General features: G+C 36.1%; 4 protein-coding genes across 5 annotated transcripts; 2 read left to right on the top strand and 2 right to left on the bottom strand.

Annotated features, from left to right (window-relative positions):
* The first annotated feature begins 22,760 nt into the window (after nt 1–22,760).
* Nucleotides 22,761–26,874, top strand: LOC145087998 (uncharacterized). 2 transcript variants are annotated; one of them, XR_013700924.1, is made up of 13 exons: nt 22,761–23,521; nt 23,596–23,983; nt 24,092–24,596; nt 24,670–24,710; nt 24,795–24,863; nt 24,943–25,043; nt 25,156–25,234; nt 25,334–25,432; nt 25,529–25,597; nt 25,701–25,750; nt 25,849–25,938; nt 26,113–26,207; nt 26,344–26,384. XR_013700924.1 is itself a non-coding variant. In XM_079026176.1 (13 exons), exons 1-13 carry the CDS (start codon nt 23,142–23,144, stop codon nt 26,462–26,464), a joined length of 2,079 nt encoding a protein of 692 aa, XP_078882302.1. In that variant the 5' UTR covers nt 22,764–23,141; the 3' UTR covers nt 26,465–26,874. The 2 variants fall into 2 exon arrangements, 1 of the variants encoding a protein (XP_078882302.1); XM_079026176.1 differs by having other exon boundaries at nt 22,764–23,521; nt 25,857–25,938; nt 26,344–26,874.
* Nucleotides 26,875–38,743: 11,869 nt separating this feature from the next.
* On the top strand, nt 38,744–42,424 carry LOC145054747 (uncharacterized). Its single transcript, XM_079003000.1, has 12 exons — nt 38,744–39,040; nt 39,126–39,706; nt 39,799–39,839; nt 40,088–40,156; nt 40,549–40,649; nt 40,843–40,921; nt 41,046–41,144; nt 41,260–41,328; nt 41,437–41,486; nt 41,579–41,660; nt 41,856–41,950; nt 42,080–42,424. The coding sequence occupies exons 1-12, from the start codon at nt 38,772–38,774 to the stop codon at nt 42,204–42,206; spliced, it is 1,662 nt and encodes a 553-aa protein (XP_078859126.1). The 5' UTR covers nt 38,744–38,771; the 3' UTR covers nt 42,207–42,424.
* Nucleotides 42,425–44,314: 1,890 nt separating this feature from the next.
* Nucleotides 44,315–45,714, bottom strand: LOC145087989 (DNA-binding enhancer protein-like protein). The gene is made up of 4 exons (XM_079026165.1): nt 45,489–45,714; nt 45,336–45,391; nt 44,688–44,754; nt 44,315–44,540 (listed from the first exon to the last, which is right to left on the bottom strand). The coding sequence occupies exons 1-4, from the start codon at nt 45,615–45,617 to the stop codon at nt 44,448–44,450; spliced, it is 345 nt and encodes a 114-aa protein (XP_078882291.1). The 5' UTR covers nt 45,618–45,714; the 3' UTR covers nt 44,315–44,447.
* A 267-nt stretch (nt 45,715–45,981) lies between these two features.
* Nucleotides 45,982–49,245, bottom strand: LOC145087980 (Pectin lyase-like superfamily protein). The gene is made up of 5 exons (XM_079026154.1): nt 48,799–49,245; nt 47,586–47,748; nt 47,303–47,509; nt 46,960–47,207; nt 45,982–46,298 (listed from the first exon to the last, which is right to left on the bottom strand). The coding sequence occupies exons 1-5, from the start codon at nt 49,083–49,085 to the stop codon at nt 46,139–46,141; spliced, it is 1,065 nt and encodes a 354-aa protein (XP_078882280.1). The 5' UTR covers nt 49,086–49,245; the 3' UTR covers nt 45,982–46,138.
* Nucleotides 49,246–72,089: the final 22,844 nt, after the last annotated feature.

The raw sequence follows: 72,089 nt of genomic DNA, 5'->3' as shown, positions 1-72,089 counted from the left end.
AAAGAGTATTATTTATGAGTAATGTTACTGTCTTATGTTAATTGTTTAACTATTGTTTCATTTTGCATGTTTTGACTTCCAGAATAATTGAGTTTATTAAGAATAATCGAATTTTTCAAATTGTCCACAATCGTTCATATGTTGGAAGTAGATATGAATGAAGATTGTCATGAATTGGTGTGTAGATTGTCTAAATGGTATTAGAAATAGCAAAAGGTTGCTGCAACGTTCGTGAGTGCTTATGAACTAGTTTTGAGCATTGGAACAAACCCGCGCTTGCTGGAATCACCTTATGGAATGTGATAAAAAGGGTGATAGCAAGACGATACTATCATATGGTCTTAAAACCTAGATATATGGTTTTTTATTTGTTAATTGGTTGTACATTGATAATGCGAAACCGCATCAGTAACTTGATGTTATAAAACGCATTGTTGTGTATAGTTGATTAATGAATAAGTAAATGAATATAAGTCGAAGTTTATCTGTTACTTTTATCCCAAGAGGGTAAAAGCGATATCTCGGCCGCTCGATGATTTGATTTGACTTATGTGTCGGGCCCGGTCAGAAATAAATCGATGTGTTCGATTAAGTTCTATGTCAAATGAATTGGCGATCGAGAAACCAAATGCTAGACAAATTAGTTCCATAGAATTGTCAGCATGATATCTAAACAGAGGACTGTACGATCTCTTATTTGAAGGGCAAGATTGATTAGATTAGAGTTTGATAGCGTCTTTGAGAGCTACGATTGCTAATCGGATTATACTTGTGTATATAGTTACTAGACTTATCCAAGTGGGAGACTGTTGGAATAGTGTCTAAGGCTACAACTATATTAGGCAAATATTTGACCCGGTTGTGCATGGTCCTTTTGGGTTGCCTTCACCATAGCAACTTGATAGGGTGATTTATAATGAGAGAACCAATATTATTAATATATTATAAGAATAATATAAGGAATAATAATATTGGTATTTGGTTAGTATAAGTCATAAATTAATTAGGAATTAATTTGGTGACTTAAAGATATTAATTGAATAAAGGGGCATAAACTGTCAAATGTATGATAGTTACACTTTGGGCTATAAATCCCTTATGGATAAAGGGTGGCCGGTTTTAAGGACTTTAGATAGGCCTTAAAATCGTCCAAAGGCTTATCATGAAGGGATTAGGATTGCTTAGGGCCTAAGTTATCCAATTAGGGTTTAAGGGTGAAACCCTAGGAGCCTAACTAGTATAAATAGACCCTAGGGGTCAAGGGAAATCGACACTTGTGCTTTGAGAAGAAACCCTGGCTGATTTGATCTCCTTTCCTCTCTCCTAAATCATCCTCTTGCTAGTTGGTGTTTGTAAGCCATTAGAGGAGTGACAATTGTGACTCTAAAGCCTCAAGGACAAGAAGATCAAGCAAGTGATTCAAGGTAAACTTCTAATCTTTGATTTCATATTGTTATTATACTCTATTAGCCATTAGAAGTCTTGGATTCTATGTATGTTCAATTAGAGAAACCTAGATCCAAGCATTAGGGTTGCATGTGCACATAGGAATGTTCATATGGATAAAACCCATCAACTTTATGAACGCAAAACCCAAATCCCTTGACGGCAACAAAGGTATCATTACCCTAACTCGTTGGTTCGAGAAGATCAAATCAATCTTCGAGATTTGTGTGTGCCCCAAGGCAAGGTGAAGTTTGCCTCTTGCACCTTAACCGATAGAGCCCTGACTTGGTAGAATAGTCGAGTCAAATCCCTAACTTTGTTGGTAGCCAATGCCAAGGGTTGGGAGAATTTGAAAGAACTAATGTTGGTGGAGTATTGCCCAAGGGGTGAGATGCAAAAGCTAGAGCACGAGCTCTACAACCTGAAGATGAAGGGTTCCGACATTGCTTCGTACACTGCTAGGTTCTGGGACCTGGCTCTTCTATGTCCCGGTATGGTCACTCCAGAAAGCAACAAAATTGAGAGGTACATTTAGGGATTGACACCCCCAACTCAAGGGAATGTATTGGCTGCAAAACCTCTCACGTTTGATAGTGCCAAGTGTCTAGAGAAGACGCTGATAAATCATGGGGTAGATCATGGTGTTGTGACAGCCATTCTCGAGCCACCAAAGGAGGGTGGTGAGAAGAAAAAGTTTTGGAATAAGCGCAAGGGCAAGTCTTCGCAGGAGCCCTCCAAGAAACAACAAGTAGTGGCAGTTCATGCTGCTACCACTCCTGCCGTTGTTCCTACAACTTAAACACCTACTAGTAGATATATTGGTTGTTGGATTAATGTCTAAGTCCATAACTATATTTGGTATGTACTTGACCCGACCCGGCATGGTCCATTTGGGTTGCACTTCACCGACACAATTTATATGGATAATCTTTTGAGAATAGTATATTTATGATTAATATTAATATATTATAAGTTCTAATATATTAATATGGAATCATATTATTTAATTAGTATTGATCAAGAATTAATTTAGAATTAATTAAGTGATCAAAATGAACTAATTAAATATGGACTCTTATATATATGGAATGGGCCAAGTTCATTTAGGTTGGGCTAAGCTTTCATGGATAGTCCATGGAGTGTTTAACCCATGGATCATATGAAATGAAAGGTCATGGGTTTAACCCTAGTCTCCATACTATATAAAGATGTCCTTGGTTGGTGAAATTGGGACTAGTATGGGTACACTAAGAAGGGCAAGCCGATTTCACTAGAGAGAGCCAAGTATCCATATTCTCTAAAGTCTTCCAAGGTGTTTTGGTGATTTGTGATTCCACTTGAGGCTTCCACACTATTGGGGCTAAGCTCTTAAAGCTTGAAGACATCAAGCTACATCAAAAGGTATGTCATCTAACTAGTACTTTGTAGTATAAGAACTTCATTATATGCTAGTTAGGATTAAAGCCTTGGAAAGTTCTTATTTGCATGTATGATAGAGAAAACATAGATCCAAGGTTTATATGGTTGCATGTACACCATAGGAGTGTTCAAATGCTCAAAACCCAACATTGGTACCCTTCCAAGGTGCGATAAGTGTAACTTTCATCATCACGGACCCTGCCGTGACATGCAATGCAACAACTGTGGTAAAAAGGGTCACACAACTCTCAGGCTTCTGGGGCTGGTGGTGGTCAAGCATGTTATGGATGTGGGGAGACCAGACACTTCAAGAGAAATTGCCCAAAAGCAACAGCTGGCAACACAGGGAGAGTGCTAGCCATGGGCCAAGAGGAAGCAATCGTTGATCCCACCATAGTTACGGGTACATTCCTCCTCGACAACTCTTATGCTTGCATTCTTTTTGATTTTGGTGCGAAGAGAAGTTTTGTTAGTCATGCATTTAAGCATCTACTCAAGCATAAATACCAACCTTTAACCGAAACATTTACCGTCGAGATGGCTAACGGAAAGAAAGAGAGCACTAACGACGTATTCATAAGTTGTACCCTTACCCTAAACGACCATTTTCTTCCAATCGATCTTATGCCAGATTCCATAAAAAGCTTCGATGTCATCATCGGCATGGATTGGTTGAGCCCCAATTGTGCTGATATCCTTTGTTATGAAAAATCCATTTGTCTCAATCTACTATCTGGCGAAGCTCTCATTATCTATGGTGATAAACTCAGCTTCAACCTTCGTATCATGTCATGCATTAAAGCCCAAAAATATCTGCGAAAGGGGTTCCATGCATTCCTAGCCCATGTCGTTAATGAGAAACAGGAAGTTAAAGACCTCGAGAGCATCCCCGAAGTCTGCAACTTTCCTGATGTCTTCCCCGAAGATCTTCCCGGAATCCCTCCCAAGCACCAAGTTGAGTTCCGAATCGACTTAATTCCTGGAGCTACCCCTATAGCCAAATCCCCTTACCATCTAGCACCGGCAGAAATGCAAGAGTTATCCAGCCAGCTCAACAAACTACTCAACAAGGGATTCATCAGACCAAGTTCCTCACCCTGGGGAGCCCCGGTCTTATTTGTGAAAAAGAAGGATAGGTCCTTTCGGATGTGCATAGATTATCGTGAATTGAACAAACTTACTATAAAAAACCGTTACCCTCTTCCCCGAATCGACGAACTCTTCAATCAACTTCAAGGAGCCAGCTACTTCTCCAAGATAGACCTGAGATCAGGGTACCATCAGTTATGAGTCCTCGAGGGTGATGTTCCTAAGACAACATTTCGGACTCGGTATGGTCACTACGAGTTTGTAGTGATGCCCTTTGGTATAATCAACACGCCCGCGGTGTTCATGGATTTGGTGAATCGGGTGTGCCGCCCCTTCCTAGACAAGTTTGTGATAGTATTTATAGATGATATACTTGTCTATATTTGGAGTGAGGAAGATCATAGACAACACTTGAGACTAGTGCTGGAAACTTTAAGGGTAGAGAAACTATATGTGAAATTCTCTAAGTGTGAGTTCTGGATCAGAAAAGTAACTTTCCTCGGTCACGTAGTTAGTGAAGAAGGCATACATGTGGACCCTTCCAAAATCAAGGCAATTGAGAATTGGTCAGCACCGAAGACGCCCACAGAAATCCGTTAATTGTTGGGTCTTGCTGGCTACTATCGCAGGTTTATCCAGAACTTCTCAAAGATTGCTAAGCCTTTGACGGCCCTGACTCAGAAAGGTGTAACCTTTAGTTAGGGAGAAAGTCAAGAAACTGCATTCCAAACATTAAAGCAGGCCTTATGCAGCGCACCTATCTTGTCTTTTCCAGAAAGGACGGAGGACTTCGTTGTCTACTGCGATGCATCTAATCAGGGCCTAGGCTATGTGCTCATGCAGCGAGGAAAGATTATTGCATATGCCTCGAGACAACTGAAGGCACACGAAGTCAATTATACAATCACGATTTAGAGTTAGGAGTGGTGGTCTTCACACTAAAGATTTGGAGACATTATCTCTACGGAATCAAATGCACTGTCTTCACCGACCATAAGATCCTACAACACATTTTCGATCAGAAGGAGTTGAACATGAGGCAACAGTGATGGGTGGAGCTACTCAATGATTATGAGTGTGAGATACGCTATCATCTAGGCAAGGCCAATGTGGTAGCAGACGCCCTCAGCCGAAAAGAGTACACAGGTCACAGAGTGAAGGCACTGAAAATGACCATCCATTATCATCTATCCACCCAAATCAGAGAGGCTTAGTTTGAAGCCTTGAAACCAGAGAACATGCCAGATGAAGCTTTAAAGGGAATAGAGAGGAACTTAGAGATCAAGGGACATAGAGGCTACTATTTCATGAACCGGATCTGGACCCCAAAGTTTGGTGGTTATAGAGAGGTTGTCATGAGTGAATCTTATAGGACTCGATACTCCATTCACCCAGGTTCGGATATATCAAAACTTCACAAATGGTCCCTGTGGTTAGCTAAAAATTGCCACTTTTGTCCAAATAAGTTTGGACTAGCATTAGAGATCCAAAGTTTTCGTTTTGTTGCGAGTTTGGTCCAATTTTTTCCAGAAAATTTTAAATGACAGATTTGCCATTATATTTTCTTTTTATATTTTTTAAAAAAAAATAAAACTATCTCTCTTTCTTCATCGGCATCACTGACTCCGATTGTGTAGTTTTGAATCCATCGCCTTTGTGGTTTTTTTATCGTCAGCCACCACCTCCAATCTTCGATCTCTGTTGCTGCCTCCAACATCCAAGTTCTTATTCTCTTCTAAAGTCCTTAATTTTTAGTTCTTGCAAATAAGAATCAGGTACTCGACCTGTTAAACCCCAATTGTATTTGTTGAAAAACAAATTGGAAATTTGCTGAGTTATTTCCAGATTTTCCGAAACACTAACAAGCATTACGTGTGTTCATCTTCACCTGATCGTTCATGTTTGTTCATCTTCATCTGGTGTATAAATTTGGGGTTGATTTTTGACTGTAGAGAACTTCATGACTGGGTAAAGAAATCGTATTCGATAGTAAAGAATAGTCCGATTGTAAGTTTCAATTTTTAGAATTCAAAACAAGAATTGAAATCAATTTTCTTATATTGGTTGTTGTTTCTTGTTTATGAAGGTTACAATATTGAGAATTCAACCGATTCAAGTTCAAAACCACTTAACCCTAACAATGTTCTGTCGGTGATGGCGACATGGCTGGAAGACCGCCATGAACGGAGTGTAAGAACAGGTCGAAGCTCTGGTGGTTACTGCAGCGGTTCGAGCTTTAATTTGGTAATTCTATCACTCAATTTGCTAGGGTTCTTTGGTTGAAGCTTTCACTTAATTCTGTGATTCTATCAACAAATTTTAATTCGTTCAAGCCTTGATTTGTTATTGGCGTCAAGATCTCACTGTGGGCAATCTAGGGTTTCAGGATCTAGTTTGGGATATCAAATCTGGGGAATTGGAGGCATGGTCTGAAAATTTCATCTGATACATGAGCAAATTCACTCAAGGAACAAAAATTAGTTGATATTAAAAGAATAATGGGTTCAATTGATGATTCCTAATCAATTAATTTCGTGCCTTGCAGGTGTGTTCATATGCTGAGAGAGATAGATTCTTTTTATTTTTCTTTTAATCAGAAAAACATTAAAAAAATAAAAATAATAATAAATACCAAGGGCAAATCCATCATTTTAAAATTTTCTGAAACAAATTGGACCAAACTGGCAACAAAATGAAAACTTTGGACCTCTGGTGCTAGTTCAAACTTATTTGGACCAAAGTGTCAATTTTTAGCTAACCACAGGGACCATTTGTGCAGTTTTGTCTAAGATATATATGGATCTCAAAAAGCTCTATTGGTGGCCAAATATGAAAGCAAAGATCACTACCTTCGTGGGCAAGTTCCTGACTTGCGCCAAGGTGAAGGTGGAATATCAAAAGTCCTCAAGTTTACTTCAACAACCAGAAATACCTGAGTGGAAGTGGGAAAGGATTGCGATGGATTTTATCACTAAATTGCCCAAGTCTCCGAGTGGGTACGATACCATCTAGGTAATTGTCGACAGATTGACTAAATCCTCCCACTTCCTGCCAATTAAAGAAACCTTCAAAATGGAGAGACTAACATGAATCTACATTCAAGAGATAGTCTGTATGCATGGTGTGCTTGTGTCCATTATCTCCGATCGGGATAGCAGATTCACCTCGAGATTTTGGCAGTCACTATAGAAGGCTCTTGGAACTAAGCTGGATATGAGCACAACTTACCATCCACAAACCGATGGGAAGAGTGAGAGGACATTCAGACATTGGAAGGTATGTTGAGATCATGTATTATAGACTTGGGAAAGTTGTGGGACACCCATTTGCCCTTGGTCGAGTTCTCCTACAATAACAGCTATCATACCGGTATCAAGGTTGCGCCGTTTGAAGCCCTTTATGGCTGTAAGTGCAGATCCCCTCTGTGCTGGGCTGAGGTGGATGACACACAGCTAACTAAGGTTTAAGTCCCCGACATTACTCTCATAGGCCCGGAAATCATTCGCGAAACCACAGAAAAGATCGTACAAATCAAAGAACATCTGAAAGCCTCCAGGGATAGACGAAAGAGATACGCCGATAGAAGACGAAAACCCTTGGAGTTCCAGGTTGGTGGCCATGTTAGGTTGAAGGTCTCACCCTGGAAGGGCGTGATATGCTTTGGGAAGCATGGAAAGCTAAATATGAGATTCATTGGGTCATTCGAGATACTCGTTAGGATTGGTCTCGTCGTATACAAACTTCGTTTACCCTAAGAGCTTAGCAACATTCATCTCGTCTTCCACGTATTGGGCCTTGAAAAGTGTTTATCTGATGAAACCCTTGTGATCCCTCTTGATGAGATCGAGATCAACGAGAATCTTAATTTCTTGGAAGAACCAGTCGAAATCATGGATCGGGAAGTCAAACGAACAAAGGAAAGTCGCATACCGATAGTGAAGGTCCACTGGAATGCCAAGCGGGGACCTGAATTCACTTGGGAGCGAGAAGATTCAATGCAACAGAAGTACCCTCATCTTTTTTCGAGTCCATGATTTGTATTCTATGTTAGAATTTCGGGACGGAATTCCCTCTATCGGGGGGATGATGTGACAACCCGAACCTTTTTCCGTTAACGTTAGCCGAATCCGTTAAATACAATTTGAATTTTTATTTAGTTCCGTCAAATTATTATGGTTTGGAAACATTTAAGTTATATAATTGATTTTTATATATGAGTCGGAACTAAAATCGCACGAAAACCTGAGTTACTTCTAAAATCAGCGAAAACCGACCTGACTGGTGTTCACGGCCGTGAACCCGATCACGGCCGTAAACCTGTTCACGGTTGGTGGCCCCACCACTAACCATGAACCCAGCCTATAAATATGTGTTCCTACCTCTTCTTTACACTTTTTCTGGCTGAAAAATCCCCAGTTTTCTCTCTAACCTCTCAATCGCAAACACAAAAAATACCCTCTTTTCTTTCGAAAATCATCAAGAATCACCTTTGGGTGTTATTATGGAGCATCTAAAACACGTTTTTCATCGAACCCAGTATTGTTCTTGTGTTCACGGTCATAAACCCTTCAAATCTTCAAAGGTCGAAATCAGTTCACGGCCGTGAACCCTTCAAACCTTCATATTTTCTTCAAGAACACTGATCACGGCCGTAAACCATTCAAGGGATGTTCACGACCAAGAACAGTTCATGGCCGCAAACCTTCCCAAGTCGTGAACTTGGCTGAAAACCCGCTTTTTCTGATTCAATCGAGTTCCGGTAACATTCCTAAACCAAAAGCAAATGTTTTTCCAACACTATAACTAATGGTTTCGCTAATAAAACGCATATATGTATTTAACTGTTATTAGGATCCAGTTAAGTGCTGCGTACATCAACCCGAGGGTCTTCATTTCCAGTTTCGTCGTCCGACACTTTCACGCGACTAACAGTGAGTTCATACCCCTATGCTTTTACTATTTTAACGTTTTCAAGGGGGAATACAAGCCAAACACAAATGATTTTGTGAATTTATACAAAAGGATTTCAACACGCTTAAAACTGATGTAATTGATACAACCATATGGTTTCCACATTTTTATAAAATATTTTGATATATTATCCCTTTTGTAACATGCTGAGCATAAGGGACGTTTTCAACTTACAAACATAATTGCATAGTTTTCAGATCAATATACAAACCAAGTACATAACATACATGCAAACTATAGTAGTTATAGTTTGGGATTTCAATACATGGTTTTACACTTACAGGCATATAAACTATGACAGACTTAGTTTATGATATTCAATGATATTTCTCGGGTAACAAGAATACATAACTAAATAATTATTTAAGTATAATTGTTACTCTACAAAGTATACAAACGGATTCAAATACAATAGAACAATACAGAACTACACGTAAACTAGTTAATACAGGATTGTGAGACAACTCTTCAATTGTACCTTTCGGGGTACAAGTTAAATCTTATCATTTAGCGTAACCAGATTCTCCTGGAGGGAGAGCGTGAGATTTGTGAATAGATCTATTCGGGACTGACAATCCCACACCTAAATTGCTAGCTACAGTTAGGCAGGCATGTCTGGGGTGACAAATATCATACCGTCTGATGCCTGAAGAACGTCGTAGAGGTCATTAGTCATATCAAGCATGGGTATACGACTCACAATAGTATAAACTATCCTTTATTTACGGGATTTCATTTTTCACAAGACTTTATTTTAAATAATAAAACTACTATACATTACAGGTGGTAACCAGGGTTTTCAAAATAGAACATTTTATACATTACTGGTGGTAGCCCGAATTTTCTTGAAACAACCCAAAAATACGACCCAAAAATTTCGTTTTTCAACATAACCAAAAACCATAATCTGAGTGTCATATCATAAACCATACATGATGTATCTCAAAATAATAATAAAACACTATGCGAAAAACTGTATCATATCCATGTTATATAAAAATCAAGAACCAATCAACTCCCAGGATAAAAGCTAAAGCTGTGGTGTGTGCGATGCCATCATCCCGAGCTCCTCTCTCTACAAGCGGAAGTACCTGAAACAAAACTGAAACTGTAAGCACGAAGCTTAGTGAGCTCCCCCAAACTACCACATACCATACAATACATATAAATCACATACTGGGCCTTGCCCACTGCATCAGACCGAGGTCTGGAACTAGCTGCATCGGACCGAAGTCCGGAACTAACTGCATCGGACCGAAGTCCGGAACTAACTGCATCGAACCGGAGTCCGGAACTGACTGCATCGGACCGAAGTCCGGAACTAACTGCATCGGACCGAAGTCCGGAACACATAACACAAAGATGCTTGAATCACAAAGACGTCAAGCCAGCTAGCTACTATATCAAACTAAAGACCGGACTACTGATAATTACACGGGCCGGCATTGTGGCCGTAGACCCGATCCTACTGAAAGGAGACTCACCTCGTGAACTGGCTACTGAGTGAATAGTTCTGAGGGCTAACTGCTGCTGCTCCGGTATCTCCCCGGCTACAAGACCATAAACATACTCAATCAAATACTAAACACTGCACTGGGTAAAATGACTCTTTTACCCCAGGTCAAAGTCAACTCTCAGACAAAGTCAACCCATAGTTGACCTGACTCGCCGAGTTGGGCCGCCAACTCGCCGAGTCCCTATTCTCACTCCTCGACTTAACTCGCTGCTACTCGTCGAGTATGGCATCGACTCGACGAGTACTCTCCCGATCCAAGAACTCAGACAATCTTCATCCGACTCGCCGAGTCCTATGAACAACTCGACGAGTTGTTCTTGAGCTTAAGAAGATTTCCTTGGACTCGCCGAGTTGTATGAACAACTCGCCGAGTCCCTCCATCACTGAGTCTACTCTCAACTCGCTGAGTCCACTCTCTAACTCACTGGATCCACTCGACACAGATAAAATGAAGGAATCGGGGACTCGCGACCCAACTCGCCGAGTCGTTCTTCCCGACTCGCCGAGTTGCCGCCATGCAACTGATTTTTACTCGATTTTGTTTGAATCCAACACATACAATTGATAGATCTGAGTCCAATAAGTTGATTTACCACGTAAAGTTTCCAACTTTACGTGTACAACCTCATGAGCAAGGGAAAATAAGGCTAAAAGATGCACAAAATGGGTAGATCTATGGTTAATATGCAAAGTAACTCCAAAAAGACAGTAGATCTGGGCTCTACAACACCCCATCATTCAGATCTAAAAGATATCTCGACTTATTAAGGCATTCATGCACACATAAGGCTTGGAACAAGCATCAACCAGCTCTTAGGAGAGCCCTAATGGAAGTTTAAAGCATATAACAAGAGGGAACTTCGAAAATACCTCAAATAACTCAGACTTGCCCTTGGATCTTTGCAGTCCAACTCTTCTCCTTGCTTCCTTCTTCTTCTCCTTCTTCACACCTTCACAAAATGGCACCAAAAACACTTATAAGCTCTCAAGGAAGGATTAGGGTTTTCTCACTGCGTTCACAGGGTGAGGGAGGCGAGAATGGGGTTATAAGGTGGTTTAAATAGTGGGCAACCCGGGGATTTAGGGTTTCACCCAGACGGATGGACTCGCCGAGTCCAGGATATGGACTCGCCGAGTCCCCGGCTCACGCGTGCTCGCAGCCGCGACCCTACTCGGCGAGTCAGGCTATGAACTCGCCGAGTTCCTCTTGCAAAACTTACAACAATTACCAAGGAATTAACATACCGGAAACGAGTCGTTACATTTCTTACAAAGGGTCTCACGAAAAACAACATTATGAAATACAGCTGGTGGTAACCAAGCGTACAAACTAATACTTCATGGAACACAGTAACAAACACGTATGTTACAAAATATTGGATTTTCTTGGAAAGCATACAAACATTCTTCTAAATATTCAAAGACAGGTTTACATTCAAAAACATTCTTATGAACTTACCAACTTTAATGCTGATACTCTTTTCAAAACCGCTTGTATTCTCAGGAAATTAGTAGACAGGTACCCCCGCAACTTTTGAGAAGACGGAGCATATAGAGTCACGTTTGTAACATCCCAAAAATACAGGCCAAAAATTTCATTTTTAAGTAGGTCAGTTCATATAAACTTCGATATAAAAGTTTCATAATAATGCTTCATGTCTGAAAACCAGCCACATCATAATAATATGTCAGAGTACATCCCAGAAAATCCATAATGCGGAAAAACAAGAGTGTGTGTGTGTGATATGCCGCTACCACGCCAGCTCTTTCTCCCTAGCTGAAGAGGTACCTGAAACCAAAACTGTAAACTGTAAGCACGAAGCTTAGTGAGTTCCCCCATAATACCACATACCATACAATCATATAATGAACCGTTAGGAGATACGGGCCTCACCCACACCCATGGAGATACGGGCCTCACCCACACTCTGCTAGCTGGGAGATACGGGCTTCGCCCACACTCCGCTATCTGGGAGATACGGGCCTCGCCCACACCCTATCTGAGAGATACGGGCCTCGCCCATGCTCCGCTATCTGAGAGATACGGGCCTCACCCACACTCCGCTATCTGAGAGATATGGGCCTCGCCCACACCCAGCTACTAAGCCATAACATACATGTATCACACAGACAACGAGTATAAACAATTCTATCATACTAGCATATATCATAATCAAACTCAACTATGAGATACGGGCTCTGCTCACACTCCGATACTAACATATCGTCTATACGGGCCAACCTTGGTGCCTTAGACCCGTTCCTACTGGAAGGAAACTCACCTCGAAAAGTAGCTGCTGAAAGTCTGCTTGCTAGACGTCTGACTGCTGCACCGGTAATCATCCGACTATAAATCCATAAACATAGATTAGTCACTCATGAATACCCTTAGGTCAAATGACTGACCTACCCCTGGTCCACGGTCAACTCCTTGGTCAAAGTCCTTTTAGAACATAGAGCATAAACACATGGAGTTTGAGGTTTTAGGGCTTGAAAACCACCCATTAGGGACAAAAAGGGGATCTAATGAACTAGTGATCAAGGTAGGAACTTTTCTACCTGAATGGAAGCTTCTCACAGTGTAGATTTCAGATCTATTTCCCCTCCTTGCACTCTTCAACCTCCTCCTTCTTCTTCTAAGCTCCAAACTTCCTTCACAAAGCCAAAAATCACTCACAAGAACAATATAGGGGCTAGGGTTTCGCTCTACAGCTCTTTGGAAGTGTTAGGGACAAGGGAGGCCGAGTTAAGGCATTTAAATAGGGTGCAAACCCTCGAATTAGGGTTTTTGCCCAAACAGGGTCTACTCGTCGAGTCCGGAACCCGACTTGCCGAGTTCACTGTTTAAGTCCCGTGTCTCTTCTCGATTCTACTCGGCGAGTTGGACCTTCAACTCGCCGAGTCCAAGGCCAAAATGCGGGTATACAACAAGAGAATACGTACCGAGAACCAGGTGCTACAATGTCTTTTATATTTTTTTTTATACTTTTGGTGTATACAAACCATGTATCAAATAGATGTAAATATTTTTCTTATTCAATGTAATGGTTGTGTTTACTTTGATTATTATGATGCAATTGTTATGATATTGTACATGACGTCCTCCACCCCCGAACGTTTCCGCCATTTCGGTTTGGGGGTGTGACATCACTACATACATACTATTACTATTCATTACAAAGTCTACCATTCATTCACAGAAACAAGAAGGAACTTACATACTATAACAAGAACAAGATAACTAAAATGTGAGATACTATTTCGTGGCATAGCAATATTCTTGCTATGTCATGTTTTATAACCAAAGTATCCCGGAGGAAGAGCGTGAGTTTGTGTATAGATATATATGAGATTGATCATCCTACACCTTGCTGCTAGCTACAGTGAGACTTGCAGGTCTACGGGTGACAAATGTCATACCATTTCGACGTCTGAAGAGCGTCGTGTTTTATACTAATCGATCAAGTATGGTTTTAACTTTATCACATTTTAACCTTAATTAACCAGTTCGGTTTTCAAGGTAGTTATTGCATCAATAGTGTATTTTATACAAAACTAGTATAAAGCTTCATTTTCCATTACATTCATACAGTGATATTCTCACACGATAAATGCATACTATTTTCGATTAAAGATAGTTCTACAAATATGGAAAACATACATTTCTACTATTTCAAGTACAAACATACATTTTATACTATTTTCAAGAGAACATAACATACAAAACAGTTGAGTCTTGGTAGAAGACTACTTTTCATTTAAGCAGAAAATATAGGATTTTCTGGGAAGATACAAACTTTTTCACTAGTTAGATACAAACATATTTACTATACAGGGACAAACATTTTCACTATACATATGCAAACATTTTCATGAAACAAATTTAAACACTTGACACTAAAATACTTATGAACTCACCAACTTAAATGTTGATACTCTCTTTCAAAATAACTTGTGTTCTCAGGTCATCAGTAGACAGGTACACTGGATCAGGTCTTGAGAAGACGAAACATGTTCAAGACTCGTCTTTTATTTTGATATATTTTTGGTGTCTTACAACTATACACATAACATACATGTATTAATTATTCTATTAATGCAATGGATGTTGTTGTTTGTTTTACTATTGTTCATTGTTATGATACTGTACATGACATCCTCCGCCCCCGAACGTTTCCGCCGTTCTGGTTTGGGGGTGTGACATTTTTCTTTTTAAAGATTTCATTTGTAAGAACCATATTTTTCAACCAACAATATCCGATGAGTTGTGTTGCGTTTTAAAGTTCTTAATAATCATTCATCATTCATGTTTATAACATTAAACAACTAAATCTCTTTCTCTTTATCTCTCCATGTCGGATAAGTTTTGAAAATATTAACCATTTGCTTTGAAAATTAAGTATAAGACTTCAACCTTATTTATTTATTTATTAGTTTTCTTATTTTGTTGAATAGTAACATGTAGGTTCTAAGTTTTTTTCAATGTAACTATTATTTTCTTCTATATAAACATAATATTAAATTAAAAAATTGGGTATGTCCTAGGACCTACCTTTGTTGTAAATTAGCGTAAGTAGCTACACCACTACACCTATTGCGAAGCACGAACAAAACCTCTAGTTTTCAATCGGATTTTGAATTTGTTATTGAAATTTCAATATATATATATATATATATATATATATATATATATATATATATATATATGCTTAGTTATTTTGTTTTTACTAACTATTGTGTGCCAGAATGCACATATCTGGACCGTCAAATGGAATAAAATCAAATGTCATGATGTGAGGGTCTATGATATTAGAATATGATAACATGTACCATATAATCACACAAATTTCAGCATAAGGGCATTTTAGTCAATTAACCTATATTAAAAAAAGAAATTTTCGGATTTTCAGGGATAATTAATGCCTTTATTTTTAAAAATCTGAATATTTTAAATTAATTCAAATTTTAAAATCCGATTTTATTATGTCAGAATGACAGAATGTCAAACTTAAACTAGTAAATATATTTTTCGATTTTATTCTGTCAGAATGATAGAATACCAACCATAAACTAGTAAATATATTTTCGATTTTGTTCAGTTATAATAGCAAAATGTCAACCATAAACTAGTAAATACATTCTGAAAGAATACACAAAATCGATTCTTGAACTAATAATATACTAAATAATTACATTGTATGATTGTGATTCATTGAATAATAACAACATTCTGAGAGAATAACAAGTGTAATTCTTAAAAAAATAACAACATTCTTAAACAGTGAGTGCGATCATTCTTTGATTCATTCTTCAAGCCTTTCCCATCTGATCTTCAAGCCATTTCTGTCACAATCATACAATGTAACAACTACACATTAAACATATAAATAATTAACATTCTATCAGAATTGTATTGCATGAAAACTAGTTGCAATAGAATCCCGACAAAATCATTCTTATGTGATTCTACCATGATCATTTATATGTGATTGATCATGAAAGGATACAAACTCTTGTCAGCCTAAACCATGTCATCTCTGAATCTCATACCAATAAAACACTTAGCATCTGAAAAATAAACACGACACAAGCAACCACATTATGATAAAAAGGGATGTGGGGTTAGAATAAAAAGAATGGTGTATATTCTAACTTCATAGAGAATCACAATAAGAGGAAAATGTATCAGAGAAGAATAGGCTATGAAAAATACATTGTCTTCTTCACATCAAACTTCATTGACTTTTCATTTGTCTGCGATTATAGATAGCTTCTTCAATCGATTTTCAATTAACATCAAACTTTGACAACAAATCGACATCTTATACCCATCTGTTCTTCAAAATCGACAAATATGAACACCAATTTTGACTTTTTCGAAACAAACTCCAACTTATGACCGTGAAGTGCAAGTTGTATCAGAATATTTCTTCAATCGAAAAAGAAAACAAAAATATAACATTGAAGAAATCGAATTAATAAGATGATGAACACAATCTCGATCTTGAATCAAAATCGAGATAAAGTCTGGACGACTTGATAAAATCAATTTCATTTTGTCGATCATAGATGTCGAAAGAAACTTACCAAATCAATTATATCGCAAGAAACTAAATCGTTGAGAAATCAAAATATGTTCGAAATCAATCGACGATAAAAGACTTCGTGTTACCGATTTGGGTTTCAACATTTATACCTGTCGACGAGCGGATTTAATGGCGCCGATGTAGACACACCCGAAACCACCTTCGTCGATCTTTGCTGATTGGTTGAAGCCATTGGTGGCCGATTTGAGATCGGGGAAAGTGAAGACTTAAATATATAAGGCAGGAAATAAGAGAGATTAAGTCAAATATATTTATTTTATTTCCTTAATTGCAAGATTTCAATTAAATGATCCCTTAATTAAAAAGTACAAAAGGTCCAAAATACCCTTAAATGATTTATTTAATTATTTATTATTTTTTGAATTCTTATTGGTGTATTTAGGAACATAATAATTGTTAGAAACATTTGAATATATATATATATATATATATATATATATATATATATATATATATATATATATATATTCGTATGTAAAGTTTTTTCTTTCAACAAAAATGTAAATTTTCGTATGTCATTTCGAACTATTTAGGATTCCAAACAGAATATATATATATATATATATATATATATATATATATATATATATATATATATATATTCTGTTTGGAATCCTAAATAGTTCGAAATGACATACGAAAATATATATTTTTGTTAAAAGAAAAAACTTAAAATATGATATAAACTTGGATATATATATATATATATATATATATATATATATATATATATATATTCTGTTTGGAATCCTAAATAGTTCGAAATGACATACGAAAATATACATTTTTGTTAAAAGAAAAAACTTTAAATATGATATAAACTTGGAGATATATATATATATATATATATATATATATATATATATATATATATATATATATATATATATATATATATATTCTGTTTGGAATCCTAAATAGTTCGAAATGACATACGAAAATATACATTTTTGTTAAAAGAAAAAACTTTAAATATGATATAAACTTGGATATATATATATATATATATATATATATATATATATATATATATATATATATATATATATATATATATTCTGTTTGGAATCCTAAATAGTTCGAAATGACATACGAAAATATACATTTTTGTTAAAAGAAAAAACTTTAAATATGATATTAACTTGGTCTTTAATAACCTATTCTAAACAAAATGGTATTTTTGGAGACACTCTTAAATGTATATTTTTATAAGAAAAAAAAATACTTTTAATATGATATAAGCTTGGTCGATAATAAATAATAATCCGTTTCGAACAAAGTGATAAATTTTCAAAATACAAAAACTTGATCTTTTGATTAAACTTCCATTTCTAACGATGTTTTTCATTTTTGTGAATATCTTTGTAAGTTTTATATAAAACAAAATTTTAAATTGCATATTACTTAACAGGATTGACTTGCTAAATTTAACGTTACGTATGCGTAGAATCGAATGGATATATTCCACACATCTTCTTTTGCAAGTTGACAAGCAAGAGGACAAAAGGTATTAGTTCATCTTCAATGTATCCACTAAAACATTAATTTCTTATAAAATGGTCAAAAATATTATTTTCAAGGTATTAATTTTGTTATTAATATCGTATATCTAATATCATTTTATTTGGTTTTCAATAAATTTGGCTGACATTTGGAGTGGTTGTCAAGGAGGATCGGATACACTACCTTGATGTTGATGGACAGGGGCGGACGCAAGATTTTACAGCAGGGGTTGGACGGTAGTAGAAAAAATAAAAATTTCGAAAAATTTCGGAAAATTTTCCATTGCGGCCGGAAAGTTAGGGATTGTCGGTGCCACTGTGGACCACCCCTAGGTACGTCCCTGCTGATGGATCATGGTTTGTCGTGGTTGTGGTGATATGTGGTGTAGACGACGAACGACAATGACCAATGACGACATCTCTTCTCCATAAAATGTGCAACGGTCATTTTTCCAAAAAAAGTAAAAAACTTACCACCTCTCTCTCTCTCTCTCTCTATATATATATATATATATATATATATATATATATATATATATATATAGGGTTAGGTTATTTTGTTTTTACTAACTACTGTGTGCCAGAATGCACAGATCTGGACCATCGGATGGAATATAATCAAATGTCATGATTTGAGGGTCTATGGTAGTAGAATAGGATAACATGTACCATATAATCACACAAATTTCAGCATAAGGGCATTTTAGTCAATTAACCTATATTAAAAAAGAAAATTTTCGGATTTTTAGGGATGATTAATTCCTTTATTTTTTAAAAATCTGAATATTTTAAATTAATTCAAATTTAAAAATCCGATTTTATTTTGTCAGAATGATAGAATGTCAACCATAAACTAGTAAATGTATTTTTCGATTTTATTCTGTCAGATTGGCAGAATGCCAAACATAAACTAGTAAATACATTCTGAAAGAATACACAAAATCGATTCTTGAACTAATAATATATCAAAAAAATTACATTGTATGATTGTGATTCATTGAATAATAACAAACATTCTGAAAGAATAAACAAGTATAATTCTTAAAAAATAACAACATTCTTAAAAAATGAGTGTGATCATTCTTTAATTCATTCTTCAACCCTTTCTCATCAGGTCTTCAAGCCATTCTTGAAGTCTTTTCTACCAGAAATTCATTGTCAGGTATTTTGTAGTGATACACTTGTAAAACCTGCACATTAAACATACAAATAATTAACTACAATTCTATAAGAATACAAAAAATAATATTCTTACAAAATAAACTATTTTCCAAGAATATTCTTTAAGAATTTGTATTATCAAGAATATACCCAACAAACAAAATAAGGAACTAGCATCAACGTATTCTGACAGAATAAGGAACTAACATTCTTCGAGTTCCATGTGTTTCTTCTCGATATGCTCAATGTATTTAACTGCAAATTCTGACAGAATAAGGAACTAGCATCAACCTATTGTTATGAAAATGACATCCAACCCAATCTAAATTGAGTTATATAGTTCTGAAAAGAATAAGGAACAAAGTGAAGTAAAAACATTAATGATTTTTAACTATTTTTTCATTGAGACATTTTATCGAACACATGGAGGCCATGATAGAATGTTGTTTCAAGAAATTACCTATGATCAGATTAAGCATATCATGCAGGCTAGCACCAAGTTCCTTTGGCATGGCTTCTAACAAGGGTATCAATGGACGAAATTGTGACCCATTGAAACATGTAGCTGCAAAGGAGACAGACACAATAAAGTAGATTTTGATTAGTTGAAACAACACACACACACACACCTGAGTTGGTCAAAACTAAGAGAATATCAACTATGCATTTTATCAAACACGTGGTGTGCTTCTTCAGTTTCTTCAAAAAAAAATTAGTGATAGTCTTACCAATTCAGTTTCTTGAATTCAAGAAACAACCCCAAACAACCATGAGTTATATCCCATCCATTATCATAATTTTTTTCAGGAAAACCCAAACATCCAAATTTACATGGATTCAAATCAAAATAAGATGAAGAAGAAGATCACCTGTTGGCCAAGGAAACAATAAAGAAGATCAAAAACTGCAAACTTTATGAAATTGAATGTCCCATTCGAATGAAACAGCAACTTCGATTCATAACGAATTAACTTTTTTTTATCAATTAATTGAAAGAAACAATAAAGAACATCAAAAAATACATACCTACCGATTATAAACAAGACTTCAAAGTTCAAACGATAAATGCTTTATACAAAATCTCGGATAGATCTCGATGATGATGAAGGCCGATCAACAACAATTTGATGGTGGTGGAATAGCCACTTGCTGCGGATTTGGTCGACAATGAAGACCACCAAGCATAAAGAAGTTGGAACAATGGTGGTCGGCGAACTATGAGGTGGAGATTGCGACAATCCAGACGTATTGGCGGTGGTCGGAAGTGTTGGTGATGTACGTCTCTGGAAAAAAACGGTGGTGTAGGGTTTTAATAGGTAAATAAAAATTGATCCCTTAAATAAAGGGATATCAGTTGTTAATTTTGGATATTCATTAATACATATATGTAATATTACTAATTTACCCTTATTTAATTAATTAATTAATTAATTATTTGCTAATTTCTGATTGGTGCATTTAGACACACAATATTTGCTAAAAACATTTGAACCTCTCTCTCTCTCTCTCTCTCTCTATATATATATATATATATATATATATATATATATATATATATATATATATATATATATATATATATATATATATATATATATATATATATATATATCATACAAGTTTTGAACATATAACCTCATTATCTTTTATAATTATTAACCACACGAAGGTGACTTTTTTTTTAATAAAATTTGATTATGATGATGATGGGTAGTTTATCGCGATATTATTTAATGGTGTGCAAACATAATCGATGAAGATCGTACGAACGTTAGTAATACAAGAATATTTGTTAGTCGAGATCGGCAAGCTGCACATAAACTTTTTGTATGTGAATTTTTTGTCGATAATTGTCTCATAATGATGCAACATTCGAATATTGTTTTCATCTTAGCGGGTGTTTGAGAGTGCTTTTCGAATTGACTTACTAGCTTACTAGTTTTTCAAAAAATCAATAAGCCGAAAAAAATGTTAAGGTTGTTCAAAACTTTTTGGCTAGGAAAAAAAAAGAGTTTCAAAAAGTCATAAAATTTTAGTTTTTTAGTGGCTTATTGCCTTTTTGATCATTTTACTTCTAAAAAGCTAAGTTCAACATTTTTTAAAATCAACTTATTAATTTTTAGTTTTTCCTATCACAAAAGCTAATCCAAATACTTTATATTTTTTTTTTCAAAAAGCTATAAACCAATAAAGAATTTTTCCAAAAACACTATTGTGATTAAAAAGCACTTCCAAAAATACTTTCTAATAAAATATTATAATATTGTAGTGTTAAGAAAAATAGAATATGCATAATATTCTAATTTATATATTTTTAGAATATTTCAATATAAAATGTGTGAAAAATAATATTCTAATATTATATATTTTTAGAATATTTTAATATAAAATACGGGAACAATACTATATTAGAATATTACATATATTATATTTTTGTTAATAATAGAATATTAGAATATTTCATTAGAAAAAAATGATTTCATGTTTCCAACAAAATATGTCTGTCTCAAATGAAACTAACTTATATACAAAGTTTGTGTCGGGTTTTTGGCTTAAACTCAAACCCAAACCTATAAATTTGGTTTTTAAAAGCGAAAAATCATTCAATTTGGATGTGGGTTTTCTTTTATTTTCATTCATACCAAAAGAATCTACCAACGCCTCACACGTCATTGTGTAAAATTTGACGCAACATATGGCGTCATTTCTTTGGAGGCATTCTCTTTTAAAACAAAATAGGACACGCATTGGAAATCGAATGCATAAAAGACGATGAAAACTAGATAAATGTGACAATTGGCATGTTAAATAATAAATACAAAATGTGAATATATAATTGAAAGTAATATTCTTTTTCCGAAAAGGTAACATTTTCTTTTATTTTTCTGGGTCTTTTTTTGATAATTATTAGTGGCTTTTGTTGAACTATACACAAATGGCAAAACAAGACACAAGAAATTGCAAAATTTGACTTATGATAAAAAGTTACAAACACGAGCCGGGTACAAAGTTTTGTGTTATAGGTATTATTATTATTATTATTATTTTTTTGGACTAAACCGGATATGAGCGTGACACTTGATTTGCATAAACAAATTGTGCAAGGTTTTGCCGAAACGAAAGGGCAAATCTTACATAGTAGATATAAGGCCAACTTTATTATATAAATCTCAATGTTTGCCAATTACGAAGAAACGTAAGAAGAATATAGAGTTTGTGGAAACAAGGATGTTGTGTATATACGCGTAGAAGTTTATTGGACAAAATATCAAACATGACAATTAGAGTTATGCTAAGAGTGGCATATATCAAAAGATTAAGGGAATGAAGATTATGTTGTTCACATACGTCGATAGGAGACAACCGAAGAATGTATAGGAGGGTTAAGAAAATGATCAGTAACAGTGCACGGAGGAAAGGAAAAATATTTCTTAAGATGCCAAAAGTGTAACTTGATAAATAGTCTAGGGGGCACTTCTATAGCTTATTTAAAAAAAAAAAAAAAAAAAAGCCCATAGGTTCTGGGGGCGATTTTGAGGAAGTGTAACGAAGACACAGTCCAACACAGTCCAGGCTTTTGTCGGCTGTCGCTACTCGCTAGAAACTTTTTATCAGACGCATTTTGGATTTGCTTTTTATGCTTACGTGTAAGAACCAAAAGAGAGAGAGAGAGAGGTTGAAGTACAGTTAATCAATTGATCTTCAAATCATTGTGTGCTTGTGTGTGTGAAAATGAAGTAGTAGTGTAAGTTAAAGTGTTTCTGTTTCTTGGTTTTACATTTTCTATTACTCTCTTGATCTTGATGTGTGTTTCTTTCACGAGGTCAAATTATATTAATCTGACTGCATGAGAAACTTGGGTTTTTGCTATTTGATTAATTCGCAATTTGGGGTTTCATATAAGTGTTTGGTTTTGTCATTTGTGTGGAAATGGAGAACGATAAGAACATCAATACAATCGAAAGACCACCAATTGAGATGCTACTGAAGAAAATCCAAGAGCTAGAAAAAGGCCATGCCCACCTCAAAGAATCGATTTCAAAGCTCATAATCTCCGACGAGTACAAAAAATCAGTATCACCGGGCAGAGGCGGCGCCTCCCAGACCTTCTCCAAAACGGAATCTTCATCTTACCGGAAAATTTTACCACCGAGAAGAGAAAACAATAATGATAGGTTCCATGAAGGCGGTGGCGCGGCCGTAGACGGTGGTGGGGCCATGAAGCTGACAGAAAATCAATATATAAACATATTACAGACAATGGGTCAAGCATTGCATGTATTCGATCTCACAGGTCGCATAATCTACTGGTATGTCGATCATTTCGTTTGATTTCTTCTTCGTTTTCCCCCAATTTCATCTCTTCGAACCATTAATTGTACAGGAATCAAATGGCACAGAGCCTCTATGGTTACACAGTCGGAGAAGCCATCGGAAAAACTGCTCCCGACATCATTATACCACCTAATTATTCAGAATTGGCTACTATCATCATACACAGAGGATTACAGGGAGAAAGATGGTCAGGGGAGTTTCCTGTTCGAAATAAAAGAGGGCAAAAGTTTACTGTTATCACTAACGTCTCGCCATTTCACGATGAAAATGGAACAATTCGTGGTGCTACGTGTATTTCAACTGATTCTCGTCCATTTCGAGAAATAATTCCACAATTAAACGTTAATATTGCGCCATGGAGGATTTCTTCCTCTAGATTTGGTCTTGATGATCAACAACCTCTACAAACTGCAATCGCCTCAAAGATTTCAAATTTGGTTAGTTGTTTGTTCTTGTAATAATCTTGTTCAAGTATCAACCTTTTTCGTTCTTTCTAGATATTTCTGAACTTGTAGTTGTAACTTTTCTTCAAAACTTCCATACAGGCTTCCAAGTTCAAGTCAAAAATAAAGACAAGAGAGAACAACGAGGATGATTTCACCAAGAGTGGAGACTATCATTATTACGATATTGCCCCTTGTGATCATACTCAAGATATGAAATCTCCATATGGACATTTTACAGTAAAGCCCTCAACGGATTCTAGCAGGGGTAGTGAAAAGGAAAACAAACCTGGGATCCATGAAGTTTTATCTTCAAAAGCAGAGGCATGGTTGGGTAAAAAGGGAATTTCATGGCCATGGAAAGGAAATGAAAGTGATCAAGATCATGATTATGGTCCACAAACAAGTTCTAGTGCTTCTATAAAAGTAGAAACTCAAATGCATGAAAGTTTTATTAATACTAATGAAGCTCCAAAGTCGTTGTCTTCTTCATGTGGTGCAAGTAGCTCAGGGCGTAATGTTATCTATAAAATTGACATTGATATCGACAATTTGGATGTTGAAGTATCATGGGACGATTTGGTAATTAACGAACAAATTGGACAAGGTATAAATACTTTAATCTTAATTTTTATAGTTTTTTTTTTTCTTGTAATTTTTTGTTATGTTTATGTTGGCAGGTTCTTGTGGGACCGTATATCATGGACTGTGGTATGGATCGGTACTTTTTCCATCTTTACCCTTCTTAGCTTAATTGATTTTGTTATAAAGGGTAACAAAGTTAAGGTATCTTGATGTTATGTAGGATGTTGCAATCAAAATGTTTAGAAAGCAAGAATACCCTGAAGATGTGATACTATCCTTTAGAAAAGAGGTAATCTTTTGGTCAATGAATTATGTTGACCATATTATTCTTTTTTTGTGAAATAATATTCTTTTGTTGTGGATTGAAGGTGTCTCTCATGAAAAGACTCCGACATCCGAATATTTTGCTCTTTATGGGTGCAGTTACTTCACCTCATCATCTATGCATTGTTTCAGAGTTCCTTCCACGGTTAGTTACATCATTGCATGAAAATGTTTGACTATTACCAAATGTCTATAATACCCTTGAGTAATGATTTTACACATAGTGGACAAAAATCGATTTTTTTCTTTTTATGTAGTGGAAGTTTGTTCGGGTTACTTCAAAGAAATACAACCAAATTAGATTGGAGACGCCGCATTCATATGGCCATGGATATTGTAAGTCGCATGTTAATAATCTTTTTATTAACAATTGATTTTGAGTGATATATACTTTTTAAATAATCTTTTTATTAACAATTGTTTTTGTTTGTAAAGGCACGAGGCATGAATTATCTTCATCATTGCAACCCACCTATCATTCACCGTGATTTGAAGTCTTCTAACCTTCTTGTTGATAAAAATTGGACAGTGAAGGTGTTTGTTTTGTTTACTTTTGTGAATTTTAGTTTTTAGTTTTTTTTTTCTTGAGTAGGAAAATAAAATGATATTGAATAATTTACAATCGAATAGGTTGGTGACTTTGGTATCTCGCGTATCAAGCATGAAACTTATCTGTCAACAAACACTGGAAAAGGAACAGTACGACAATTTCTTTCTTGACTTTTTGTTTTGACCCATATTAAATAAAAATAAACTTATTTGATCATTAATTAATTAAGAAACTTTTTTTTTTCTTTCTCAGCCTCAATGGATGGCTCCAGATGTTCTTCGTAACGAGCAAGTGGATGAAAAGTAAGCTTATAACTGGATTTTCTTTCAAATTTGATGTAAAATAATAATAATAATTATTATGGGTGGATTTGTGTTTTTAAATTGAACATTTTTTGGAGATTTATAGGTCGGATGTGTATAGCTATGGTGTGGTATTATGGGAACTTACTACTGAAAAGATTCCTTGGGATAATCTGAACTCAATGCAGGTATATATGAATTTCTTTCTATTTCATAACATGCTACTACTCTTTGAAACCATGTATGTTAAAACTTTGACTTGTAAGTGTATGGTCAAACCTATAACTCTTTCTAATAGCATATTGATATGCATATCATGTTGTTATTAAAACTTAAAATTTAATTAGTAATGACTCTTGCAGGTTATTGGAGCTGTAGGGTTCATGAATAAAAGGCTGGAGATTCCAAAGGACATCGATCCACAATGGGCTTCTCTTATAGAAAGCTGTTGGTCCAGGTCTTTTGTTCAATCTTAGTAGCAAAATTACAAATTTACCCTTGTTTGCTAAGTTTCTTTTTCACCACCAAATACAATGTGTGATATCTGAGGCATACAATATACCAACAACTTTCTTGATTTCTTTGTTGCTCAGTGAACCAAAATCCCGACCAACATTCCAAGAAATACTAATTAAACTCAAGGATTTGCAGAGGAAGTTGGTGATTCAAACTCAAGTTCCCCGTAGAGTTAACAGCAATCAAAAGGGATCATAAAAAGTTAAAACATGTGATGATCAATTGCTAGAGGCTTCAATGGTTTTTCTCATCCAAGATTTTAGAGATGAGGTTGACAAGTTGCATATTCGGGCTAACATTGAAGAAGATACTCAAGAGTTCTTGTTACTTGTATAGTATATTTACCAACGAGGACTGACCAAAACAAGATGAGGGTAGACAAGTAGAAGCCATCTTTTGTGTTGTATGTAGGTATGTATGTATGTATGTATGTATGTATGTATGTATGTATGTGTTTTCATTATGTTTAAGTAGGTGGATGGATCCTCCATTTCCAATGGTTAGTTCATAGTTATGTATAATGCTAATTGAAAACATTTGTTCACAAACAACTTACAAAAAGAGACAGATCATAATGATTCGAACGCTGAATAAGCTTGTTCAGTTCTTATCGGTTTTTGGTTGTTCGTTTTTTCTCATGTAAGCTATTTATATATCTATTTATTGTTGTCAATTGTGATTGGTTGTAATATAATATCTATGGGAGGCTGTTACCCATAAGCAACATAAGGGCCATACACAGCATGGGAAAGAAATCATGTAAAATAAATCATGTATAATTCTGTCTTGTAAAAGTTCTATCTCATTTCTACTATCATTTTTAGTTCTTAAATGGTGATCTGCCTCTTACATAATGACACTTGACTTTCAATCCAGCTTTTGTATTAATTTATAATTCTAACAAAAATACTATATTGAAAATGGTAATACAATATCAATAATTAAGGTAATCTCATGAACCGTCAATCTACTAATTTGTATGTTTCAGTCATTTTTGTTAATTTAATTTGTTTTGAAAGGTAACCAACTATTTTTATTCAAAGTATATTAATATAGCCTGCCATAGCCATTTCACCCGGCCTATACGACGTGTGTATTATGAGCTAGCATGGTTAAATAAGATACTAAAGGAGCTTAAGCATTCCTCTAATATGTGACACCATGATTCATATCTACATTGCTAATAACCGCGTATTTCATGAGTGAAATAGAGCATATAGACCTGGCTTGTGAACGATCCCATGTGTGATTGGAGGCCAGAGAAGACATTTCAAAATCCATGTTAGACTTCCAATTGGGATCACATATCTTAAGCAGTAGACAGTGGCGGACGCAGACTGTTTTAGTAGGGGTGTCCCTCGTACTTCAAGCGGGTGCACCTAATAGAAAAAAACAAAAAAATAATAATAATAAAATAAAAAAATTACACTGCGTGCCGAAAATTAAGTAGTGGCCCGGGACCCCAAATGCCCTACTAATGTCCACCACTGGCAGTAGACTAGGTTATGGAAAAAAACTCAAAAGGTGGCAGAGAAAGATTGGTGATTTGTTTAGGTTTAAGAGACCTCATATGAAAACGAGTGGTCATGTGGTGACCATCTATGGATGTGGAGACATAAGTAGGATTTTGTGTACCTGTAGAGGTTCTGTGTCCAGGAGAAGACGACACATCATCAGATTCATCCAAGAAAGGAGAAAGTGTCGTAGGAGGAGCTTCAATAGAAACTTCAATTTTGAATTGGTTCAAAACATATGTATAAAAATGGTAAAAACATTAGATTTAACACATAAAGAAACCACTCATAGAAAAGGAAAAAAGTCATCTGGAAAATAGTATTTGTATCCACTAAGACTTGTAACTGGGGATGTCCATAAGTTTGAGTGAATTAATTAAAATAAAGGAATAGGTTTTAAAGTAGAACTTGAAGAAGTTGAAACAAAACATCATAACCGGAGAAATTGGAGAATGAAAAATCTTGCATGACCAAGTCGATGGTGTTACGTAGTAAGAGAGACACTGGATATAACATCCATTCATTTACGATTCATGATGGGTTTTACATATAATAATGTGGAAAAATCCTTATATTCTTAAGGGTACATGAAACATAATAGATCTATGTCATAACACTATAGAAGCAACATACTATTGGACAACAAAACTTATAAACCCTAGATGAAATCGAAATTCACATTCAATGGAGGGTTACATACATTTTGTAGATCCCAATCAAGTTAATCAAAGTCTTCTTGTCTCCTTGGAAAACCTAGCTCCAATAGTGTGCGAGTCTTTAATGGTTCACACTCAAAACGCAAGAAACCATAGGATTGAAGGAGAGATGGGAGAGAGGAGGAGAATTTCGTTCTCCCCCTTAAGGTATGTGAGAGTCACAAAAATTAGGTGCCCAAGGGTCCTATTTATAGTCTAGGTAACTTAGGGACAAAACAAGATTTGAAGGATTAAATAATAGATTTAATCTCAATCCAAATCTTTTCCTTATATACCATCAGGTGTGTGGCTTCTAGAAACCCTAAGAAAGGCTCCAAAACCGTCCATACTATGGACCATTCTAGAATTGCATCTTTTGCTCAACTATTGAACAATTACAATTCACCTCTTGCACCTTTAATTAATTCCAATTAATCTCGAATTAATTCCAGATTAATTCTGATTAATAATTAATGAACTATCACTTATTTCTAATTAATTTATTACTCATATAATAAATTAACAAATCATTAATTAACAATTTCTAATTAATATATTAATCACATAATATATTAACAAAACATTTTATTTCTCTCTCTGTTGATCAATCTAGGCCATTTCCTAGTTATGAAGGCAACCTAAAAAGAACTTTACTTTTATTCATCAACATTATACTAATTTAGTTAGGATTTTAGACACTTAATCCAACAGTCTCCCACTTGGATAATTTGCTAATTACAATTATAAGTACCACTCCAAATAACCAGTAAAAATTGTTTTCCAAAGACACTGCCAAACTCTGATTAGACGTTGGTCGTAAAAGAAGTGATCAATTATCCCTTCATTTTACAAGATAACATATGGACACAAGACATGAATTAGAATCAATCTCATTGTGCGAGATTTTGTTTCTCGACTTTCCCGATTTATGACGACTGAATTCAAACTACTAATTGAACACATCAATTTAGTCCGGGCTCGGCCAAGCACTTTAGAGGTCGGTAACAAATCATCGAGGGGCCCAAAGATATCGCTTTTCCTATTAATGCAAAAGAAACGAATAAACTTCGACTATATAATCATCAATTTCACTCACCAAATCATGCATGGAATTACACTATATAACACTCAGGTACGAGATGCGTTGGTGTAAACCAATGCACAACAGATTTGCAAAATACGACTTATATATCTCTGTTTGAAAAATAAAAGATGTTATCGTCTTAGAATTACTCGTGATTGAATCCATGAAGTAATCTCTAAGCGCGGTTTTAACCAACAATTAAAATCCCTATTTTCAAAGTATTCATGAATATTACAGCAATCCCTATGCAATGTCAAATCCATATGAACAATCCACAATCAATTCATGATAGTATTAAATCAATACTTACTCCCAAAAGTATGACTAATTGTGGCATTTTGAATAAATTAACATTCAGGAAGTAACACACAAAATGAAACACAATAATAAACTAATTGTCCTATGGCTTCACACTCTTTGAATATAAATAAGTCCCTATTATCTAATCACCATAACAATTACAGATTTATCTATTGTATAAATGTTCGAGGTAATCAACTTAATGACTAAACTTTTCAACATTTCCCATGTCAATGCTCTTAACATGCATATCATGTTTGCCTTTGGTTATCACTATTGTGAACGAATCATCAGAAAGAAATTCACTTCACAACTATGAAAATATCCTCATCTTTATCTTGGATGTAGTGGAATCCCCTCCTTCTATGCATTGACCTTCTGTGATCTCAAGAATCCTTAGTCAATATGACTGTACTTTCACATAATGTTTCTAATGACAATTTGTTACTTAAAACAAATCAGAGGTCAACTATGAGGCTTTCTAGTCCAAGTACGCTCCTTGGATACTTTACTTGCACCAATATGGTCTTACCCACATTGTCGAATCTACCATCATCTCCTACATGAAACCTTTCTTGCTACAACTAAAAAATGAATATCCATTTAGAATATGACGCAAAGTCATCTCTAAAATTCATGTTACTATAACTCTTCTCAACCATGTTCTCTACTGTCTACAAGCAACCATTATTTGGTATCCTTCAATACTTAGAATATTCTTGACAGTTATCTAATGATTCCGTCAAACAGTTTCCGACACAATCTCCTGATGCACAAAACATCTGAGACATCAGAATAAGCACAAGTCATATGTAACGTCCGTAGATCCGGTCTAGTCAATTTAGAGGCAATAAGTGTCGAAAATGACTTTTCGGCAAAATATTATTTAAAATAAATAATCTTAACCAAGTTGTATTATATGTTACAAGGTTTCCGTACATATAAAAACCGCCGAAATCCGAGTTATAACGAAGAAGTTATAACCCGTCGAAGTTTCGCGACGGAACTGGCACGACACCGGGAAGCGTAAATAGTGAATTTACGATAGATCAAGATTTAGCCTTAACGATCTAAAGTAAAGTCGTAGAATACATTAAACCGAGAGCGTCCATAAAAAGAACGCCCAAATCTGACTTCGTATGAGGAAGTTATGAATTTTCTAAGATTTGGCTTAGCAGTGCACGGCCCGAAATTCGAATAGTAGATCGAGCGGTTTTTAGCCAAAACAACCTAAAAGAGAATTGAAGATCTCGTTATTTGTAGCGTAACGATAAAAAGACAGACAAAAACGGACGTCAGATGAAGAAGTTATGAATTTTTAACGGACCAATCCTATCCCGGCATGTTAAAAATATAAAATTTAAAATAAATTCAAAATTAGCCGACGGAGTCTAAACAAAAGTTGTAGAGTACGTTCCCGCCTTCGCGTGGATATAAAGAACATCGAAAACGGAGCTCGTATGCGAAAGTTATGATTTTTCTAAGTCGGGAGGGTGTTGTGCGAGTTTGGGTGACGTGGCGCGATCACAACCGTTGCTTCCTCCCCAAGGCTAGCCACCAGATGGTGACACGTGGCACATTACGCCCAGCGTAATTTTGAGTACGCTCAGCATAACCATTACGTTTAGCGTAATTTTTGAGTACGCTCGGCGTACTCGGCACTGGCAGCCTATAAATAAAGGCGAAAATCTCTCATTTTCTTCACAATTCTCCACTTCTTTCCTCCCAAATACCCCCAAACCTTCAAGGTTTTTCCCTAGCACCTCCAAGTTGTTAGAAACAAGTCCCAGAGCACCAGGAAGCTCCAAGAGGAGGAGCCTTTCGGCTCGGAAATGCTGCTCCAGCGAAGCTCGGTTTTGCGAAAAACCCGCTGTAAGTGAGCTATGCTTACCCTATCTTTTGTATAGCTTATGTTTTAATATAGTAACGTTATTAGGAAATTAAAATGAGTATTTGGGATATTATTATGAGTTATATAAGAGTGTTTCTTAACGCTTATATAATAGTAATAATATCTAGACTATTAATTAGTCGCGGTTAACGTTAGACTAAACTCTAGTGGTAATGATACTAGGTTTTGTCCGAGGGAAATTGTTTTAACACTAACAAAGTGTTGTACGAGTACCAAGTCATCACCTTATCAGGTGAGTGCATAGTCCCTTTCATCTTACACATAGATATGAAGTATTTTAATATAAATTACGTGCTATGTGTGCATATTGTCTGAATACTTGTTGCCTATGCTGGATGAAAGATTTTTATACATGTTTTATATGATTTAAACTGTATATGTATTTTATATCTACAAAATGTGTTGGGTAAAACATGGGTAGATGAAATAGTTGTTGTGTGATAACACGATGGAATACATCAATGTTGACAGTGATCCAGTCATCTAGTGGAGTATAGATGACGACCATGGACGATACTAGACAGTCCAGTGGAACGCTAGCAGGCACGTAACCTGTAGGTGTTTTTGAACTAGGTGCTCATTAGGTATTTTTGAACTGAGTGTGTTCACTAGGTATTTTGAACTGAGTGTGTTCACTAGGTATTTTGAACTAAGTGTGTTCACTAGTTACTTTTGAACTAAGTGTTTACCAGATGTTTTGGACTACGTGTTCACCAGTTATAATCTATAAGCCTTGGTAATGATGGACTTCGTGCCGATTCCTTAGGATGATCCTTAGGAATAAATAAATGACGAATAGTTGATTCTTAGGGTAGATCCTTAAGACTAAAGAAGATAATGGGGATGGGTAATTGGGTTGATTGTTTGATTGTTTAAACATAATAATTATATTATTGTGGGTTGAAAACCCTATGTACTCACTAGGTTTCCCAACCTGACCCACTCAATTTATTTATATCACAGTTGTTGATATGAAGTCACATTACACTGAGAGATTAAAGAGATGTAGATCACTAGTGTAAATAAATGTAAGTTCTGTTGATGCTTATGTTTCTGTATTGACGATGACATCCCAAACGTTTTAAAATGAATAAAATATGTTTCTTCGAAAATGTTTTGATAACGTATTTATCTTTTTTTTGGAACAAATTCCGCAACATTTTTATGAAAAGAAGTACTCTGATATTTTTTACAAAGCATAAACAAAATCGGTCTTTTATGGCCGTGAAAAATGGGGATGTCACATCATAGCATTCATGATTGATCCTATATCTGAGGCATATAGGACTCGACTCATTTTATCAAATTCATGACTAGAACATAGGACTTTAAGATTCACTTAAGTCCTTGCTATGAAGCATATTAACAATCTCTTTCTTAGAATTTTCTATGTTGAAACCTTTCAACACATTATGCTTTGACTAGAATCTTATTAAACATTTTGATCTATACTTCTAGATCCAAATACCAACTATCAATGTCGCTTTACCTTTTCCATCATAACGAAACAATTACCAAGATTTTGCACTTTGCAATTTAGGACTGTTTCCTATGAGAGGTATTTTCATCTATATGAAATACCAGGTGACAACAACACTCCCACTAGCTTTGACATGTACTCAAGACTCATTTGGACTTCTAGAAAGACAACACTCTTCATTTTCTCATGGAAAAACAAATTCCTGCTATGCGATGCTTGTCTGAATAGATTTTTCAAGCCTACACATCTTATTTGGATACGTTGTATGTTTAAATCCTTTTAGAATATGTCATATATCCTTTGAAAGTTTATTATTGAGGAAATTTGTTTAAACATCCACTTTACCATATCTCGAATCAAAGAAGGCAACAATGGTAACAAATAACCAATTAGACCTTTACCAGCTATTGGTAATAATGTTTCCTCATAAACAATTTCTTAAGTTCTAAGCGGAACCTAGTTCCTACCATACTAGCTTTGAATGTGTGTACATTCCCATCCTTGTTAGTCTTCACATTGAGGATCTAATCGCAACCCATTTTCATAAGACGAGGTTTATGATCAACCAATTTTAAAATTAGTTATCCCTTATGGACAAAATTTCGCTATCCTTAGACTCTTCTATTGGCAGTCATATGGCCCACCATTGCTTTCTAGTAGCTATTAGACTTATCCAAATTGATCAATGTTTTGTCAATAATTAAAGAATCTTCTTCCACAACTAGATGAAACTCATAAAACTTGGGAGGTGCTCTAAATCTACTATATTTTACGAAGAGGTATGGTAATGTTATTTGACTCAACTGGTTTTTCAACCTCAGGTTGAGAGCTAGTGCCAAATATAGGTTCATTTTCGATTATATCTCGAATTTATTCAAGTTCAATATGACTCCCATTGAATTCTTGATATCTATATGTTCATTCTCTCAAGGAACATTCCTTTTGAGCTATAAGAGCAAATATCAAAAGTCTTCAGTGAATACACCCTACAACGTAACAGTTCATAAATCTCGATTCAAGTTGGTCATTGGTTTCTCGTTTAACGAAAGACCTCACAACACCAGATCTAAATGTGATGGAACTTTCCAACTCTACATTTCACGAGGAGTCATCAAAACCTACTTAGTTGGATACAAGGTTTAAGAATGCTCTACTAATTCAAGTGTATATTTCCAAAAATTTGTGAATGGTAGTGAAGCACTACTCATCGTAGATCGAACCATATAGCATTTGATTCTCCTTTTATTAACATCATTACATTAATGTAACACTTGTTTTGGTATGTTCATATTCAACCCTTTTCATTTTAAAGTGTTGCATTTTGGTCCTTATGGCTAGTACACGGGGCGTACCATAGGGTACTCTTGGCGTATTAGCTGAAATATGATCGCGGGCATCCGTTAGCATAATTTTCGTATAACAACAGTTATCACGCCATCATTGGTCGACCTCCTTTTGAGATGCTCTATGGGAGGAAATGCAGGAACCCGATCTGTTAGGGCGAGGTCGGTCAGCGGATTATGGGGAGTACCGAGGTGGTACTCAAGACCACTGAGTTGATCCAGCAAGTTCAGAGTAGGCTTTAGACAGCTCAGAGTCGGCAGCAAAGTTGTGTTGATAGACGTCGATCAGATCTAGAGTTCCAGGTGGGGCAAGTTGTCCTGAAGGTGTCACCTTGGAAAGGTGCCATCCGATTCAGGAAGAGGGGCAAGTTGGGCCCCAGGTATATCGGTCCTTTCAGGGTTTTGGCTCGGGTGGGTCGGGTTGCATATCGCTTGGATCTTCCAGATGAGCTAAGTCAGATTCATAGAATGTTCCATGTCTCTCAGTTGTGGAAGTGCTTAGTGGATGATTCCGTAGTGGTACCGTTGGAGGATATTCACGTGGATGACCGCCTGAATTATATTGAGAGACCATTGGTAATTCTTGATCGGAAGACGAAAACCTTGAGGAACAAGGTTGTTGGGTTGGTGAAAGTGCAATGGCAACATTGCAAGGGTTTGGAGTGGACTTGGAAACCGGAAGATGAGATGAGGGAGCACTATCCGAAATTATTTGGAGCAACGGACTTCGAGGACGAAGTCTGATTCAAGTGGGGGAGAATTGTAACACTTGATTTGGTATGTTCATCTTCAACCCTTTTTATTTTAAAGTATTACATTTTGGTCCTTATGGCTAGTATGCCCGGCGTACCATAGGGTACGCTTGGCATACTAGCAATGGACATTGAGCTTTCCAGTGATTTTTCTGTTTGCAGAAGGCACACTCATCATATGCAACCCTTGGAGTTTGTCGGGACTAATTAGTGGAAATAGCAAGCACAACAGGAGTGAAAGTAGGAATGGAGATTGCTTTAGACCTTTTATCCGCATGAGACTTGATACGAGTTTCTTCAACAATAAGCTCATGAACAACAGAATCCACTGAGGGAAGTGGGGAACGATGAAGGATTGTTGTACATAGGCCTTCAAAGTCAGAACGCAATGCCATCAAAAACTGAACCAAACGTTGTTCTTCCCTCTTAGCAATATAAGGCTCAAAGTCTGTTAACTCTTTAGATTCAGTAAGATCCAACTGATCCCATAAATCAGACATAGCAACATAGAAATCTTGAATACTCATATCATTTTGCTGAAGGGTACAAATGTCATACTCTAACTGATAGCAAAATTGGACTGAGAATAGAGTCTCTCCAAATGGTTCCACATTTCCTTTGTTGTGTCATATTTAGCCAACTGCATACCAATAGAATGAGTAACATAATTGTTAATTCAAAAAATGACCTTGGAGTTATCATTCTCCCAAGTATCAACTAACAAATCGAAATTTTCAGCTTGAGGCACTAAAGGTTTGGCTTTAGTCCCAGTGACATAGCCCCACATATTCTTCCCACAAAGAAAGTTATTCATAACATAGCTCCAATAAGTGTAATTTATTCCATATAATCGAGTACTGACTGACTGAAGGGAAGCGTCTTTTCCATTCATGATGACAACAGAAAAATAATCGCAATAATGGACAAGCAATCAGAGAACAAGAACGACAAACCAGCAGAAGCAACCAATCCAATAGCAAAAAAATCGAATAGAAAACCCTAGAATTCGAACAGCAACAGCAAACTAACAACAACGGCAAATAAACACTAACAAGAAAACGAACAGCAACAACAAACGAACATCAAACGCATATGTTACAGTAAACCCTCAAAAAAATTCGATCCACGCCACAGATGACTGCTACAAAATCTTCGAACGTATCAAACCTCCGCTCTGATACCATGATATTTAAGCCATATGATTATTGAGAGAGAAAAGTTACAAGTGTTCTAGATGAAAAGTACAAAAGTTGAGAACAAGAAAGAGGAGAATAAATACTAGCTAAGACACCAAACCCTAATGGGCTAAAGGCTAAAAGGTCCATAAACAAGAGAGCAAACTACATATAGGCTAACAACATTAACGCTAAAATGTATTGCATATTTGCTCATTCAGTACCTTAACTTATTTTCATGTTTTTTGAGGGAATAAAGTTGTTGTCGACCTGCTTTTTTAATCACTACTACCTACTATAACAGGTTTCAAGCTGATGTGGCTTCTTTTTCAATTCCAACTCACCAACCAATGGTATGAACACATGTTCAACCTCATCATGGAGAAACTTTTAGCATGGTCAACATTTCCTATTTTGCAAAACCCATCAATCATGCAACGAAAAACGAAGTTATCTGGTCAGACATTTCACCAAACAACTTGCATGCGTCATCCATCTTCAAACTTACTAGACTGGTAATATATGTGGCAAAAATCACACCCAATTTCAAGCGATAACTGAAGCTACTCTGTATCACCTAACAACGAATTATGCCGATCATCAACTATATAACTATGAGTCGGAAACTAGATCGTCCAGAGGGAGAGTGGCAGATGCTCAAACATGAAATCCAAAGAGCGGGAAAACTTGTTAAGAAATGTTCGAAAGTGAAGTGGCATATCATCAAGAAGTTGCTAGAATTCCTTTGAAGTCGAACTTTAAGCATTCCAGAGTCGACACATTAGGGAGGCGCTTTAAATGTCAGCATTGTAAAGCTGAAAATGGACCGGTTACCTTCAGATTTAATGAAAGATACCCTACTGAGAACAATGCGGGTCCGTAATCGCAGTGGTTCTCTGTCGTCTTCATTCAGAACAGAATAATCGAGATATGAAAACATGAAACGAGAAAAGTATGGTTGGTGTGTTCCCGAACTTCCGATTGGAATTGTAGCATTTGACGAACTGTTGGAGAAGCTGAAGGCAGATGTGCAAAGACGACTTTGGTGAAAATGCTATACCACAATGAATAGTACTAAGGTGATGAATCAGTTGTGAGTGGTGGGTTGGTTATGGAGTTTTATGGTGAGTTTAGGGTGGAAAAGAAGATGAATAGTTAAGGGTGTTCTTTGGGATGGATCGGTTTGATCCAATCCAATCAAGTAAATCCAAATTGATTTTGGTTTTTAAAATGTGAATCCGAATAGTTCAAACTAAATTCAAATCTGATCCGATCTGATCCAATTACGATTCGGTTGAATCAGTTTTTATAATTCGGTTTTTAAAAACTAAAACATTTTAAAATGACATATAATTTTAATATTACCGAGTTTTATACATGAAGCAAAAACAAATTATTTAGTTACGATTTGAAATTTTGTAAACAACTATTAAGAAGATATATTATATTTTAATATTTTATAGATAAAATTTTTTTAAGAGAAAATGCATATTAATTTTTTTTATTAGGTGAAAATTTTTAAACCTATTTCAAAAAATAAATTACAAAATTAATAAATAATTATCGATATATATTAAAAATAAATAAATAATAAATTGCTATTCGGTTTTTTTGGACTATTCGGTTCTTATTTTATAAACCATAACCAATCCAAAATCCAAAATAATAATTTTGTCGAAAACCAATCTAAAAATTCAAATATCCAAACCAAATAGTCCAATCCAAATTGTCGAATTGGACAATTCGATTTTATCCAAATACTGAACAGCCCTATGAATAGTATTGGGTTTATCAGGTGCTTCATGGGGTTGTACATTAAAAATTAGTATGGGTTAAATGAAAATGGGTCAACAAATATTTATGTGGCAAAGGGGTAACCGGGTAACCCTTTTATTTTGTACAAAGTGACTAATTAGTTCCGATAAAAATAATTTTATTCCCTAAGAAAGTACGAAAATAAATTAATATGTCATTTTCCCTATAAGAAAACAACACATATTCTCCAGGTGTTTGAAACATGAAGCTGAAGCATCAACATAGATTTTGTTTTTATTGGGTTCTTGTTGCTTTCTTCTAAACTGGAATTTTATAAGACAGAAACGACGAATGATGACACGGTTTTTTTGTAGGCGACCTTTGTACAAAATTTAAAGGACAAATGTTTTGATCAACAATCAGACAATGAGAATGTCTTTTTGTTTCAAACTTTAGGCTTAAATAACAACTCTTGATGCTTGTTTTTCTGTGAAAATGGAGAACGACATACACCAGAAAATAAGACCACCCATTGAAGAGCTGACAAAGAGGATTCAAGATCTAGAAGACGCCCATGCTCACCTCAAACAGAAGATGTTCAAGTTCATGATCTCCGGTGACCGGAAAACTTCAAATTCAATATCTTCACGCCGATGGACTCAGCATTCACCTCTCATCTTAACAGAAACTGATTATTTCAACATCCTACAGTCAATCGATCAGCCAATTCATATAACCAATCTTAAGCGTTGCATAATCTACAGGCAAGTTTTTTATATTTTGAGGCTGATTGTTGTATCTTGTATGATATTAACCTAAATTTGTCTCCGGCTTTTGAGATTTGTGAAGGAACCAAGCTTGGGAAAACTTGTATGGTTATAGTGCTGAGGAAATTCGTGGAAAAGGTTTTCTGGATCTTGTAGTAGAACCAAAGGATCTCCATATAGCTAATGATATCCTACAACAAATGTTAAAGGGTGAATGCTGGACAGGGGAGTTTCCTATTAGAAACAAGAGAGGGGAAAGGTTTGTTATTATCGGTTCCACTAAACCTTTACGTGATGAAAATGGGCAAATTATAGGGATTATAAGTGTATCAGCTTCCCCACGCCCATATCAACAAATAAAGCTAAGTGCTCCCATGGTAAATGAAACCAGTACCTTGTTTTCAAAATCTAAATGGAAAGGAAATGAACAAAGAGGTTGTTTTGATCCCACAAATAGTCGTTCTTGTTGGCATTGGATACACAGTGATCATGATAAGTATGGTCTGAGAATGAAGGCGAATGTAGAAAATCAACAATGGATGGTGAACACTAATTGTGTTGGTCTTGATAACAAGGCTTTAAGTACTTGGTCTTTGTGTAATCATAGTTTTGATTGTGAAATCAAGTGGGAGGATTTGAGGATTAGAGAAGTGATTGGGCGAGGTTTGTTAATGTTTTACAAGACTTTCACGTCTTTTTTTTTTTTTTGTTTTTGCAAGTTTTTGATGTTTTACGTTTAACATACATTGTGGCAGGTTCATGTGGGATTCGATATCATGCAGTGTGGCAAGGATCTGTATGTTTCCAATTCAACAATAGTTTCAGAACTAATTATGTCATCATCTAACAAAAATTGTAATTACTTGAATCATCAAAGATTCAAGTAACATCTCACATAAATTGAAGGACCAATTATGTCATCATGGCTTACTATGTGATATAAATTATAATTATATCCCTAACAAAAAAAAAATATTACATAAATGGTTTTACAGCCACATTATTGTACGTATATTTTAATAATGTATTGTTCGTGTTATGCAGGATGTTGCTCTCAAGTTATTTTCCAAGCAGGCACACTCACATGATTTTATAGTATCATTTATGCATGAGGTATTTTATATCTTGAAAAAGTTATATCATATCATTTTCAGCCCTGCCTCCCAGAAAAAAAAATTATAATAAATTTGTAACTTTTTCGCAATCTTTATAGATTTTCTTGATCCACAACTATTCATGTATATCGGCTTTCTCCTTTTTCAAGCTATCTTTCATTCCAAATACATCACTTTGAGAGTCGATATCTCTCTCACCTTAAGTTTGATATGTTCTTGTAGCATATTGTTACTAAAGCTCTTTCCAAGAAGAAAGCAACCCCATTAAAATATAATACAAATAAAAAAATAGATATCCAAAATTTACACATGTCCAAAATCGGTGAGAATCATATGTTTCTAGTTAATAAAGATCATATTTTTCTAACAGTTTTTTCTTTCAATTTGAAGACATCTCTTATGAAAAGGCTTCGGCATCCAAATATTTTGCTCTTCATGGGTACAGTAGCTTCACCTCAGCGCATATGCATTGTAACCGAGTTTCTTCGTCGGTTAGTATCCAATCCCCCTCCTCAAATACATTCAATCATGTGTGTTTGTGTGTATGAGAAGACACTATTATAGCTATTTCACACAAGTAATGTTGGAATCTTATATATTTTATCTTGTCTAGTGCACATGCCTTTTAATCTTATGCATGCATATGACTTTGATGATTTTTATGTTCTTATAACTTTTGTGAAGTGGAAATTTGTTCAAGTTACTTCACCGAAAAAGAGCCAGATTGGATTGGAGACGCCGAATCCGTATGGCCATTGATATTGTAATCAATGTTTTCTCTCTAGCTACTTGCTAGTTTATCAATAAAAACATTCGTCTTTCAAGGAAAAAACATTCCATTAAACATATTGATATTATCTTCATCATTATATACTTTTTTTATATAGGCACGAGGAATTAATTATCTTCATCATTGCCTCCCTCCCATCATCCACCGTGATCTGAATTCTTCAAAACTTCTTGTGGATAAGGATTGGACAGTCAAGGTGACACTTAGTACGATTTAACTACCATATTTGTGTTCATATTCCATCTGATGTTGTACATTTTCTTCTCTTTTTTCACAAATAAAATGATCTTGTGTCACTTACAATTGAATAGGTTGGTGACTTTGGTCTATGTTGTACTAAGCATGAAACTTATGAGACGATAAAGGAAAGGATTGGAATGGTACTACATATGTCCTTGATTAAAACTTTTATCTTCTGTGGGCCCATATATATAATTTCATGAGTTGACAATCTTTTGAGTTTTGTCTTTCTTTTTTGTTAGCCTCAGCCTCAGTGGATGGCACCCGAAGTTCTTCGAAATGAGCAAGCAGATGAAAGGTAAATCTACTTGTTTGCATCCCTAACGATTGATCTATAAATCTATGTTTAGTTTTTATATATTTTTTAAAATGTTTCTTGGCTTTGTGTAGGTCGGATATATATAGCTATGGTGTGGTACTATGGGAAATTACCACAGAGAAGATCCCTTGGGGTGATCTCAACTCAATGCAGGTTTTCTTCTTTCTAACATCATGTAAATGGAGAACCCATGATCACATCATATAAATTGATGAATACATTTAAGTTTGAACTAAATTGAGAGGGTTTGTTTGCAAATCATGTCAAAGATGATAATGATTTAGGAAGATTGGGCAAAGAAAGGGGATTCGTATACTAATAAGAGTGTGTGTGTGTATATATATGCAGGTGATGGAAGCTGTAGGAGTCATGAATCAAGGGTTAGATATTCCAAAAGATGTGGATCCACAGTGGGCTTCTCTTATTCAAAGATGTTTGTGGAGGTTCATTCTTCATAATCAATTAGAATACCTTCATCGTTTAATAACAAATTCTTTTAAGTTTTTCATATAATTTGTTTGGAAAAAAAAAAAAACCCAACAAGTTTCTTGTTTTCTTTTTTTCCTTCTTAGTAAACCACAGTCGAGGCCAACATTCAAAGAGATACTAGAAGAGCTACACCACTTGGACATGCGGTTCAAGGTCATGCCACCACTTCATGAGGACTCAAAGAGCAGTAAGGAATTGAAAATTATGTAAAACAGATGCATCATCTTGTTCTTTTTAGTTTTGAACTTCAAGGATTTCACTTTCTTGTGTTGAAACTTAGCTAATCTATGAATGTGGAATGAAAATCAACGAGAATGATGACAAAAGATGGCTTTATTATTCATGATTTGTGAAAGCGTACAAGAACAGAGTAAACAAAGAAACTGGCATGGGAGTAATACTTTGAAAGCGTACAACTTAAATGGGCAATCAACATGTTGTTCTTAAAAATTAAGAGCACCACCTTGATCACTCTGAGAACATTTGTCAAACACCTAATGTGTGTATTTTGAAATTCCACCTCAACACAAGTTCTTCGTAGAGGGATCGTGTTTTCAATTCACATCTTCAAAACAAAGGTAATTCAAGAAAACAAAAATAATTGGACTCAATTGTTTCCTACTCAAAAAACACTTTCAACTTCCTTAAATTTTCAGTTAATACTCCTTGACTTTACTTTTAAGTCACTAAAGAGCCCTACAATGATGATATTGATTATGTCAGTACGGAGGAGGAGGATGATGATGATAGTATGGAGAAAGATGATGATTATGTCGATATGAATCCACTTCCAATTGCTAAAAAGAAACCCATAGAAATGAAGCTATCCTCTCTTTTCCCTTTTCAGAAATTGAATGAAGAAAATGTTGGGAAAAACCCTAGGCTTAAATAATTTTCACCTGAACTCAATGCATAAATGGTCGCTAATAATATTTGATTAACAGCAATATAAACCCAACTTCATTAATCTTTCACTTCAAGGTCAAACTTCTAAATAGGCTTAAGCTCATATACGCCAAATTAGTCGACCCAATTAACAAAACTATGAGCCAAAACCAAATTTTTTTGTCAAATACAAAGGGTTTTCTAAAAAAAGAAAATAGGATTTTTTTAACTTACCAATTACCAAAACATTATTGGTAAATCGGCTTGAACATGCAAAACGAAAATAAAGAAATGTTCATGTTCAAACAAAGAAATTCGCCCCCAACAAAAATAGCATTTTCATTGTCAGACGTCATTTTATACATTATTTATTTTTGAAAATTACCAATCATAGCATTGTATTCCGTATTAAACAGTTTTCCAACATATAGTAGATCCCATCATACAATTACAATTTCTAACCATTTCCATGCTCATATTCAATAAATAAATCAAATTCTTCAATTATATCAATATACCATAACAAAAGTCTAGCACCTAGATTTCTTCACAACCATTAACATACATAAAAACCTAGTTATATACTTGGTATAATTGCACAATGCGTAACAATAATCCAAGCTTATATCTCACGTGCATAAACACATTGAACTTCAAGAGATTGACAATAATTATATCAAAATAATCCCAAATCAACAATAAAATTCCAAACACTTAATCCTACAAAAACTAACTCTTTAAAACACGTTCCCGATTCATGCAACCCACATGTATTATTTAAAATATATTCATACAAAACTCATGAAACTATTAGTTTTGTTTTCTGTTTTCAAACTAATTTCTTAAAAATATATTTAAGATTTTCTAATCATGTATTTCTAGGTCGAAAGCATTTGACATGAACAACTTTCATATGCTCACCTTTCTTATTCTTCTTCTTGTGACATGTATGGTCAAAGGTAAATCATTCAATAGCTTTTCATGTTAAATAATCAAAAGGTGCATATATATATATATATATATATATATATATATATATATATATATATATATATATATATATATATATATATATATATATATATATATATACACACACACACACACACACACATAACATACATGTGTATAAAACAATGATTTTTTGTTTGTATAAAGGTAGCACAATCGGGATCAAAGAGGCTAAATATGGATCTGGTTGTTATTCTGGTGATTATAACGATAAGTTTCAAATTTGTTGCAAGCAAAATTTTGTAGTTAAGAGTTGTTATACTAAAATGGAAGATTGTAAAAAAAATTGTCCATACACTAACACTGCATAAATAAAAGTAAAATACTCTATTGTGATTAATCTCATTTCTCCCATGAGGTCACATCCTAATATATCAGCATCATTTTAAAGTTTTCTATTCTTTTGTCTTGAACACAAAACATCCATTTCAATTTCACAACATTTTAATTAGGAAAATTTGGATTCAATTGCATAACATAAAAGTTGTGACACAATGTAACATAAACTAAATGATGTTTAACAAGATTTTGGAAATAACAAGATAGATGTTGAATTTAAAGATTACCCACATGAAGCAAGTGTCTTATTGCAGCAACTGCATCACCCTTGTGTTCCCTTAATGTTCTTTCAGCCACCTTTTTATCCAACTGCAATAACATGTCATGAGTAAAATATACTTTTTTTAGCAAATAAATCATCACAAAAATCCCAGAAAACAAACACTAAACTTTCAATTGATTCTTTTTTTTTTCTTCCAAAATCTCTCACTTCAGAGAACAATGGGACAGTTATACCTCTAGTTCACTTGCAATGATGTCAACTTCAGCAGCATTGATCTTAACAGCAGCCAACTCTTTCTCCCTTGAAGAAATCATAAAATAAAATAAATTGATATTAAGCATATATATATAAGAAACATAAATAAAGTTTAGTGGTGTGATTATTAAGCTGGAGATGATAAATTGATAATGATCTATAGAAGGATCATAATACCCATTAACAATGTCATGAAGGATTACTGTATGAAAATAAACTTTTTTGTTTCGCAGTCAGGATTACCAATATGAGTAGTCCCTCTGTTTGATGAAAATTAAAACAATCACTTTTGACACATGACATTTATAAGGTTCTTGATGCTTCAAAATGTTGTTAATGATACACCAGATTTGGTTAGTAGCCCTCATAACTATGTAATCAGTTAAATTCAGAAAGATAGATGCAAAAACATCTTATATCTGTAAGATAAGTTTTCCTCATTGTAACACTTCAGAAAAAAAATGAAAACGTAAACATTTACATCATCACATGATTGATAGAAGTAAATATATGGTAATTGAACATGGATAGTTCAGTGATAAATAAACTTTCATCAGTGTGTTGATTGATAAAATTTGCATAAAAAGTAACATGCAGAAATAATTTTTGGGACACGGATAGCAAACCTCAATCTCATAGCATTCAAATCAGCTTCCTTTGATGCAGCGATCGAAGCCATAGCCTATTCAACACAAATTTTAAACAATAAAACCTAAATAACCGATTCATACGATCAATCCATTATAAAACCAGACAATTTGTAAAATTTACACACAAACCTCTTGAACACGAGTCGAATCGAGCTGACGATCTTCGACATGGTCGGTAAGTTTGTCGAGTGCTTTGCTCTGTTGCTGTAAGTCCTTGGAGTCCTCTACTCTCTCAATCCCTTCGTCTCCTGCCTCCATAATTGTCTTCACTCCTTCGAATCACAAAGCTCTGCAAATGGCGAAATCGTTTGCCCTAAAAGTTTCTAGTTTTCGGGTTCTTTCGCATAATGCCATGAACAAACCCTTTTGAAACCCATTTTAATAATGGGCCCAAACCCATTCTTATTTTTTGTTGTTATTTAGATTTTAGTGTTAAAAACTTAAAATATTCGGGTTATGTCATGACATGTAAAATAAAACTAAAATTCTTTAAATATTTTAAACCATAAATCAACTACTGATATGATTGGTTGATCATTCATCTCATTCTTTGTTATTCTGATTATTTAAATTGCAAAAATCACAAGCTCAAGAATATTGGTTAATGATAACCTATAAGCCATTATTTACAAAATAATTACAATTGTTTCATTCCTTTATGCCATGTCGTTTAGAAGGAAGAAACTCAAAACACACATAACCTAATAATTATAGTACAAACAACCTAAAACTTCATTGCACAAGTTTTTAATACATATGGATGCAGCAACCTTGAAAGCTTATGCAGAATATCCTGCAAACAACCACTTCCTACCATCGATAAATTTTATAGAAAGGAATGGTGCAGCTTCTTCATCACTCAGTTTCTTCAACCATTGAACCCGCTCACTTGTACCAGCTCCGGGTCCATGACATTTGTATTCACAATGACATAGATTTCTGTAAAAATACAAATGAGAAAATTAAGAAATAAACTAATAGGTAAAACCTGATTAATATATAAAATCATTAAATGAATGAATTGTGATTTATTCAACATGGTAGATTTTTTTTTTTTTTTCAAGTTGTATTTATTACAATGAAATTATAGAAAATAATGAAATAACTCATTCCGAGGAAATGGAAAAACACTTTTGTGTGAAATGAAATTGATCATTCCAAAAAGAATGTGTGCCTTTTATTTTTTTCAACTTTCATTCTCATTATAGTATTTTTTAAATAAATAAATAAATACTATAATTCGTTTTTACTTACATCAATTTTTTAAAACTTTTATTATTTTATATATGCAATTTTATTTTGTAGAATAAATAAGCATGTTGTTTTTAATAGTTGAGATTTAATAATTTTTTATTGTAATAAATAAAAGTTCATTACTTATAAAAGATAATGTATAGAATATAATTAAAATCATACCTTCAAATTCTATGAGACCAACATACATTTACTTTATATGACCATTTTAGTCATTTCATTTTATATTTTTATTCAATCAAAATTATTTAGTTTTCTAGTATTATCACTGAAAATTAAGATCATTGAAAATACTGAGTCGTATAAAAAGTAAAAGGGGAGAGGGGAAAGATAGAGGGAAGCTTACTCGGTACTACCGTGATGGTTCCAATCACTCCAGCCTTCGGGTCTTATAGTCTTAGACAAGTAAGTCTTTGCAAAAACTACTCGAGAATGGATACCTCTAGGTCTACCTAAGAAAGCATGTCCAGTGCCAAAAACTCTCCCACCAACAAAAACAAATCCAGTATTTTCATCTAGACCTGATCGCGTATGGGCCGTCACTGACCCTTGAATCTCCATGCGTCTATCATTAATCACAAAAATCTCACATTCCTGCACGAGTACCATAAACAATAACAATTCATTTGGGAGGGTACAGTTGTAGGGTCTATATTTTATAATATTTTTAATTAAAATAGAAAACTTACATGAAAGATGGATCGGCCGCGACCGAAAATAATATCGACCGCACCCTGGATGTAGCAATGATCGTAGTAATGTCTACCTTTGTTATCAAGAAGAGTGTTATGGGAACTATAGAATCCACAACTATAGAATGCAACCTTGTCTGCACCCACATATGCTGCGACAGTTTGGTTATGTGAGGTGTTAGCGATCCCTGTAGGTGCATCATTCTGTCGAAAACATATGCATTAGAAGGTTGTACTTTATGCATTGTTGTGATGTAATTGGTGAATTAAAAACTTGTACCTTAAAGCTAATACCATAGGCAACGAAATTAGGAGCTTCAACTTTGAAAGTGGAAGATTGATAGTTGTTTTCAGAGCTTTCTGCCCAAACTATGACTGTTTTAGTGCTCCCACTTCCCCTCAAGTAAATGTGTGGTTTTTCCCTTGGGATTATTACTTTTTCCCTACATTTAAAACACATGTACATAATTTTGAGGTGGCAAAAACTTTGTGTTCCGGTTGGTGTGTTGATGGGTCATAGGTGTTAAACATAGACACGATCCATATAATTATTTGTGTCGTCTTATTCAATTCTAACTCGGACTAGCCATAAACAGGTCAACTCACGTAACCCGTTTATTTAACTATAAGGGTTTGTGGTTGGATTCGGATTTTTTATGTGTCAGAATAAAGTTTGTGCGTTCGGGAAAAAAATGTCTAAATATCATATATTTACTTATTAGTTCTTATTATTTTCTTTATTTAATAAATATATTTTTTATTTATTTAAATATAATAAAATAAATGGGTTTACGGGTCAAGCTGTGAAATTATTTGCAAACCCGAACACGATCCGTATAATAAACGGATTGGCAAGTTGACGGTTAGAAAAACTTAACCCAAATCCGTTTATCTTCATATCAGGTTCGTATCGTGTTGAGAATTGACACCCCTATAAAAACATGTCGGATTTGTTTTGTAATCCTATACACATATAAATATAGTTCTCTAAAAATTTACTGGTATAATAATAACCTAATTCTGTTTTTTTTAAGTTAGAAGATGGCAAGTATTGAATAATATACTTAAAGATACTAACTCGTTTAACTCATTTTTTCAGCTATTTTTTATGTTTAATTACTAATTACTAGTTAGACATGTCATAGATAAATCTAAATCCAAATTGATCAATATTCACTTAATGATTTATTCGAAAACGATGCCTCTAATAGACATTATGTACGCCTAAATAGACTAATTGCTTGTTTAGCCACATATAATAATATGCCTCTAATAAACATTAATGTACGCTTAAATAGACTAATTGCTTATCCGCCGTTCTAAAAAAATTAAAATTAAATAAACATCTATAATGCATGTTGTAAAATATAATGTTTAACATGATAATCGATATATATTGATATGGAAAACGAAATATAAATAAGAAATAGTAAGAAATAACTTAAAAAACTTTATTAAAAATATAATAAGAAATAGTAAGAAATAAACATCACCTGTAAATTCCTTTTTTGACATGGATGACAACCCAATCTTGATTATTATCAGGAACAGAATCAATGGCACCTTGTATCGACCTATAATTTTCTGGTCCATTAATGTCAACGATGAAGGTTCGATTTGGTAAGATTTGTGAGGTCAAAAAAGACGCGTCTACCCCTTGTGGCCTTAGCCTGAGAATACCTTTGCCATCGACACCATCTAGAAAAACCGTAAATGTGATAAATGTGAGTACGTATAGAACTAATATTGTTTTAAAAGGATTAGACTGTAATCGAAACATAGTGAACAAAACATAGAAAATTGTGGGATAAAAGAAAGAAATTGAAGTAAGAAAATGTTTGGTTTCTTAGGGTTCTTCTGGTTTTGAAGGCGGGGTTTTAAATTTTGTAGGGTGTTAAGAAGGGTAATTTTCTCCTCCAGTAGTTCGTGTGTGGTGAATATCTTGATATTGGTTTTTCTATGTTCTTTTGGTTTTAAGATTTATGTGTGGTTAAGGAATCTTTCGTTTTTAAGGTTTTATATTTTGTTCTTTTGTTTTTAAGGTTTTTAAGGGCTATCATAATCATATATAGATGCCATGATATTGTAAATTTACGACAAAAAAGTATACAAGTATTTAATTAATAGAACACGTGCTTGGGATGAAAGTGGGTCCAAACCCGGACCATTGGACTCGGATCCGGAATTGACGGATTATAAGACCCGATAACCGGACCGGTATACAGGAATTGGTTCTGGTTCGGTTCCGGTATCAAACCGGATAAAGTGGGTATGAAACCGGTTGGAACCGGAATTTGAACATTGGAACCGGAAACTCAAGATTGGAACCGGAATTTTAGAACCGGAAACCTTTAAATTTGGCAAGTTTTTTGTTCAAAGTGTTCATTTAGTGATGGTTTCCATAATGAGTCGTTATAGTTGTATTTCATGTGTTTTACTGCATGATACTATAAGTTCCATAAGTAGTAGCCACTAATTTAAATTGTAAGAACCATTTTTGTGTTTTTTGGCTTTTTGTCATGCATCATTTTAAATTTCCCACTAATTCATCGGCACCAATAAGATGTATTCGTTGAGATCAAGTAACACATGGGTATGCTTAAATTTTCCACTAATTCCACTTTTATAATGTTAACCGTTAAGCTTACAAAAGAAACATATATATATATATATATATATATATATATATATATATATATATATATATATATATATATATATATATATATATATATATATAAATGATATTATGAAGAAAATAAGTAAAACATCCTAAATTAGTTTCCTAACATCATAGCATTTAAATATGTTAAACCATCAATAGATGGGTATGTTTATATTTCAATTTTGAGGTATAGATCAAAGTGAATGACACCAGATTACACTAGACGATAAATAGGGGATAACTTCAATTAACAAACTGGGGAAAACAAAGGATAAACAAAAAAAGTACTTAGAGCCTAAGTATTATTGATTGAAAACATTTTTTGGGCTACATAAAAATACCACACGAATGGTCCATTTATACTAAACACAAAACAATCATAATAAAACAAACAAAAAGTGGAATAAAAACTATTAAATAAGAAAACTTCCAAAAATACCTCTGCTCTTATTTGCAATTTCTACAGATGCATAATTATGTTTTTAAGTCTCTTTGATTATTTACATGTTTTAGCTTAACCTCTACTGCAAAACAAAATCCTAAACATCCAAAACTAAAATATGGCAGCTTTTTCGAAAATACCCCTAGGACATAATCGGTATTGTTTGTGTAATCCAACCTTTCCAGTATTCTGTGATTGATCACCTGTCTCTTCATAGGAATGAGATCAGTCAATCAGAGACAATAATGGAATCCAACACTGTTCTAATTTATGTATTAGTCAAAGAATGTGATAAATCAATATATGATATGTGTATAAACATTGACATTCATGAATTATCACATCTAATTTGAAATTATCATAAAGTCATGAAGTAGTATGATTAATGGAAGAAATCAATCATAAAAGCAAGAAATATCTTCATGAAAAAGCACGAACATAAAACTTTACTTAGATTAATAATTTTGATTTCAATCATTATGTTTGTTTTGTGTTGTGCTTGTAATTAGTATTAGAGAATAAAACATGTACCACACAACGATGTTGTAGTTCATAGCTTTAATCATGGTCCATGAGGTGAACTTTTAACTATAATTTTTTTGTTCATTCCATGTTTTATGCTTCTATTTATAATTACAATTTTATAGATTATATTGGGATATCATTTATCCAACCACATATTATAATAATTCATGTACTTTATATATATATATATATATATATATATATATATATATATATATATATATTAAAAATGGTTATTCCTATTGCGACGAAGTGTAGTAAACGCAACACTACTTGTGACGCATTATTATACAAAATATTTGTTTCAAGCTATATTGTAACACCAGTTCTAGGTATGTACTTCTTTGGGTTCATAACAATTAAGATTTCAAATATGAAATAATAGGTGACGAGGACGTGGTGGTGAAGACACCACGACGTGGTTTTCACACGATAAGAAATGCACCTTCTTTTGGACACCACAACATGGCAAGGTTCTAGCCACGACGTGGCAGCGGCCAGTATGCAAAACCTTAATTTTCTGGATTTAGAATCCTGTTTAAGGAGATGTGATGGCTAGGATTTGCTCATCATCAACCTTCATCACTCCCTCTTGACCTAAAACGAACCTTATCCCTCTTGTTGATATCTTGAAGCTTTTTGTGGTGTTTGAAGGTTTGTATCGATCACACGAAAGTAAAGCTTAATCTAAGAAAATAAAGAACATACATTAAATGAAACAGAGAGTTCTCCAGATTGTTCTTTTACCATGAAAGGGTTTTGTCTTCACCAAGAAGACGGGTTGTCACAAAGACAATTACGACATTAAGCCGTGTTCTATAAAATTAGGGTTTACCCTAATGTTGTGTGTGTGTGCGTGTGTATATATATATATATATATACACACACACACACACTAATCTATACAAGTATATCCTTTAATTAAAGGGATTGCTACTAATCTATACTAAGAACCGATCTTATCACAAAGATACAGGATCTGCGATCTATTCTATACTTATCTATATCATTACGTAATACACAAGAGATTACATGGAATAACAACGTTATACGCTGGCGTTGATAAGCTTGATATGCTAGCATTTTTTATGTTGTAGACGCTGACCCTGACAGATATGTAGAGTGTTTGACTCATCAGATCATAAGGTGTGCCTTACAATCTCCCCTTATATGGTGATGTCAAAACTAATCTTCAATGAATTATTTAGCTTGTGGTCCCTTTGAGAATAAGAATGAATTTTTAACTCTTCAAATATAACAAATGCTCCTCCTGAGAATAAGAATGACTTCCTATTTTCATGTAGTTAAGACAACATATCCAACTCGGTTATGAAGTGCAGTGGACGGACGAAGAAATGATGAGCTAAGGATGAATATGAGCAGAGAATGTTTAAATCAGCTTAACTCCCCCCCCCCCCCCCCCCCCCCCCCGCGGATTATGCTTGGTTGAACATCCAATAGTTTCTTCAGCATAGGAAAGATTATTCCTTTTTGACATAAGTAGAAGAACAAAATTAGAGGAGAGTATTAGTGATGCAGCTTTGTAGTCTAGCATAGGATCATGATGTCTCCTAATAGTGTGGGTTTAAACTATTATTCATCGACATAGTATTGCGAGATCTCATCAGCGTGTGGTTTCATATGTTGAATCATAAATCACTTTTATTAGAAGAAAAATGGCAAGATTGGATAGGTGTGTGTAATATACCATGGACAATGATATACTCATCGGCACAAATTTGTCAAGCTCTCATCAGCGTATGGTACATTACGATGAATCATAAAACTTTAAATAAGAATATAAAGGAAAGAATGGATCGGTGCGTGTGATAGCCTACGGTACATAGTCTAACCATCGGCACAGACTTTCAAACTTTTATCAATGTGTGGTTTTACACAGTGAATCATCAAGTTCTATATTATAAGAACTGTGGAGAGAATGGATTGTTTTAGTCACGCTGAGGTGAAATCAACATGAATCATTAACAGTATAACTCATCAACAAGAAGTGGTTTAAACTTTCGTATCATAAAGTAAGTTGCGATCTAGAATCAAATATTCAACATTAATTCATAATGGTACCATGTCATACCTCAGACTAGGAGGTCAGGGACATGAACAACCCTTTGTCATTAGGACCAGATAAGTATCTATTATGCTGATGACTATGCAATCAGGGTAAGCCATTGGGTTTTGCTCAATGTTTTAGCAGAACATGAGACTTAGACATATGGAAAGCATGCTTCCAGGGACAGGGTCAGGTGAGAGATGATTAACCAAGAAGATAAACAGTCAATCCTTATAATAATTTTTCTGATTAGGACCAGACAATCTCACTTTGAAAGTTTAGACAATGCTAGACAGTTAGCGTGAGTGGGTGACTCAATGTTCTTAGCAAATGATCTCGTTGATGATAACTTAGAGAGATTTAGTCACATACAACAACATACTTCTAGGGACGATGATGTGTTAAAAGTTGCATACTAGGCTTACAGTCACAACCGTAGGATTCCTTTAAAAAATGGTACAAAAGAATATACAATGTAAGAATACAGACAAAAGAGTTAGTCAAACAAGAAAATCGTTTAAACAACGAAATATGTGCAGCTTTATCAGAAAGGTGATAAAGGCTTGATCCATCAAATCTTTGGAATTGAATGGTCATAAATGCACTTCCATTTTCCGATGTATCTACCCCTTGAAATTTTAGATATAAAAGAGAACAAACAAGATCAACCATATCACACAAAAACAACACAATTCATAGAAACCAAAGAGAGAGAATGCCTTTAATCTTTGAGATTATGCAGATTGATTCCAAGCTTCATGTTCACCAAGAACAAAGGAAGAACATGAACCAATCTTTATAACCAATGAGTTGACTGACTCAAATTCCTGAAACCATTGTGTCCTCAAGATCAACACGAGGGAATACAAGGTTTTATTAGATTATGAGTCAGTAGATGAAAACAAGGCTTACTGCATTGATGGTTTCTCTTGGCATCCATAATAATGAGTGGAGGAGAAAGAGGGTATCCTCAAGAATAAGAGGACATGATGCCACTCTTTTTCTCAACACCAAGAGCATTGAGATCTTTTAGCTCTTGCAAAATCTGAAGAAAGGAGATGTAGATAAATCTTAGATATGCCAAAAAGATGTATAAGAGAGAAAATAAGACTTGTAAATATTATAAACAAAGCTTAAACATACTATGTAAACGTCTATAAATAATAAAAGTAGCATTTGTTTTTTGTGTTTTTCAGTAAGCAAACAGAAGCAATGTTAAACTGAAAGTTAGAGAGAAATTAAGTCATTGAAAGCATGCCAAGATCTGCAATCAATTTGTTCAAAGTCTTTTCATTCAATACCTTAGTGAAAATGTCAGCCAGCTGATCAATGGATGGAATGTAGAAAAACTCCAATTTTCCCTTTTGAACTATTTACCCGATGAAATGATGACGGATGTCAATGTGCTTGGTCTTGGAATGTTGCATTGGGTTATGTACCATCTGAATAGCATTGGTGTTGTCACAGAAAATGGGAGTCTTTGAGAAATTTAGACCATAGTCTAAGAGTTGATTTTGAGTCCAAAGAATTTGGGCACAACACCTTCTAGTGGCAACATATTCGGCTTCAACGGTAGAACAAGCCATTGATGTCTGCTTTTTGTTGGACCAACTTACCAATCTATTTCTAAGCATTTGAGCTCCTCCTGAAGTATTTTTTCGATAGATGCCACATCCACCATGATCAGAGTCAGTGTATCCCACCAGCTTGAACTCATAATCACAAGGATATCATAACCCAAGATTGGGTGTTTGCTTTAAATACTGAAAGATTATTTTCACAACGTGTAACGACCCAAAATATGACCTAAAAAATTGTGTTTTAATATTACTAAAAATGACATCATCCAATGTCATATATAATAAGAACCATGGAATGAGTACTCAAAAGTCATAGTAACTGTGTCAAAACAAAACTGTATCAATCATAACCAAATATTTGAATAAAACTCCCAGGATAAAACTAAAGTTGTGGTGGATGCGAGGCCATCAACCCGATCTCTTCCCTTTGCTAGCGGAAGTACCTGAAACCAAAACTGAAATGGTAAGCACAAAGCTTAGTGAGCTCCCCCAAACGACCACATACCATACAACAACATATAAACACATATTAGGCCTTGCCCACTGCATCGGACCGGAGTCCGGAACTAACAAGGGCCTTGCCCTCTGCATCGGACCGAAGTCCAAAAATTGCATCGGACCGAAGTCCGGAACTAACCAGGGCCTTGCCCTCTGCATCGGACCGAAGTTCGGAACTAACCAGGGCCTTGTCCTCTGCATCGGACCGAAGTCCGGAAACTAACTGAACATAGCATAGCATAATCATAACTACTAGCATAAACACATATACTGCATACTGCATCGGACCCAAGTCCGGAACACATAACACAAAGACAGGCTTGAATCACAAAGACATCAAGCACCCTGAACTACTGCATCGGACCGAAGTCCGGAACTACTGCTAACTAGACGGGTCGGCATTGTGGTCGTAGACCCGTTTCTACTGGAAGGAAACTCACCTCGTAACGCTGGCTGCCGAGATGCTAAATCTGAAACTGCCTGACTGCTGCTCCGGAACTCCCCGGCCACAATCCCATAAACACTAAATCAGATATTGATAACTGTTCTCAGGGTAAAATGATTATTTACCCCTGGTCAAGTCAACTTCCTGGTCAAAGTCAATTACCAGTTGACCGGACTTGCTGAGTTGGGCCGCCAACTCACCGAGTCCTTATCATCCATTCTAGTCCTCTACTCGCTTCTACTCGTCGAGTTTGGCAAAGACTCGACGTGTTCTTCTTCGATACTAACATCGAGTCTAGCTTCATCCGACTCACCGAGTTGTATGAACAACTCGTCAAGTTCTCCTTCATCATATGAACATGTCCAGTCTGTGCCTCGACGAGTCATTTGAACAACTCGCTGAGTTGAAGAACAACTCGTCGAGTCCCAAGCATGCTATTACTATACAGTCGATTCTGATCGATTTCAGTGCTTCCAAATCATAGATCTGAGCTTCTAGGACTGGTTTTACACGTAAAGTTTCCAACTTTACATGCATGCACAAGGGTATAAGGCTAAAATACCAAAAATCATCAAATACTAAGCACTTAGGGTTTGGAACAAGGCCATGACTGCGTAAAGGTGGCTATAATGAGCTCCTGGATTTCAATAACGTCCAGATCTAAGGTTTCCATCCAAAGGAGAGTCCATATCTCAAGTTTTGAATCATATAAGGCTCCAAAAGAGACATAACAAACATAAAAGAGGGTTTAATGGAGGAATACACAAGGTAATAACTTTATTTCCTGAATGAGAAACAGATGGAAGCTAACTCTTGGATCTCCTTTCTCTTCTATGGACCTTCTTTCTTTCCTTCTCTTCAAAAACTTCCAAACTAGCACAAACACATTCAAGCTCAACAATGGGGGCTAGGGTTTACAGGGAAAATGCTCTAAAGGTGCTGGAGGTTGGGGTAGGAGGCTATAATGACGTTTAAATAGGGTACAAAGCCTTGAAATTAGGGCTTCACCAGACAGGCAGACTCGCCGAGTAGCCAACTTAAATCGCGAGCTCATCCCGCTTCTACTCGACGAGTCGGGCTACAGAATCATCGAGTACCCTTTAAGAAACGGAGATACTTTAATTAAATTTACATACCGGAAATGGGGCGTTACAACTCTCCCCCACTTATCTTAGACTTTGTCCTCGAAGTCTGCTGCCGCTGAACCCGAAAATAACTCAGGATAATGCTCCCTCATCTCCCCCTCGGTATCCCACGTCCACTCTGAACCCTTTCGGTGCTGCCACTGCATCTTCACTAACTGAACCACCTTGTTCCTCAAGGTCTTCGTGTTTTGATCTAAGATCGCAACTGGTCTCTCGATATAATTCAGGCTGCTATCAACCTGAATATCCTCTAAGGGTACAACTGTTGACTCGTCCACCAAACACTTCCTCAACTGAGAAACATGGAAAGTGTTGTGGATCTGGCTAAGCTCTACTGGAAGATCCAACCGATAAGCAACCCGACCCACCCGGGGCAAAACCCTAAAAGGACCAATAAACCTGGGGCCCAGCTTGCCCCTCTTCCGGAACCTGATAACACCCTTCCAGGGTGATACCTTCAGGAGGACCATATCGCCCACCTAAAACTCCAAGTCCAAACGCCACCTGTCGGCGTAACTCTTATGTCGACTCTATGCAGTCTGCAATCTACTACGGACCTGTTGGATTAATTATGTGGTCTTGAGCACCACCTCGGTACTCCCGGTGACTCACTGATTGACCTCGCCCCAACAAATCGGGGTCCTACACTTCCTTCCGTAGAGCATCTCGAAAGGAGGGCGGTCAATACTAGCGTGGTAACTGTTGTTATATGAAAATTCCGCTAAAGGAAAATATGTATCCCAACTGCCTCCAAAATCTAGGACACATGCCCGAAGCATGTCCTCGAGAGTCTGAATCGTCCTCTCGCTCTGCCCGTCCGTCTAGGGGTGGAAAGCGGTGCTAAAATGAAGACGAGTCCCCATCTCATCATGAAACCGCTTCCAAAACCTGGAAGTAAAACGGACGCCTCGGTCTGATACTACTGATACAGGCACTCCATGTCGTGCCACTACCTCGCGCACATGAATATTGGCTAGCATCTCGGCCGATATGCTCTCCTGAATCAGTATGAAATGCGCGCTCTTGGTCAGCCGATCCACTATGACCCAAATCGAGTCAACTCCACGTGCGGTCCTGGGAAGCTTAGTGATGAAATCCATAGTGATATCCTCCCATTTCCACACCGGAATGTCTAACGGCTGCATCTTGCCGTGGGGTCTCTGGTGTTCTGCCTTGACCTTCCTGCAGGTTAGGCATCTCTCTACGTACCAGGCTACATCCTGCTTCATGCAGGGCCACCAATAATCGGGTCGAAGATCTCTATACATCTTCGTCGCCCCAGGATGGATGGAGAACCGGGATTTGTGGGCCTTATCCATCAACACCTGCCGTACTCCTCCTCAATACGGCACCCAGACTCTCCCATGAAGGGTCAACAATCCTCAACTGTCATAGTCGAAAGAAGCTACTCGGCCCACAATCCTCTCACACTTCTGCCTCTCCTCCCTCAGGCCCTCGACCTGTGCCTCTCTAATCTGCTCCAACAATGGAGTAATCACCGTCATCCTCAGACATATATCTCTAATCGGTGCCGCCATTGCCTTGCGGCTCAGGGTGTCAGCCATAACGTTGGCCTTTCCCGGATGATAAAGGATCTCAAAATCGTAGTCCTTTACCACATCTAACCATCGACGCTGCCACATTTTTAAATTCGGGTGGTCCATGAGGTACCTCAGACTCTTGTGATCCGTGTAAATGGTACAGCGGACCCCATAGAGGTAATGTATCCAAATCTTGAGGGAAAACACCACTGCCCCGACTTTAAATTGTGCGTCGGATATTTAGTCTCGTGAGACTTCAATTGTCTAGAGACATAAGCTATCACATGCCCTCGCTGCATCAACATTGCTCCCATCCCTGTGATCGAAGCATCACAATAGACTACAAATTCATCCACTCCTTCTGGCAGGGTAAGAATCGGTGCCTCGCACAATCCCTGTCCGAGGGTCTCAAATGTTGCCTGCTACTCAGGCCCCCAGCGAAGCACCACCGACTTCCTAGTCAGTCGGGTAAGTGGAACTGCTATCTTGGAGAAGTCCTGGATGAATCTCCTGTAGTTCCCTGCCAACCCTAGGAAGCTCCGAATCTCAGATGGAGACCTCGGGACCTCCCACTGCATCACGGCCTCTATCTTGGCCGGATCCACTAGTATCCCTTTCTGGTTGACGAGGTGTCCAAGGAACTGCACCTCGCGCAACCAGAACTCTCACTTGGAGAACTTCACGAAAAGTCTCTCCCTCCTCAAAGTCTCTAGCACCTCCCTCAGGTGCTCCTCATGTTTCTCCTGAGTCTTGGAATAAACCGAGATATCGTCAATGAACACTATCACAGACCGATCTAGCATTGGCCTGCATTCGCGGTTCATGAGGTCCATGAACACGGATGGAGCGTTGGTGAGCCCAAACGGCATCACCACAAACTCATAATGACCATAACGGATCCTAAAAGTTGTCTTCTAAACATCCTCACCTCTGACCCACATCTAATGATAACCGGAGCACAGATCAATCTTGGAAAACCAAGATGCTCCCTGAAGCTGATCGAACAAATCATCTATCCTCGGGAGTGGGTAACGGTTCTTCACCGTTACCTTGTTCAACTCCCGGTAATTTATACACATACGGCGTGACCCATCTTTCTTCTTCACAAACAGGATCGGAGCTCCCCATGGTGAACTACTCGGTCTGATGAAACCCTTGTCTAGCAGCTCCTGCAGCTGCGTAGACAACTCCTGCATCTCTGGAGGAGCCAACCAATACGATGCCTTGGCTATCGGAGCCGCACCCGGAACCATGTCAATCCGAAACTCAACCTATCTCTCCAGAGGTATCCCAGGCAGATCCTCTGGGAATACATCCGGGTACTCACGTACCACCGGTACATCGACAACAGTCACCTTGCCCTTCTCCCGGGCATCCAAAACATAGGTGGTGTACCCCGCGCAACCCTGCTGGAGGTAACGTTGAGCTCTCGCTACCGAGCAAAGAATCGGTCCGCGTTGTGGCCTCTCGCCCCGAATCACTAACTCTCCCCTACAGGGTTGCGGACCCTTACTAACTGTAGCTCACAATCAATCACTGCCCCATTGGGGCTCAGCCAATCTATACCCACTATGACCTTATTCCCTCGCAGGGGAATGGGAACCAAGTCCACTGAAAACTGCTCATCAAATAACTGCAGCGAATAAGCCCTATGTACTCTCGCGACCCTGACGGTCCTGTCATCAGCTATCTCAACCTCAAGTGGACAGTCCAACTCCCTCGGAGCTCTACTTAACCTCTTGCTAAGCGCAAGTGAAACAAATGATCGGGTAGCCCCCGAATCAAACAATACTATAGCTGATATGTCGTTCACTACAAACGATCCTATATAAAAACATATAACCATAAGAAACAATCAACATAAATAAAGAGACGAAGGGAAGATACATACCCGTCACCACATCAGGAGTCGCTTGCGCCTCCTTTGATGTCATCTGAAAAGCTCTACTCTTTGCCACTGGCGCCTCACTTCGGCCCTGAAGGCCGTCTGTAATCCTCAATGTTGCAGGGGTAGGTGCTGCCACCTTTCCTGCTACTGGCAAACTCGGATACTGGGACTTTTTATGTCCTCTTTGATTGCAATGGAAGCAAATCAGATCAGATACCGTGGTAACGGTGGGAGTAGCTGTACAATCTCTGCTCATATGCCCGGTCCGGCTGCACTTGTAGCAACCGAGACTCCCTTCCTTGCATGCCCCATCGTGCAATCTCCCACACTTGCCACACCGACCATGGATTTGCTGACCTCTAGATCTGTGATATGATACCTTGGGCTTTTTTCCCGAACTCCCAGTGCCAGATACCGCCTCTGGCTTCCTCTTCTTCTCCATCTCTAGATCAATCTCTCTCTCATGAGCCCTAGCCATCATGTCATCCAGCGTTTTACAGCTGGACCGACTCACAAACTGGTGGATATCACTCCACAACATCTCATGATAACGAGACTTCTTCATTTCCTCATCAGTTGCGTACTGAGGAACGAGAAGAGCCCTCTCCCTAAACTTGGTGGTAATCTCCGCCACTGTCTCTGTAGTCTGGGTGAGATCCTGAAATTCCCTGGCTAACTGCTGCACCTCGATAATCGGTGCAAACTCAGTTCTAAACCTGGTAGTAAAATCAGCCCAAGTCATCGGACCGAAGCCCGGAACTAACCAGGGCGTTTCTCTCTGCATCAGACCGAAGTCTGGAAACTGACTGAACATAGCATAGCATAATCATAACTACTAGCATAAACACATATACTGCATACTGCATCGGACCCAAGTCCGGAACACATAACACAAAGACAGGCTTGAATCACAAAGACATCAAGCACCCTGAACTACTGCATCGGACCGAAGTCCGGAACTACTGCTAACTAGACGGGTCGGCATTGTGGTCGTAGACCCGTTTTTACTGGAAGGAAACTCACCTCGTAACGCTGGCTGCCGAGATGCTAAATCTGAAACTGCCTGACTGCTGCTTCGGAACTCCCCGGCTACAATCCCATAAACACTAAATCAGATACTGATAACTGTTCTCATGGTAAAATGATTATTTACCCCTGTTCAAGTCAACTTCCTGGTCAAAGTCAACTACCAGTTGACCGGACTCATTGAGTTGGGCCGCCAACTCACCGAGTCCTTATCATCCATTCTAGTCCTCTACTCGCTTCTACTCGTCGAGTTTGGCAAAGACTCAAGGAGTTCTTCTTCGATACTAACATCGAGTCTAACTTCATCCGACTCGCCGAGTTGTATGAACAACTTATCGAGTTCTCCTTCATCATATGAACATGTCCAGTCTGTGGCTCGACGAGTCGTTTGAACAACTCGCTGAGTTGAAGAACAACTCGTCGAGTCCCAAGCATGCTATTACTATACAGTCGAGTCTAATCGATTTCAGTGCTTCCAAATCATAGATCTGAGCTTCTAGGACTGGTTTTACATGTAAAGTTTCCAACTTTACGTGCACGCACAAGGGTATATGGCTAAAATACCAAAAATCATCAAATACTAAGCACTTAGGGTTTGGAACAAGGCCATGATTGCGTAAAGGTGGCTATAATGAGCTCCTAGATTTCAATAACATCCAAATCTAAGGTTTCCATCCAAAGGAGAGTCCATATCTCAAGTTTTGAATCATATAAGGCTCCAAAAGAGACATAACAAGCATAAAAGAGGGTTTAATGGAGGAATACACAAGGTAATAACTTTATTACCTGAACGAGAAATAGATGGATGCTAACTCTTGGATCTCCTTCCTCTTCTATGGACCTTCTTTCCTTCCTTCTCTTCCAAAACTTCCAAACTAGCACAAACACACTCAAGCTCAACAATTGGGGCTAGGGTTTACAGGGGAAATGCTCTAAAGGTGCTGTAGGTTGGGGTGGGAGGCTATAATGACGTTTAAATAGGGTACAAACCCTTGAAATTAGGGCTTCACCAGACAGGCAGAATCGCCGAGTCCCAACATATGGACTCGCCGAGTAGCCAACTTAAATCGCGAGCTCATCCCGCTTCTACTCAACGAGTCAGGCTACAGACTCGTCGAGTACCCCTTAAGAAATGGAGATACTATAATTAAATTTGGAGGAGATGCTCATCCACGATGTGGGGCATGGTGCCCACGTCGTGGCGTGGAATTTAATGAACGTGTGTCTTGGGAGGTTCCATGATGTGGCATCAGAAGGCCACATTGTGGCAGCTATTGCAGCTCAAATCTGGGATTTTTAGGGTTTCCTTTATATTTAAACGCCTTAACTACCTCTCTAGGTTATCTCCTTCAACCTTCACCTCCCTATCTTGAAACCTTAGCCTCCATCAATCTTGAAGGTTCATTTTTGGTGCTTTTTAGTATTCTTTGAAGGAGAGGGAAGTCGTTGGTGTGGTTTATCACCTTGCAAGCAACATATACATGTTCTAGCACATCTTTTGGACTTAGGTGAGTGTTCAAGACTAAATCTTTTCCTTGCTAAGTTGGTACATATTGGATTTTGGTTCCTTTTCTTCATATCTTATGGATTTTTAGAGGGTGGGATCTCACAAAGTTTGCAACTTTATGAATCCCCAAGCTATTTTGAGTATTTAGCTCTTTGGATCTGAAGTAGAATTGAGTGTTGAGGCCATGCATGGAATCTTGGCCCTTTTTACCCTTGTTTTGACCTAATAAGAGTCAAAGGCATGCATTGGACATGCATGCCTAAAAAGCACGAATTTTTATGATGGAAATGGTGCTTGAAACCCTTCTGGAGTTGTTGGTCAATAGATCTTCTAGGTTAAGTGCTTATTGATTAAGCCATGTCATGTTTTTTCCTTATTTAGATCTTGGAATGAGATCTATATCTACCAGAGGGTCTAAAGTGATAAAGTTGGAAACATTATCCACTTAGACCTTAGAAAGGACCAGATCTCAGTTTTGGATCCCTTGAAGTTGGAATGAAAGTGACTTCATGGTTTAAGATGCCGAGACTAGTCCCCACGACGTGAATCAGGTCACCACGGTGTGGTGACTAGGTCGAGGCCCGTTTGTTTTGTCATTTGGTCGTCACAGCATGGCCAAGGACAGCCACGGAATGGCGATCTACTGTATTTGACTTTGACTCTTGATCGTTAACTTTGACCATGCTTGACCTAAGGGTATTTTGGGTAATTTAAGTTATATTTTATATTGGTCACTATTTGATGAATATGTGACGACTAGCGCTGAGTTTCGGAGCAGATACCTATTTAGTTATATGTTTGGTCTAAGAGGTGAGTTTTGCTCACTGTACTCGAGGGTTGAAGGCACCAAGTTCGTCCCACCAGGTTATGTATCCTAGTATAGAGGATGTTACCTTGTTGTAGTGATCTGTTAGATCTATGTCATGGTATATAGGATGTTGCTATGCGGTAGTGATATGTAGATCTGCCTGTTTATCTGACTGGTTATATGATTATCTGTTTGTTGGATACATGTTATATGTTATGTAAATTTCGACATTGTATGGTTAGGTTGAATATATCCTGCTTTGTGTGGAAGCCAAAAAACCTGGGAGCAAGCCAGACATAAGATGTGAGCCAGTAAAGCAAGCTAGACTTATGATGTGGCCTCGGGAGCAAGCCATACATAAGTTGTGGGCCAGTAAGGCAAGCCATACTTATGATGTAGGCTCGGGAGTAAGTCAGACATGAGTTGTGGGCCGGAAGGCAATCCATACTCATGTTTTGGGCTCAGGGGTAATCCAATATGTTAGTTGTGGACCCAGTATGCATGTTGTTATATATTTGTGTGGTGGCATTTTGGGGAAACTCACTAAGCTTCGTGCTTGTAGTTTTAGTTTATTATTTCATGTACTTTAGATGACCGGGGAAAGGCAAAGGCGTGATCGTGTACATCCTTCAAATTTTATATTATTAAAAGCTGGGATACTCTGATTTATGAGTTATACTTTTGAAACAACATTTTTGTAAACAATTATTGTCTTGGTGTTATTTTGGAAAGAAAAATTTTACTCTGATTTTTGGGATGTTACACCTACAATGCTTTTCTCAACTCCAGAAGGTATAAAGCTCGAATCTTGATGATGCATTTGTTAGATCCAGCTAGTTTTGGGTGTTATGAGCATTTTGGTCACTTTAGTGCATAAAGTTTAGATCTTAAAAGTTTGTGACCTTGTGATGGATAAAGTTGGAAACTTTATCCATCTAAACATCATATTGATTCGGATCTAAAGGTTGGAGACTTGGACTTAAGGGATTAAGTTGAGAAATATACATTTTGGTCCCTTTGAGACTTAAAGACTAGATGTTGGTTGTTTGGACCATCCTAATGGATAAATTTGGAAACTTTATCCATTATGGAGCTATTAGGAACCATAAAAATGTGGTCTTGGTTCTTCTATCCCCTCCATACAAGAGTTATGATGTCTTAATGGAGTATTAAGTTAGGGTTTTAGCTTCTGGACCTTTTCTAGCCATGGAAAGTCTTAAATGTGGAAACTTTATGACTTAAGACAATGTTTTAGGACTAGATATGATTTGGATGGAAAGTCCTTGAGGAGTAAGAACTTAATGAGAAGGAATGAGTTTAGAGGGTGTACCAAGTGGTACGTTGTGCGTACGTGGTTAGTGTCCCATATTGTTGGCTGAAGTCTTGATTACGTTCAGTGTAATGGCTAAGTACACTAGGCGTACTCAGTCAAACTTAACTTTACTTGACTTGTTGACTTTGACCTGGGGTTTGACCAAGTTGACCTAGGGGCATTTTTGGGTATTTTGAGTGGTAGATTGAGTTTAGGTCACTATTATTTGTATAGATGACCGATAGAGGCAGCAGTTAGAGCAGCGTTCTTTTCTACTATCTGTTCATGGTGTGAGGTGAATTTCCTCACTATAGTTATGGGTCGAAGGCACCAATGTCGGCCCAGTAGATTGTGTATTCTGGTTTGGAATGTTGCTATACTTTAGTGAACTATTAAGATTGGTATGATTATCTGGTTATTGTTGTGTTTTTATTTGTTTTAGATATCGACATAGTGTGGTTGGGTTGAGACTGTACTGCATTGTGTTGGCGGTCAACAAACCTGGGTAATCCAACCGAAAGGTTGTGGGCCGGTGGCAATCCATCCGTGAGGTTGTGGGCCAGAAATGGTTAATCTAACCATAAGTTTGTGGGCTAGGGTAATCCAACTAGAAGGTTTTGGGCCAGGGGTAATCCAACCAGAAGGTTGTAGACCCAATATGTATTATTTATATATGTTATGTTATGTGTGGTAATTTGGGGGAACTAGCTAAGCTTTGGCTAACAGTTTAAGTTTTATGTTTCAGGTACTTCAAATGATCGGGGCAAGACGAAGGCTTGATCATACACATCCTTCAGTTTTATGAGATTTGATTTTGGGATACTCTGATTTGTGACTTTGACACTTTGGAAACTATGTTTCTAATCCTTTTTGGTTTTTAGTTTGTTTTTGAAAAATGAAACTTTTAACTCGATTTTTGGGATGTACAAGTTAGTATTAGAACCATGGTTTGAGTGAATTGGATGAGCATTCGTGTGAATCAAGACTCAAACTAAGGATCTGTAAAAGTTTTCAAATTGTTTTCAAAGGTAACCAAAGAAGGATGAGATGTGTACGATCAGTCAGAGCAAGAATGTATACCCCAAGATACCCACATTGTTATTTGCTTATGATGATTATGATAGAATTGCATGCTAGTTTGTAGGCTAGGGATCCTGAGGAATTGTATGATAGATGAGAAGTTATGAGCATTTGTTTTAACATGCATAATTGTAAAGAACACGATGAACATGGTGATTTGGGTGTCTAAGAGATGTATTCTATTATGTAAGCAGTTACAAAAAAAAGTATAAGTTATATCTAGACAAATAAATAACTCACACTCACACTCCTAATGTTACATCTCTCAAGCACACTCTAATAGTGATATGCAAACCATTGTTTATAGAGGTGCTACAACTAGTCTCTCTCTCTCTCTCTATCTATATATATATATATATATATATATATATATATATATATCATATCAATAGACATGCAAGTGGGTCTTCTCAAGCCAAGCCTTCACTAGGCATCTAATGGAGAACTTTATACCTAACTTTAGAATTTACAATTCAAATAACTTCATGATTTACTCCCCCTCAAGGTCACATCAATCTTCAAATTCGCCTAATATGAAAAATTCAAAGCTTTCAACTTCAAATTCCCATATTAAAATCTCTTCCCCTTTTTATAATCGAAATATGATTATAAAACTCAAATGGGAATGAGAAAGTGCTCAATTTGTAATATGCAATACAATCCTCCCCTTTGACATGTGGCATAAACGTTTCACTTCAAATCCGAAAAATCGACAAAATTTTCACTTCTAGTCGAATAATGAACTTTTCGGATTGCCTTGGACCAAAAAAATGAACAAATTCTGTTCATGTTGCTAAAAAACATCTTGCAAAAATAATACTCTTGAAATCCACCAAAAAATCTCTAAAATTTAGAAAATTAAGTTTATGGGTAAAAAGTGTAATTTTCTAAAAATGTAGGGACCAAATGTGAAAATTTAGTTATCTTCTTCCGCAAGTGTAATCAAATGCAAGATAAAATGAACTAAAGAATGCAGCACATAACAACAGTCGAAACTTCATCTTCTTTCGACTCGAAACAAAAATCCAACTTTCGACTCAAAATTCTATAACTTTCGACCCTTAAGCCTTTGTCCACAACTTTCAACCATCAACAATCAAATCTCAACTTTCGATTGTTTTTCTTCCTACTTCACAATCGAAATCCAAGATCCAATAACAATTACTTTCCCTTTTTGATTCTGATCACATTCGCTTCCCAACTTTTGACCATGGATCACGAATTTTGAGGTTCGTTCCTACACAATAACCCAACTTCAAAGACAACTCACATTTGATTAGAAACAGCTAAATATCGACTCTAAATCCAAGATTCGACCTCAAAAATCCTTATGTGTGAACCAATTAACTATAAAAAATCAACACTTGACCAATCTTTCGATTCTCAAACAGCTACGCCCTTCGATTTCCATATCCCATCGATCTCAACCTATTTTCGTTTCTCCAAAAATTTTATTACCACAAACCAAATCAAAAGTCAACATTCGCATAAAAAACATTATAGTTCAAATGCAATAGACCCATCACTCGTTATCAACTACAATCGAAACTTCTTGTTCGTCATCAAACCTTCAATTTCGACTCTAACCATACAACCCTTTTTCACTTTCGATTCTCAATCATTATCAGTATCAAAATTTTGTCTACTTCGAATCAAGAACACTTCAATCAATTTTTATCAAGATTCAAAATAAGAAAACTTTGACTTTTTGATTTTCTCTTTTGCTTACTATCGAGACTTCATCTGAATCATATAATCATTAAAAACCCAAATTTGACCTTTTATTTGTTTGTTCTGATTTGTTCTAAAAAGGTAGAAACCATCCCAACAGAATAATTTTCCAAGTTCGTATGCTTCACAAATTTTACAATATCGATTATACTCCACCATTGAATACAATATCAATTTCATTGATAACGAAATATGAAGTAACAACGAAGCTAGTGAAGATGAAATAAATCGTCAATTAAGAACTTCATTTCAATTCATCCAACTTCAAATAAGTCACTTATTTCAAATTTCAATTACAAATTAGAATTAATATTCAGTCAAAACAAATAAGAACTTGACAAAGTCGAATTACGAATAAGAGCAAATAGTTTGATATCAAATTGATTGAAGAAATAAGACTCTGATGAACTCGATTTGATAAAATGAAAAATACGAACTTAATCCTGGATTAAGCTAGAAGCGAGATCTTGAAATCAAGATAACAACGTGAGTAAAAACGTGAACTAGATAAAAGTATCGGAATGAATTTGGTTCAATTTTGGAGGAATAGTGAACAATAATGGATGGAAGTTGATTGGGTCGGATCAAAAGCAAATTGGGCTAATCTTTTGATTGAACTGACAAAAATTATCGGATCAACAATGGGCTAGAAATGAAATGGATCCAATTAGAGTTTAAATGAAAAGTTAATCGATTATAAGAACATGATTCCAAGACATTCTGAGAGATTATCGAAAGACTAACCATAAATCGTTCACTTTATGTTGATTATTGTCAAATTGGGAACCGTTTCCAAGAAATTATAGGTTAAATATTCATGGTTAGGCTCTGATACCAATTGAGAAGTTATGAGCATTTGATTTGACATGCGGAATTGTAAAAAACTCAATGAGCATGGTGATTTGGGTGTCTAAGAGATGTATTTGATTATGTTAGGAGTTACAAAAAAGTATAAGCTAGATCTAGACAAATAAATAACTCACACTCACACTCTCAATGTTATATCTCTCAAGCACACTCTAATAGTGATATGCAAACCACTATTTATAGAGGTGCTACAACTAGTCTCCTTTTCTCCCTCTCTCTCTCTCACACACACACACACTCTCTCTCTCTCTCTCATGTAAACACACTTGCAATTGGGTCTTCTCAAGCCAAGCTTTCACAAGTCATCTAATGGATAACTTTGTACCCAACAATAGAATTGCTTAATGTGTGAGGCCTAATAGTCTAGGAGAATCTCTTGTATACTAGATGAAATTGACATCATTATGGTAGTTGCTTAGTGTGTGCATTATAGTTATACATAACTAAGATTTTATAGCCTGAGAATGTTTGATTTAGCCTTATTTCATGTTCTTGTCTGATGAAGGGATTATGGTAGAATCAAATATTCCACTATCTATGGGAACCAACGTTATGTATGATTAGCATGCATGAGTGGTTGTAGGGTTAGTGGAAGTTTCATGAGTGAGCATAGTTCATAGCAGGCTAGCATAAGGGATGATTAGTCACTCTTGATATAATAGATATAGGATATATGTATGTACTAGATGCTTTGGCCTAGTGGTCAGGATTTCGTGTAAGAATATGCCTGATGTTTTTATGGTGTCTTAGTGTTAGTTGGTTTCACTGCTCGAATGGTGCTTGCTTTGTGCTTTTTATGACCCATATTGATGTGAGATAGCTATTAAATGAATATGTTAAGTTACATGCTACAAAGGTTAAATAATTTTAGAATGATTGATTCATCCCTATTGTGCAGCTTTCGTTTGAGTCTAACCGTTGTAGGGATGGGTATTTTAGTCGAAAGATTATTTAACTTTTGTTGCATGTAATTGTATTTGTGAAGTAGTTAGCTGACATTAATAGGGGTTTTTTCAGCAGCTGATGGCAAGGTGAGGTGGGGATCTTAGGAGAGCCTAGGAAGTGCTTTAGTGCGGTTGCTACACTATTCAACAGGTGTTGGGGAGTATTATTATTATGAGTATGTGATTTAGAAGACTTGCGATGCTTCTTGAGGAATGTATGGATAGGTGTGGAAGGTAATATTGGACCTGTGCTACTCAAAGCTCATGATCCATACTCGAATCGAGGGAAGTCACGAGGATTCTAAGGATTTGGTTGGGGGTAGACAGCATGGTTTGATAACCATGGTTCGTGGTAGTGGTTCCATATTTGTTGATCTTTTGGCTATGGTTGTTTAGGCTAAGAATGGGTCTGGTGATTATTAGACCTTAGGGTCCATGTTAGGTTGGGTTTGAATGGTGCCGACCTAAGTGAGTTAGTTGATTTTGAGGTCTCAAGAGCCTTGCTCGAGGTACTTCCGGTTGAGTTGCATGACTCAAGATAGAAGTAATTCTTATGATCGGCTTGAGGATTCCAGCCAAAGGCTGAGTGATGTTAGATGGATTGGAATGTCACTATCTTCGGCAGAGGCTATGTGTTGGAATAGTGTCTAAGGTAGCAACTATATTAGGCAAGTATTTGACCCGATTGTGCATGGTCCTTTTGGGTTGCCTTCACCATAGCAACTAGACATGATGATTTATAATGAGAGAAGAAATATTATTAATATATTATGAGAATAATATAAGGAATAATAATATTGTTATTTGATTAATATAAGTCATAAATTAATTAGGGATTAATTTGGTGACTTAAAGAGATTAATTAAATAAAAGGGCATAAATTGTCAATTGTATGATAGTTGTACTTTGGGTTGTAATCCCTTAAGGATAAGGGGTGGCCGGTTTTAGGGCTTTGGATAGACCTAGAAATCGTCCAAGGCTTATCATAAGGGGGATTGGATTGCTTAGGGCGTAAGTTATCCAATTAGGGTTTAAGGGTGAAACCCTAAGGGCCTTAAAAGTATAAATAGACCCAAGGGGTCAATGAAATCGGCACTCCTGCCTTTGGAAGAACTTTGGCCGACTTCTTGCCCTCTCCCCTCTCTCTCTCTCTCTAATCATCCTCTTGCTAAGTTGGTGTTTGTAAGCCATTAGAGGAGTGACAATTGTGACTCTAAGCTCCAAGGACAAGAAGATTCAAGCAAGCAACTTAAGTTAATCTTCTAGATCTGTTTTTCTTATGTTATTACCTAGATCTATTATTCAAAAGTCTTGGATTCAATGCATGTTCAATTAGAGAAACCTAGATCCAGGCATTAGGGTTTGTATGTGCACACAGGAATGTTCATATGACCATAACCCATCAGTGGTATCAGAGCCTTGATTGGTTTCTATTGAATTGATGCATTGGTTACTTGATTGTTGCTTGCAAAATTCAAATTTTGTCATTCTGCCTGATGAACTCGGCGAGTCCATTGTGGTACTCGGCGAGTTCGAGCATCAGAAAGAGCTAATTTCGGGATTTCTTGTTGTTTATCTTTTGGATACTTACCTTAATCTTAATGGGTCAATATAAATCCGATTTTAATATATATTTGAGTATATTCTTGACCTAATTGAAGATATTTATCAATTAATTGAATAATAATTTCCTTATGTGATAATTGATTAATTGTTTTAATTAAATTGGTAAATTGTTTTGCAAGAAATAATTAAATAAATCAAATATGGATAATTATGTGATTAAATGTTAATTTGGATTATTTGTTATTTGATCCCTTATGTTTTAAAAGGTTTAAAACTTGTCCTCAAGTTTTGAAATTTATGTTTTGTGATTAAAAGTTTAATTTAGATAATTTAAATTTCAAACTCTAGAATTTTACAAGTTTAAAATTCAACCCTATACTAATATAATATTACAAGATTAATATGTATATATATGTATAATTAAAATGCTAGTCTTACCGTTAGTAGGCCTCATTCACGAACACTACTAGAAAAACAGCCTTTTACGACGCTCATTGCGCGTCGTAAAAGGCTCAGACGACGCGCAAATGTGTGTCAAGGAAGGCCCTATCATAAAGAGAGACGACGCACATTTACGACTCGCAATTACGACGCTTGTTTACGACACGCAATGCGTATCAAGGATTCCCTGTCATAAAGGAAGACGACACGCATTCGCGTGTCGTAACCTTACGACGCGCGTGTTAATGACACGCAATGCGTATCAAGAAAGCCCCTGTCAAGAAAGGCCATGTCATAAATGAAGTTGACACACATTTTTGCGTATCATATTTTAAATGTTTTTAAAAAAATATTATTACAGATTTACATTTTCAAATTAAATAATACATTAAAAATCTCATAATACAAAATAAAATACCATAAATGACAAAGATAATTCATTTCACTAATATGTCAAATACAAATAATTATTCCAATAGTGAGTAAATGTTATAAAAAAAATGAACTCATTTATATACAATTGCATCATCTAGCTTACTATGTGCCAACAACTCTCTGTGTGTTTACTTTTGCTTGAGTCTTGTTTCCTCTAGCCATGCCAAAATATGATATAACTAGTCTCGTGTCAAGAACCAACATCACCTTCAATCACCCAACCCAATCCTTAGGACTGAGATCTTCCCATTTCTTATCCACCTTCCCAGG

The sequence above is a fragment of the Lactuca serriola genome, chromosome 1 (assembly GCF_051521515.1).
Source record: "Lactuca serriola cultivar US96UC23 chromosome 1, Lser_US96UC23_V15, whole genome shotgun sequence".
NCBI lineage: Eukaryota > Viridiplantae > Streptophyta > Magnoliopsida > Asterales > Asteraceae > Lactuca > Lactuca serriola.
This window is presented reverse-complemented; position numbering and strand designations above follow the sequence as displayed.

Bases quoted from the DNA above. Each gene is read 5' to 3' on its own strand.
- LOC145087998 (XM_079026176.1), top strand. From the start codon at position 23,142: ATGGAGAACGATAAGAACATCAATACAATCGAAAGACCACCAATTGAG. The intron at 25,235-25,333 runs GTAAGTCGCATG...TTGTTTGTAAAG, and splicing joins TTCATATGGCCATGGATATT to GCACGAGGCATGAATTATCT. The intron at 25,598-25,700 runs GTACGACAATTT...TTTCTTTCTCAG, and splicing joins CAAACACTGGAAAAGGAACA to CCTCAATGGATGGCTCCAGA.
- LOC145054747 (XM_079003000.1), top strand. From the start codon at position 38,772: ATGGAGAACGACATACACCAGAAAATAAGACCACCCATTGAAGAGCTG. The intron at 41,329-41,436 runs GTACTACATATG...TGTTAGCCTCAG, and splicing joins TAAAGGAAAGGATTGGAATG to CCTCAGTGGATGGCACCCGA. The intron at 41,951-42,079 runs GTTCATTCTTCA...TTTCCTTCTTAG, and splicing joins ATTCAAAGATGTTTGTGGAG to TAAACCACAGTCGAGGCCAA.
- LOC145087989 (XM_079026165.1), bottom strand. From the start codon at position 45,617: ATGGAGGCAGGAGACGAAGGGATTGAGAGAGTAGAGGACTCCAAGGAC. The intron at 45,392-45,488 runs GTTTGTGTGTAA...TGTGTTGAATAG, and splicing joins ATTCGACTCGTGTTCAAGAG to GCTATGGCTTCGATCGCTGC. The intron at 44,541-44,687 runs GTATAACTGTCC...ATGTTATTGCAG, and splicing joins TCATTGCAAGTGAACTAGAG to TTGGATAAAAAGGTGGCTGA.
- LOC145087980 (XM_079026154.1), bottom strand. From the start codon at position 49,085: ATGTTTCGATTACAGTCTAATCCTTTTAAAACAATATTAGTTCTATAC. The intron at 47,749-48,798 runs GTGATGTTTATT...TTTTAAATGTAG, and splicing joins GTCAAAAAAGGAATTTACAG to GGAAAAAGTAATAATCCCAA. The intron at 47,510-47,585 runs GTACAAGTTTTT...TGTTTTCGACAG, and splicing joins CCTATGGTATTAGCTTTAAG to AATGATGCACCTACAGGGAT.